The following is a 72,089-nucleotide window of genomic DNA, read 5'->3' on the forward strand; positions in this document are numbered from 1 at the left end:
TACCAGCCTTGCTTTCCTATCTCTGTAACATCTCCAGCCTTGCGTTTCTCTCTCTCTAACTTCTCCAGCCTTGCATTCCTATCTCTTAACGTCTCCAGCATTATTTTCCTCTCTTTCAGTAACATCGCCAGTCTTGCTTCCCGATCTCTGTAATGTATAGAGCCTTGCTTTACTAACTCTGTTACAACTCCAGCCTTGGTCTCCTATCTCTGTAACACCTCCAGCATTGCTTTCCTCAGTCTGCAACATCTCCAGCCTTGCTTTGCAATTTCTGTAAGATCTCTTGTCTTGCTTTCCTCTCTCTCCGTAACAACTCCAGCATTGCTTCCCTATATCTGCGACATCTCCAGTCTTGCTTTCCTGTCTCTGTAATATCTTCATCCTTGCTTTCCCCTCTCTGTAACATCTCCTGCCTTGCTATCATCTCTCTGCGTAACATCTCCAGCCTTGCTTTCCTCTCTCTGTAACATCTCTCGCCTGGTTTTTTTCTATCTCTGTAACATCTCCAGCCTAGCATTCCTATCTCTTAACGTCTCCAGCATTGTTTTTCTCTATCTCAGTAACATCACCAGGCTTGCTTTCCGATCTCTGTAACAACTCCAGCCTTGGTCTCCTATCTCTGTAACATTTCAAGTCTTGCGTTCCAGCCTCTGTAATATTTCCAGCCTCGCGTTTCTCTCTCTGTAGCATCTTCGGCCTTGCTTTCCTCTCCCTGTAACGTCTCCAGCCTTACGTTTCTTTCCCTGTAACATCTCCAACCTTGCTTTCTAATCTCTGTAACAACTCCAGGCTTGCTTTCCTATCTCTGTAAGATCTGCAGCCTTGCTTTCCTATCTCTGTAGCATCTCCATACTTGCTTTCCTATCTCTATAACCTCTCCAGACGTGCCTTCCTATCTCTGTAACATCTCCAGACTTTCATTCGCATCTCTGCATCATTACCAGCCTTGCTTTCCTATCTCTTAACGTCTCCAGCATTGTTTTCCTCTCTCTCCTTAACATCGCCAGACTTGCTTTCCTATCTCTGTAATACGAGAGCCTTGGTCTCCTGTTTCTGTAACACCTCTAGCATCGCTTTCCTCTCTCTGAAATATCTCCAGCCTTGCTTCCCTGTCACTTCAACATCTCCAGATTTGTTTTCCTATCTCTGTAACATCTCCAGCCTTGCTTTCCCATCTCTGTAACATCTCCAGACATGTTTTCCTATCTCTATAAAATCTTTAGCCTTGCTTTCCTTTCTCTCTGTAACATCTCCAGACTTGCTTTCCTCCATCTGCAACATCTCCAGCCTTGCTTTCCTATCTCTGTAACAGCTCCAGACTTGCTTTCCCCTCTCTGCAACATTTCCAGCCTTACTTTCCTCTCTCTCCATAACATCTCCAGCCTTGCTTTCCGATGTCTGTAAAATCGCCAGCATTGCATTCATATCTCTGTAACCTCTCCTAACGTGCTTTCCTATCGCTGTGACATCTCCAGACATGCTATCGTATCTCTGTAAAATTACCAGCCTTGCTTTGCTATCTCTGTAACATCTCCAATCTTGCGTTTCTCTCTCTGTTACATCACCAGCCTTGCTTTCCTCTCTTTCCGTAACATCTCCAGCCTTGCTTGTCTGTCTTTGTAGCATCACCAGCCTTGCTTTCCTGCCTCTATAATATCTCCAGACTTGTTTTCATATCTCTGGAACAAATTCAGCCTTGCTTTCCGATCTCCGGAAAATCTCCAGCCTTGCTTTGCTGTCTCTGTAGCATCACCAGCCTTGCTTTCCTGTCTCTGTATTATCTCCAGACTTGTTTTCGTATCTCTGTAACATCTTTAGACTTGCTTTCCTATCTTCTTATGCTCTGGCTGTCCTGTCTCTGTGACATCTCCAGACGTGCTTTCCTCTCTCTGTAACATTTTTAGCCTTTCTTTCCTATCTCTGTAACATCTCCAGACTAGTTTTCCTATCCCTGTAACACCTTCAGCCTTTCAATTCCAACTCCGTAACATCTCCAGACTTGCTTTCCTGTCTCTGTAACATCTCCAGACTTGCTTTTCCCTCTCTGAAACATCTCCAGCCTTACTTTGCGCTCTCTCCGTAACATCTCCATCCTTGCTTTCCTATCTCTGTAACACCTCCAGACTTGTTTTTCAATATCTGTAACATGTCCTGACTTGCTTTCCGACTTCTGTAACATCTCCAGCCTTGTTTTCCTGTATCTGTAACATCTCCAGCCTTGCATTCCCATCTCTGTAACATCTTCAGACTTGTCTTCCTATCTCTGTAACATCTTCAGCCTTTTTTTCCTCTCTCTATGACATCTCCAGCCTTGCTTTCCTATCTGTGTAGCCTCTCCAGATTTGCGTTCATATCTCTGTAACATCTCCAATCTTGCTTTCCGATCTCTCCGTAACATCTCCAGACTTGCTTTCCGATCTCTCTGTAACATCTCCAGCCTTGTTTTCCTATATCCGTAACACCTCCAGACTTCCTTTTCTATCTCTGTAACATCTCTAGACTTGCTATCCTATCTCTGTAGCATCTTTAGCCTTGCATTCCTATCTCCGTAACCTCCCTGTGCTGGTTTCCTACCTCTGTGACATCTCCAGACTTGTATTCCCCTCTCTGTAACATCTCCAGCCTTGCCTTCCTCTCTCTCCTTAACATCTCCAGACTTAATCTCCTGTCACTGTAACATCTCCAGCCTTTCTTCCCTCTCAGGAACATTTTCAGCCTTGCTCTCCTATATCCGTAACATCTCCAGCCTTGCTTTCCTCTCTCTGTGACATCTCCAGCCATGTTTTCATATCTCTGTAACACCTCCAGACCTGATTCCCTATCTCTGTAACATCTCCAGACTTGTTTTCCTATAACCGGTCCGCCCTGTCTTTCTTATCTCTGTGACATCTCCAGACTTGCCTTCCTCTCTATCCTGAACATCTCAATTGTTTCTTTCCTATCTCTGTAAAATCTCCAGACTTGCTTTCCTAACTTTGTAACATCTCCAGACTTGCTTTCCTATCTCTGTAACATGTTCGGCCTTTCTTTCCTATTTCTGTAAAATCTCCAGAATTGTTTTCCTATCTCTGTAACATCTCCAGCCTTACTTTCCTCTCTCTGTGACATCTCCAGCCTTGTTTTCCTATCTCTGTAACATCTCCAGACTTGTTTTCCTATAACCGCTCCACCGTGTCTGTCCTATCTCTGTACCATCTCCAGCCTTGCATTCCTCTCTCTCCTGAACATCTCCATCCTTGCTTCCCTCTCCTCTTTCTGTTACATTTGCAGCCTTGCTTTCCTAACTCTGCAACATATCCAGACTTGCTTTCCCCTCTCTGTAACATCTCCAGCCTTGTTTTCTAATCTCCGTAACATCTCCAACTCAGCTTTGCAATCTCTGTAACAACTCTAGGCTTGCTTTCCTTTCTCTCTAGCATCTTTGACCTTGATTTCCTCTTTCTGTTACATTTGCAGCCTTGCTTTCCCAACTGTGCAACAAACCCAGACTCGCTTTCCCCTCTCTGTAACATCTCCAGCCTTGCTATCATATCTCTCCGTAACATCTCCAGCCTTGCTTTCCCCTCTCTGTAACATCTCCAGCCTTGCTATCATATCTCTCCGTAACATCTCCAGCCTTGCTTTCCTCTCTCTGTAACATCTCCAGCCTTGCATTCCTGTCCCTATAACCTCTCCTGATGTGCTTTCCTATCTCTGTAACATCTCTGTAACATTACCAGCCTTACTTTCCTATCTCTGTAGCATCTCCAGCCTTGCTTTCCTCTCTCTCCGTAACACCTCCAGCCTTGATTTCCTATCTCTGTAACAACTCCAGCCTTGCATTCATATCTCTGTAAACTCTCCTGACGTGCTTACCCATCTCTGTAACATTTCCAGACATGCTGTCGTATCTCTGCAACATTACCAGCCTTTCTCTCTCTCCTGAACATCTTCATCCTTGCTTTCCTATCTCTGTAACAGCTCCAGACTTGTTTTCCTGTCTCTGTAACAGCTTTAGCCTTGCATTCCTATCTCCATAACCTCTCTTTTCTGGATTCCTCCCTCTGTGACATCTCCAGACTTGCTTTCCTCCCTCTCCTTAACATCTCCAGCCTTACTATCCTGTCAGTGTAACATCTCCAGCCTTTCTTTCGTATCTCAGGAACATTTTCAGCCTTGCTTTCCTATCTCTGTAACATCTCCAGCCTTGTTTTCCTATCTCTGTAACATCTGCAGACTTGCTTTCCTATCTCTGTAACATCTCCAGACTTGTTTTCCTATAACAGCTCCGCCCTGTCTGTCCTATCTCTTTAACAATCTCTCTAGCATCTTTGGCCTTGATTTCCTCTCTCTGTTACATTTGCAGCCTTGCTTTCCTAACACTGCAAAATATCCAGACTTGATTTCCACTCTCTGTAACATCTCCAGCCTTGCTATCATCTTTCACCGGAACATCTCCAGCCTTTCTTTCCTCTCTCTGTAACATCTCCAACCTTGCTTTCCTGTCTCTATAACATCTCCTGACGTGCTTTCCAGTCTCTGTAACATCTTCAGACTATTTTTCGTATCTCTGTAACATTACCAGCCTTGCTTTCCTATCTCTGTAGCATCTCCAGCCTTGCTTTCCTCTCTCTCCGTAACACCTCCAGCCTTGATTTCTTATCTCTGTAACAACTCCAGCCTTGCATTCATATCTCTGTAACATCTCCTGACGTACTTACCTATCTCTGTAACATCTCCAGACATGCTATCGTATCTCTGCAACATTACCAGCCTTGCTTTGCTATCACTGTAACATCTCCAGTCTTGCGTTTCTCTCTCTGTAACATCTCCAGTCTTGCGTTTGTCTCTCTGTTACATCTCCAGCCTTGTTTTCCTATCTCTGTGACATCTCCAGCCTTGCTTTCCTATCTCTATAAATCTTTTACCTTGCTTTTCTCTCTTTCCGTAACGTCTTCAGCCTTGCTTTCCTGCCACACCAGGTTGCTCTCCTGTCTCTGTAATATCTCCAGACTTGTTTTCCTATTTCAGAAACATATTCAGCCTTGCATTCCTATTTCCGTAACATCTCCAGACTTACATTCCTTTCTCTTAACATCTCCAGCATTGTTTACCTCTCTCTCCGTGACAAACCAAACTTGCTTTACGATCTCTGTAACATCGCGTGCCTTGCTTTCCTATCTCTGCAACACCTCCGGCATTGCTTTCCTCAGTCGGCAACATCTCCAGTCTTTCTATCCAAACTCTGCAAGATCTCCTGACTTGCTTTCCTCTCTCTCCGTAACATCTCCAGCCTTGGTTTCCTCTCTCTGAAACATCTCAAGCCTTGCTTCACTATCACTTCAACATTTCCAGATTTGTTTTCCTATCTCTGTAACACCTCCAGCCTTGCTTTGCTCTCTCTCCCTATCTCTGTAAAGGCTCCAGCCTTGCATTCATATCTCTGTAACCTCTCCTGACATGCTTACCTATCACTGTAACATCTCCAGACATGCTCTGGTATCCCTGTAACTTTACCAGCCTTGCTTTCCTGTCTCTGTAATATCTCCAGCCTTGAGTTTCTCTCTCCGTAACATCTGTAGCCTTGCTTTCCGATCTCTGTACCACCTCCAGCCTTGCTTTCCTCTACCTGCAACATCTCCAGCCTTTCTTTCCTATATCTGTAACATCTCCAGACTTGTTTGCCTATCTCTGTAACATCTCAAGCCATGCTTTCCTAACTCGGTAACTTCTCCAGGTTTGCTTTCCTCTCCCTGTGACGTCTCCTGCCTTATGTTTCTCTCCCTGTATCATCTCCAACCTTGCTTGCCAATCTCTGTAACAACTCCAGGCTTGCTCTCCTCTCTCTGTAAGATCTGCAGCTTTGCTTTCCTATCTCTGTAACATCTCCAGGCTTGCATTCCTGTGTCTATAACCTCTCCAGACGTGCTTTCCTATCTCTTAACATCTCCAGCATTATTTTCCTCTCTCTCCTTATCATCACTAGACTTGCTTTCTTAGCTCTGTACCAACTCAAACCTTGATCTCCTATCTCTGTAACACCTCCAGCATTGCTTTCCTCAGTCGGCAACATCTCCAGCCTTGCTATCCAAACTCTGTTAGATCTCCTGACTTGCTTTCCTCTCGCTCCGTAACATCTCCAGCCTTGTTTTCCTCTCTCTGAAACATCTCAAGCCTTGCTTCACTATCACTTCAACATCTCCAGATTTGTTTTCCTATCTCTGTAACATCTCCAGCCTTGCTTTCCTCTCTCTGTAACACCTCCAGCATTGCTTTCGTCAGTCTGCAACATCTCCAGCCTTGCTTTGCAATCTCTGTAAGATATCCTGACTTGCTTTCGTCTCTCTCCGTAACATCTCCAGCCTTGCTTTCCTATATCTGTAACATCTCCAGCCTTGCTTTCCTATCCCTATAAATCTTTAGCCTTGCTTTCCTCTCTCTGTAGCGTCTCCAGCCTTGCTTTCCTGTCTCTGCAGCATCACCTGGTTGTCTCCTGTCTCTGTAATATCTCCAGTCTTGTTTTCCTATCTCTGTAACGTATTCAGCCTTGCTTTCCTATCTCCGTAACATTTCCAGAGTTGCTTTTTTATCTCTGTAACATCTCCAGCCTTGCATTCCTATCTCTTAACGTCTCCAGCATTGTTTTACTCTCTCTCTGTAACATCGCCAGACTTGCTTTCCGGTCTCTGTAACATCTAGTGCCTTGCTTTCCTATCTCTGTAACAACTCAAACCTTGCTCTCCTATCTGTGTAATGTCTCCAGCATTGCTTTCCTCAATCTGCAATATCTCCAGCCTTGCTCTGCAATCTCTGTAAGATGTCCTGACTTGCTTTCCTCTCTCTCCGTAACAATTCCAGCCTTTCTTTCCTATCTCTGTGACATCTTCAGTCTTGCCTTCCTGTCTCTGTAATATCTCCAGCCTTGAGTTTCGCTCTCTGTAACATCTCCAGTCTTGCTTTCCGATCTCTGTAACGTCTCCAGCATTGATTTCTTCTCTCTCCGTTACATCTGTAGCCTTGCTTTCCGATCTCTGTAACATCTAGAGCCTTGCTCTCCGATCTCTGTACCACCTCCAGCCTTGCTTTCCTCTATCTGCAACATCTCCAGCCTTTCTTTCCTATCTCTGTAACATCTCCAGACTTGTTTGCCTATCTCTGTAACATCTCAAGCCATGCTTTCCTACCTCGGTAACTTCTCCAGGTTTGCTTTCCTCTCCTGTGACGTCTCCTGCCTTATGTTTCTCTCCCTATATCATCTCCAACCTTGCTTGCCAATCTCTGTAACAACTCCAGGCTTGCTCTCCTCTCTCTGTAAGATCTGCAGCCTTGTTTTCCTATCTCTGTAACATCTCCCGACTTGCATTCCTGTGTCTATAACCTCTCCAGATGTGCTTTCCAATCTCTGTAACATCTCCAGACTTTCATTCGTATCTCTATAACATTACCAGCCTTGCTTTCCTATCTCTTAACATCTCCAGTATTATTTTCCTCTCTCTCCTTATCATCGCCAGAATTGCTTTCCCATCTCTGGAGCAACTCAAACCTTGATCTCCTATCTCTGTAACACCTCCAGCATTGCTTTCCTCAGTCGGCAACATCTCCAGCCTTGCTTTCCTATATCTGTAACATCTCCAGCCTTGCTTTCCTATCTCTATAAATCTTTAGCCTTGCTTTCCTCTCTCTGTAGCGTCTCCAGCCTTGCTTTCCTGTCTCTGTAGCATCACCTGGTTGTCTCCTGTCTCTGTAATATCTCCAGTCTTGTTTTCCTATCTCTGTAACGTATTTAGCCTTGCTTTCCTATCTCCGTAACATTTCCAGAGTTGCTTTTTTATCTCTGTAACATCTCCAGCCTTGCATTCCTATCTCTTAACGTCTCCAGCATTGTTTTACTCTCTCTCTGTAACATTGCCAGACTTGCTTTCCGGTCTCTGTAACATCTAGTGCCTTGCTTTCCTATCTCTGTAACAACTCAAACCTTGCTCTCCTATCTGTGTAATGTCTCCAGCATTGCTTTCCTCAGTCTGCAATATCTCCAGCCTTGCTCTGCAATCTCTGTAAGATGTCCTGACTTGCTTTCCTCTCTCTCCGTAACAATTCCAGCCTTTCTTTCCTATCTCTGTGACATCTTCAGTCTTGCCTTCCTGTCTCTGTAATATCTCCAGCCTTGAGTTTCGCTCTCTGTAACATCTCCAGTCTTGCTTTCCGATCTCTGTAACGTCTCCAGCATTGATTTCTTCTCTCTCCGTTACATCTGTAGCCTTGCTTTCCGATCTCTGTAACATCTAGAGCCTTGCTCTCCGATCTCTGTACCACCTCCAGCCTTGCTTTCCTCTATCTGCAACATCTCCAGCCTTTCTTTCCTATCTCTGTAACATCTCCAGACTTGTTTGCCTATCTCTGTAACATCTCAAGCCATGCTTTCCTACCTCGGTAACTTCTCCAGGTTTGCTTTCCTCTCCTGTGACGTCTCCTGCCTTATGTTTCTCTCCCTATATCATCTCCAACCTTGCTTGCCAATCTCTGTAACAACTCCAGGCTTGCTCTCCTCTCTCTGTAAGATCTGCAGCCTTGTTTTCCTATCTCTGTAACATCTCCCGACTTGCATTCCTGTGTCTATAACCTCTCCAGATGTGCTTTCCAATCTCTGTAACATCTCCAGACTTTCATTCGTATCTCTATAACATTACCAGCCTTGCTTTCCTATCTCTTAACATCTCCAGTATTATTTTCCTCTCTCTCCTTATCATCGCCAGAATTGCTTTCCCATCTCTGGAGCAACTCAAACCTTGATCTCCTATCTCTGTAACACCTCCAGCATTGCTTTCCTCAGTCGGCAACATCTCCAGCCTTGCTATCCAAACTCTGTAATATCACCTGACTTGCTTTCCTCTCTCTCCGTAACACCTCCAGCCTTGCTTTCCTATCTCTGTAAAATCTCAAGCCTTGCTTTCATATCTCTGTAACCTCTCCTGACGTGCTTACCTATGTCTGTAACATCTCCAGACATGCTGCTATATCTCTGTAACATTACCAGCATTGCTTTGCTATCTCTGCAATATCTCCAGCCTTGCGTTTCTCTCTCTGTAACATCTCGAGCCTTGCTTTCCTATCTCTGTAACATCTGCAGACTTGCTTTCCTACCTCTGTAACAACTCCAGCCTTTCTTTCCTATCTCTGTAGCATCTAGAGCCTGGCTCTCCGATCTCTGTAGCACCTCCAGCCTTGCTTTTCTCTATCTGCCACATCTCCTGACTTGCTTTCCCCTCTCTGTAGCATCTCCTGCCTTGCTTTCCACTCTTTCTGGATCATCTCCTGCCTTGCTTTCCTATCTCTGTCTCATCTCCAGTCTTGCATTCCTATCTCTGTAGCATCTCCAGACTTGTTTGCCTATCTCTGTAACATTTCAAGCCATGCTTTCCTACCTCGGTAACTTCTCCAGGCTTGCTTTCCTCTCCCTGCAACGTCTCCTGCCTTATGTTTCTCTCCCATTCACATCTCCAACCTTGCTTTCCAATCTCTGTAACAACTCCAGGCTTGCTTTCCTCTCTCTGTAAGATCTGCAGCCTTGTTTTCCTATCTCTTAACATCACCAGCATTGTTTTCCTCTCTCTCCTTATCATCGCTAGACTTGCTTTCTGAGCTCTGTAACAACTCTAGCCTTGGTTTCCTATCTCTGTAACACACCCGGCATTGCTTCCTCAGTCGGCAACATCTCCAGCCTTGCTATCCAAACACTGTAAGATCTCCTGACTTGCTTTCCTCTCCCTGAAACATCTCAAGCCTTGCTTCACTTTCACTTCAACATCACCAGATTTGTTTTCCTATCTCTGTAACATCTCCAGCCTTGCTTTCCTCTCTCTGCAATATCTCCAGTCTTGCTTTCCTCTCTCTCCGTAACACCTCCAGCCTTGTTTTCCTATCTATGTAAAATCTCCAGCCTTGCATTCATATCTCTATAACCTCTCCTGACATGCTCTCCTATCGCTGTGACATCTCCAGATATGCGGTCGTATCTCTGAAACATTACCAGCCTTGCTTTGCTATCTCTGTAACATCTCCAATTCTGCGTTTCTCTTTCTGTTACATCTCCATCCTTGCTTTCCTATCTTTGTAACATCTCCAGCCTTGCTTTCCTGTCTCTGTAGCATCACCAGGTTGCTCTCCTGTCTCTGTAATCTCTCCAGGCTTGTTTTCCTATCTCTGTAACATATTCAACCTTGCTTTCCTATCTCCGTAACATCTCCAGACTTGCTTTTCTATCTCTGTAACATCTCCAGCCTTGCATTCCTATCTCTTAACTTCTCCAGCATTGTTTTCCTCTCTCTCCGTAACATCACAAGACTTGCTTTCCGATCTCTGTAACATCTAGTGCCTTGCTTTCCTATCTGTGTAACAAATCCAGCATTGCTTTCGTCAGTCTGCAACATCTCCAGCCTTGCTTTGCAATCTCTGTAAGATCTCCAGCTTTGCTTTCGTCTCTCTCCGTAACAACTCCAGCCTTGCTTCCCAATCTCCGTTACACCTTCAACCTTGCTTTCCTATCTCTGTAAAATGTGCAGCCTTGCATTCATATCTCTGTAACCTCTCCTGACGTGCTTACCTATCTCTGTAACATCTCCAGACATGCTGTCGAATCTCTGTAACATTCCCAGCCTTGCTTTCCTATCTCTGTAACGTCTCCAGCAATCCCTTCATCTCTTTTCGTAACATTCTATAGCCTTGCGTTTCTCTGTCTGTAACATCTCCAGCCTTGCTTTCCAATCTCTGTACCGTGTCCAGCATTGCTTTCCTCTCTCTCCGTAACATCTGTAGCCTTGGTTTCCTATCTCTGTAACACCTCCAGCCTTTGTTTACTCTATCTGCAACAGCTCCAGCCTTGCCTTCCAATCTCTGTAAAATCTCCTGACTTGCTTTCCCCTCTCTGTAGCATCTCCCCACGTGCTTTCCTCTCTTTCTGGATCATCTCCTGCCTTGCTTTCCTATCTCTGTAACAACTCCAGCCTTGCATTCCTATCTCTGTAACATCTCAAGTCATGTTTTTCTACCTCTGTAACTTCTTCAGGCTTGCGTTCCTCTCCCTGTAACGCCTCCTGCCTCATGTTTCTCTCCCTGTAACATCTCCAACCTTGCTTTCCAATCTCTGTAACAACTTCAGGCTTGCTCTCCTCTCTCTGTGAGAACTGCAGCCTTGTTTTCCTATCTCTGTAACATCTCCAGACTTGCTTTCCTGTCTCTATAACCTCTCCTGACGTGCTTTCCTATCTCTGTAGCATCTCCAGACTTTCATTCGTTTCTGTGTAACATTACCAGACTTGGTTTCCTATCTCCGTAAAATCTCCAGAGTTGCTTTTCTATCTCTGTAACATCTCCAGCCTTGTTTTCCTATCTCTGTAACATCTTTAGCCTTGCTTTCATATCTCCTTTTCCTCTCCAGCCTGGCTGTCCTTTCTCTGTGACTTCTCCAGACTTGCATTCCCCTCTCTGAAACATCTCCAGCCTTGCATTCCTCTCTCCTTCACATCTCTAGCCTTGCTTTCCTGTCTCTGTATTATCTCCAGACTTGTTTTCGTATCTCTGTAACATCTTTAGACTTGCTTTCCTATCTTCTTATGCTCTGGCTGTCCTGTCTCTGTGACATCTCCAGACGTGCTTTCCTCTCTCTGTAACATTTTTAGCCTTTCTTTCCTATCTCTGTAACATCTCCAGACTAGTTTTCCTATCCCTGTAACACCTTCAGCCTTTCAATTCCAACTCCGTAACATCTCCAGACTTGCTTTCCTGTCTCGGTAACATCTCCAGACTTGCTTTTCCCTCTCTGAAACATCTCCAGCCTTACTTTGCGCTCTCTCCGTAACATCTCCATCCTTGCTTTCCTATCTCTGTAACACCTCCAGACTTGTTTTCCAATATCTGTAACATGTCCTGACTTGCTTTCCGATTTCTGTAACATCTCCAGCCTTGTTTTCCTGTATCTGCAACATCTCCAGCCTTGCATTCCTATCTCTGTAACATCTTCAGACTTGTCTTCCTATCTCTGTAACATCTTCAGCCTTTTTTTCCTCTCTCTATGACATCTTCAGCCTTGCTTTCCTATTTGTGTAGCCTCTCCAGACTTGCGTTCATATCTCTGTAACATCTCCAATCTTGCTTTCCGATCTCTCCGTAACATCTCCAGACTTGCTTTCCGATCTCTCTGTAACATCTCCAGCCTTGTTTTCCTATATCCGTAACACCTCCAGACTTCCTTTTCTATCTCTGTAACATCTCCAGACTTGCTATCCTATCTCTGTAGCATCTTTAGCCTTGCATTCCTATCTCCGTAACCTCCCTGTGCTGGTTTCCTACCTCTGTGACATCTCCAGACTTGTATTCCCCTCTCTGTAACATCTCCAGCCTTGCTTTCCTCTCTCTCCTTAACATCTCCAGCCTTAATCTCCTGTCACTGTAACATCTCCAGCCTTTCTTTCCTCTCAGGAACATTTTCAGCCTTGCTCTCCTATATCCGTAAGATCTCCAGCCTTGCTTTCCTCTCTCTGTGACATCTCCAGTCTTGTTTTCCTGTTTGTGTAATATCTCCAGCCTTGCTTTCCTATCAGTGTAATATCTCCAGGCTTGCTTTCCTCTCCCTATAACGACTGCAGCCTGACGATCCTAGCCTTGTAACATCTCCAACCTTGCTTCCCTATCTCTGTAACAGCTCCAGCCATGCTTTCCCCTCTCTGTAACATCTCCAGCCTTGCCCTCCTCTCTACCCGTAACATCTCCAGCATTGGTTTCCTATCTCTGTGACATCTCCAGACTTGCATTCCCCTCTCTGTAACATGAGCAGCCTTGGCTGCCTGTCTCTCCTTAACATCTCCAGCCTTGCTTTCCTGTCCCTGTAACATCTCCAGCCTTGCTTTCCAATTTCTGTAATATCTCCTGACTTGCTTTCCACTCTCTGTAACATTTCCAGCCTTGCTTAGCTCTCACTCCGTAACATCTCCAGACGTGCTTTCCTCTCTCTGTAACATTTTTAGCCTTTCTTTCCTATCTCTGTAACATCTCCAGACTAGTTTTCCTATCCCTGTAACACCTTCAGCCTTTCAATTCCAACTCCGTAACATCTCCAGACTTGCTTTCCTGTCTCTGTAACATCTCCAGACTTGCTTTTCCCTCTCTGAAACATCTCCAGCCTTACTTTGCGCTCTCTCCGTAACATCTCCATCCTTGCTTTCCTATCTCTGTAACACCTTCAGACTTGTTTTTCAATATCTGTAACATGTCCTGACTTGCTTTCCGATTTCTGTAACATCTCCAGCCTTGTTTTCCTGTATCTGTAACATCTCCAGCCTTGCATTCCTATCTCTGTAACATCTTCAGACTTGTCTTCCTATCTCTGTAACATCTTCAGCCTTTTTTCCTCTCTCTATGACATCTCCAGCCTTGCTTTCCTATCTGTGTAGCCTCTCCAGATTTGCGTTCATATCTCTGTAACATCTCCAATCTTGCTTTCCGATCTCTCCGTAACATCTCCAGACTTGCTTTCCGATCTCTCTGTAACATCTCCAGCCTTGTTTTCCTATATCCGTAACACCTCCAGACTTCCTTTTCTATCTCTGTAACATCTCCAGACTTGCTATCCTATCTCTGTAGCATCTTTAGCCTTGCATTCCTATCTCCGTAACCTCCCTGTGCTGGTTTCCTACCTCTGTGACATCTCCAGACTTGTATTCCCCTCTCTGTAACATCTCCAGCCTTGCCTTCCTCTCTCTCCTTAACATCTCCAGACTTAATCTCCTGTCACTGTAACATCTCCAGCCTTTCTTCCCTCTCAGGAACATTTTCAGCCTTGCTCTCCTATATCCGTAACATCTCCAGCCTTGCTTTCCTCTCTCTGTGACATCTCCAGCCATGTTTTCATATCTCTGTAACACCTCCAGACCTGATTCCCTATCTCTGTAACATCTCCAGACTTGTTTTCCTATAACCGGTCCGCCCTGTCTTTCTTATCTCTGTGACATCTCCAGACTTGCCTTCCTCTCTATCCTGAACATCTCAATTGTTTCTTTCCTATCTCTGTAAAATCTCCAGACTTGTTTTCCTAACTTTGTAACATCTGCAGACTTGCTTTCCTATCTCTGTAACATGTTCGGCCTTTCTTTCCTATTTCTGTAAAATCTCCAGAATTGTTTTCCTATCTCTGTAACATCTCCAGCCTTACTTTCCTCTCTCTGTGACATCTCCAGCCTTGTTTTCCTATCTCTGTAACATCTCCAGACTTGTTTTCCTATAACCGCTCCACCGTGTCTGTCCTATCTCTGTACCATCTCCAGCCTTGCATTCCTCTCTCTCCTGAACATCTCCATCCTTGCTTCCCTCTCCTCTTTCTGTTACATTTGCAGCCTTGCTTTCCTAACTCTGCAACATATCCAGACTTGCTTTCCCCTCTCTGTAACATCTCCAGCCTTGTTTTCTAATCTCCGTAACATCTCCAACTCAGCTTTGCAATCTCTGTAACAACTCTAGGCTTGCTTTCCTTTCTCTCTAGCATCTTTGACCTTGATTTCCTCTTTCTGTTACATTTGCAGCCTTGCTTTCCCAACTGTGCAACAAACCCAGACTCGCTTTCCCCTCTCTGTAACATCTCCAGCCTTGCTATCATATCTCTCCGTAACATCTCCAACCTTGCTTTCCCCTCTCTGTAACATCTCCAGCCTTGCTATCATATCTCTCCGTAACATCTCCAGCCTTGCTTTCCCCTCTCTGTAACATCTCCAGCCTTGCTATCATATCTCTCCGTAACATCTCCAGCCTTGCTTTCCTCTCTCTGTAACATCTCCAGCCTTGCATTCCTGTCCCTATAACCTCTCCTGATGTGCTTTCCTATCTCTGTCACATCTCTGTAACATTACCAGCCTTACTTTCCTATCTCTGTAGCATCTCCAGCCTTGCTTTCCTCTCTCTCCGTAACACCTCCAGCCTTGATTTCCTATCTCTGTAACAACTCCAGCCTTGCATTCATATCTCTGTAAACTCTCCTGACGTGCTTACCCATCTCTGTAACATTTCCAGACATGCTGTCGTATCTCTGCAACATTACCAGCCTTTCTCTCTCTCCTGAACATCTTCATCCTTGCTTTCCTATCTCTGTAACAGCTCCAGACTTGTTTTCCTGTCTCTGTAACAGCTTTAGCCTTGCATTCCTATCTCCATAACCTCTCTTTTCTGGATTCCTCCCTCTGTGACATCTCCAGACTTGCTTTCCTCCCTCTCCTTAACATCTCCAGCCTTACTATCCTGTCAGTGTAACATCTCCAGCCTTTCTTTCGTATCTCAGGAACATTTTCAGCCTTGCTTTCCTATCTCTGTAACATCTCCAGCCTTGTTTTCCTATCTCTGTAACATCTGCAGACTTGCTTTCCTATCTCTGTAACATCTCCAGACTTGTTTTCCTATAACAGCTCCGCCCTGTCTGTCCTATCTCTTTAACATCTCCAGACTTGCATTCTCCTGTCTGTACCATCTCCATTCTGGCACTTCTCTCTCTCCTGAACATCTCCTTCCTTGCTTCCCTCTCCGTGCTGCATCTCCAGCCTTGCTCTCATCACTCTCTGCAACATCACCATCCTTGCTTTCCAATCTCTGTAACATTTCCAACCTTGCTTTGCAATCTCTCTAGCATCTTTGGCCTTGATTTCCTCTCTCTGTTACATTTGCAGCCTTGCTTTCCTAACACTGCAAAATATCCAGACTTGATTTCCACTCTCTGTAACATCTCCAGCCTTGCTATCATCTTTCACCGGAACACCTCCAGCCTTTCTTTCCTCTCTCTGTAACATCTCCAACCTTGCTTTCCTGTCTCTATAACATCTCCTGACGTGCTTTCCAGTCTCTGTAACATCTTCAGACTATTTTTCGTATCTCTGTAACATTACCAGCCTTGCTTTCCTATCTCTGTAGCATCTCCAGCCTTGCTTTCCTCTCTCTCCGTAACACCTCCAGCCTTGATTTCTTATCTCTGTAACAACTCCAGCCTTGCATTCATATCTCTGTAACATCTCCTGACGTACTTACCTATCTCTGTAACATCTCCAGACATGCTATCGTATCTCTGCAACATTACCAGCCTTGCTTTGCTATCACTGTAACATCTCCAGTCTTGCGTTTCTCTCTCTGTAACATCTCCAGTCTTGCGTTTATCTCTCTGTTACATCTCCAGCCTTGTTTTCCTATCTCTGTGACATCTCCAGCCTTGCTTTCCTATCTCTATAAATCTTTTACCTTGCTTTTCTCTCTTTCCGTAACGTCTTCAGCCTTGCTTTCCTGCCACACCAGGTTGCTCTCCTGTCTCTGTAATATCTCCAGACTTGTTTTCCTATTTCAGAAACATATTCAGCCTTGCATTCCTATTTCCGTAACATCTCCAGACTTACATTCCTTCCTATTAACATCTCCAGCATTGTTTACCTCTCTCTCCGTGACAAACCAAACTTGCTTTACGATCTCTGTAACATCGCGTGCCTTGCTTTCCTATCTCTGCAACACCTCCGGCATTGCTTTCCTCAGTCGGCAACATCTCCAGTCTTTCTATCCAAACTCTGCAAGATCTCCTGACTTGCTTTCCTCTCTCTCCGTAACATCTCCGGCCTTGGTTTCCTCTCTCTGAAACATCTCAAGCCTTGCTTCACTATCACTTCAACATTTCCAGATTTGTTTTCCTATCTCTGTAACACCTCCAGCCTTGCTTTGCTCTCTCTCCCTATCTCTGTAAAGGCTCCAGCCTTGCATTCATATCTCTGTAACCTCTCCTGACATGCTTACCTATCACTGTAACATCTCCAGACATGCTCTGGTATCCCTGTAACTTTACCAGCCTTGCTTTCCTGTCTCTGTAATATCTCCAGCCTTGAGTTTCTCTCTCCGTAACATCTGTAGCCTTGCTTTCCGAACTCTGTACCACCTCCAGCCTTGCTTTCCTCTACCTGCAACATCTCCAGCCTTTCTTTCCTATATCTGTAACATCTCCAGACTTGTTTGCCTATCTCTGTAACATCTCAAGCCATGCTTTCCTAACTCGGTAACTTCTCCAGGTTTGCTTTCCTCTCCCTGTGACGTCTCCTGCCTTATGTTTCTCTCCCTGTATCATCTCCAACCTTGCTTGCCAATCTCTGTAACAACTCCAGGCTTGCTCTCCTCTCTCTGTAAGATCTGCAGCTTTGCTTTCCTATCTCTGTAACATCTCCAGGCTTGCATTCCTGTGTCTATAACCTCTCCAGACGTGCTTTCCTATCTCTTAACATCTCCAGCATTATTTTCCTCTCTCTCCTTATCATCACTAGACTTGCTTTCTTAGCTCTGTACCAACTCAAACCTTGATCTCCTATCTCTGTAACACCTCCAGCATTGCTTTCCTCAGTCGGCAACATCTCCAGCCTTGCTATCCAAACTCTGTTAGATCTCCTGACTTGCTTTCCTCTCTCTGAAACATCTCAAGCCTTGTTTCACTATCACTTCAACATCTCCAGATTTGTTTTCCTATCTCTGTAACATCTCCAGCCTTGCTTTCCTCTCTCTGTAACACCTCCAGCATTGCTTTCGTCAGTCTGCAACATCTCCAGCCTTGCTTTGCAATCTCTGTAAGATATCCTGACTTGCTTTCGTCTCTCTCCGTAACATCTCCAGCCTTGCTTTCCTATATCTGTAACATCTCCAGCCTTGCTTTCCTATCCCTATAAATCTTTAGCCTTGCTTTCCTCTCTCTGTAGAGTCTCCAGCCTTGCTTTCCTGTCTCTGCAGCATCACCTGGTTGTCTCCTGTCTCTGTAATATCTCCAGTCTTGTTTTCCTATCTCTTAACGTCTCCAGCATTGTTTTACTCTCTCTCTGTAACATCGCCAGACTTGCTTTCCGGTCTCTGTAACATCTAGTGCCTTGCTTTCCTATCTCTGTAACAACTCAAACCTTGCTCTCCTATCTGTGTAATGTCTCCAGCATTGCTTTCCTCAATCTGCAATATCTCCAGCCTTGCTCTGCAATCTCTGTAAGATGTCCTGACTTGCTTTCCTCTCTCTCCATAACAATTCCAGCCTTTCTTTCCTATCTCTGTGACATCTTCAGTCTTGCCTTCCTGTCTCTGTAATATCTCCAGCCTTGAGTTTCGCTCTCTGTAACATCTCCAGTCTTGCTTTCCGATCTCTGTAACGTCTCCAGCATTGATTTCTTCTCTCTCCGTTACATCTGTAGCCTTGCTTTCCGATCTCTGTAACATCTAGAGCCTTGCTCTCCGATCTCTGTACCACCTCCAGCCTTGCTTTCCTCTATCTGCAACATCTCCAGCCTTTCTTTCCTATCTCTGTAACATCTCCAGACTTGTTTGCCTATCTCTGTAACATCTCAAGCCATGCTTTCCTACCTCGGTAACTTCTCCAGGTTTGCTTTCCTCTCCTGTGACGTCTCCTGCCTTATGTTTCTCTCCCTATATCATCTCCAACCTTGCTTGCCAATCTCTGTAACAACTCCAGGCTTGCTCTCCTCTCTCTGTAAGATCTGCAGCCTTGTTTTCCTATCTCTGTAACATCTCCCGACTTGCATTCCTGTGTCTATAACCTCTCCAGATGTGCTTTCCAATCTCTGTAACATCTCCAGACTTTCATTCGTATCTCTATAACATTACCAGCCTTGCTTTCCTATCTCTTAACATCTCCAGTATTATTTTCCTCTCTCTCCTTATCATCGCCAGAATTGCTTTCCCATCTCTGGAGCAACTCAAACCTTGATCTCCTATCTCTGTAACACCTCCAGCATTGCTTTCCTCAGTCGGCAACATCTCCAGCCTTGCTTTCCTATATCTGTAACATCTCCAGCCTTGCTTTCCTATCTCTATAAATCTTTAGCCTTGCTTTCCTCTCTCTGTAGCGTCTCCAGCCTTGCTTTCCTGTCTCTGTAGCATCACCTGGTTGTCTCCTGTCTCTGTAATATCTCCAGTCTTGTTTTCCTATCTCTGTAACGTATTCAGCCTTGCTTTCCTATCTCCGTAACATTTCCAGAGTTGCTTTTTTATCTCTGTAACATCTCCAGCCTTGCATTCCTATCTCTTAACGTCTCCAGCATTGTTTTACTCTCTCTCTGTAACATCGCCAGACTTGCTTTCCGGTCTCTGTAACATCTAGTGCCTTGCTTTCCTATCTCTGTAACAACTCAAACCTTGCTCTCCTATCTGTGTAATGTCTCCAGCATTGCTTTCCTCAGTCTGCAATATCTCCAGCCTTGCTCTGCAATCTCTGTAAGATGTCCTGACTTGCTTTCCTCTCTCTCCGTAACAATTCCAGCCTTTCTTTCCTATCTCTGTGACATCTTCAGTCTTGCCTTCCTGTCTCTGTAATATCTCCAGCCTTGAGTTTCGCTCTCTGTAACATCTCCAGTCTTGCTTTCCGATCTCTGTAACGTCTCCAGCATTGATTTCTTCTCTCTCCGTTACATCTGTAGCCTTGCTTTCCGATCTCTGTAACATCTAGAGCCTTGCTCTCCGATCTCTGTACCACCTCCAGCCTTGCTTTCCTCTATCTGCAACATCTCCAGCCTTTCTTTCCTATCTCTGTAACATCTCCAGACTTGTTTGCCTATCTCTGTAACATCTCAAGCCATGCTTTCCTACCTCGGTAACTTCTCCAGGTTTGCTTTCCTCTCCTGTGACGTCTCCTGCCTTATGTTTCTCTCCCTATATCATCTCCAACCTTGCTTGCCAATCTCTGTAACAACTCCAGGCTTGCTCTCCTCTCTCTGTAAGATCTGCAGCCTTGTTTTCCTATCTCTGTAACATCTCCCGACTTGCATTCCTGTGTCTATAACCTCTCCAGATGTGCTTTCCAATCTCTGTAACATCTCCAGACTTTCATTCGTATCTCTATAACATTACCAGCCTTGCTTTCCTATCTCTTAACATCTCCAGTATTATTTTCCTCTCTCTCCTTATCATCGCCAGAATTGCTTTCCCATCTCTGGAGCAACTCAAACCTTGATCTCCTATCTCTGTAACACCTCCAGCATTGCTTTCCTCAGTCGGCAACATCTCCAGCCTTGCTATCCAAACTCTGTAATATCACCTGACTTGCTTTCCTCTCTCTCCGTAACACCTCCAGCCTTGCTTTCCTATCTCTGTAAAATCTCAAGCCTTGCTTTCATATCTCTGTAACCTCTCCTGACGTGCTTACCTATGTCTGTAACATCTCCAGACATGCTGCCATATCTCTGTAACATTACCAGCATTGCTTTGCTATCTCTGCAATATCTCCAGCCTTGCGTTTCTCTCTCTGTAACATCTCGAGCCTTGCTTTCCTATCTCTGTAACATCTGCAGACTTGCTTTCCTACCTCTGTAACAACTCCAGCCTTTCTTTCCTATCTCTGTAACATCTGCAGATTTGCTTTCCTACCTCTGTAACAACTCCAGCCTTTCTTTCCTATCTCTGTAGCATCTAGAGCCTGGCTCTCCGATCTCTGTAGCACCTCCAGCCTTGCTTTTCTCTATCTGCCACATCTCCTGACTTGCTTTCCCCTCTCTGTAGCATCTCCTGCCTTGCTTTCCACTCTTTCTGGATCATCTCCTGCCTTGCTTTCCTATCTCTGTCTCATCTCCAGTCTTGCATTCCTATCTCTGTAGCATCTCCAGACTTGTTTGCCTATCTCTGTAACATTTCAAGCCATGCTTTCCTACCTCGGTAACTTCTCCAGGCTTGCTTTCCTCTCCCTGCAACGTCTCCTGCCTTATGTTTCTCTCCCATTCACATCTCCAACCTTGCTTTCCAATCTCTGTAACAACTCCAGGCTTGCTTTCCTCTCTCTGTAAGATCTGCAGCCTTGTTTTCCTATCTCTTAACATCACCAGCATTGTTTTCCTCTCTCTCCTTATCATCGCTAGACTTGCTTTCTGAGCTCTGTAACAACTCTAGCCTTGGTTTCCTATCTCTGTAACACACCCGGCATTGCTTCCTCAGTCGGCAACATCTCCAGCCTTGCTATCCAAACACTGTAAGATCTCCTGACTTGCTTTCCTCTCCCTGAAACATCTCAAGCCTTGCTTCACTTTCACTTCAACATCACCAGATTTGTTTTCCTATCTCTGTAACATCTCCAGCCTTGCTTTCCTCTCTCTGCAATATCTCCAGTCTTGCTTTCCTCTCTCTCCGTAACACCTCCAGCCTTGTTTTCCTATCTATGTAAAATCTCCAGCCTTGCATTCATATCTCTATAACCTCTCCTGACATGCTCTCCTATCGCTGTGACATCTCCAGATATGCGGTCGTATCTCTGAAACATTACCAGCCTTGCTTTGCTATCTCTGTAACATCTCCAATTCTGCGTTTCTCTTTCTGTTACATCTCCATCCTTGCTTTCCTATCTTTGTAACATCTCCAGCCTTGCTTTCCTGTCTCTGTAGCATCACCAGGTTGCTCTCCTGTCTCTGTAATCTCTCCAGGCTTGTTTTCCTATCTCTGTAACATATTCAACCTTGCTTTCCTATCTCCGTAACATCTCCAGACTTGCTTTTCTATCTCTGTAACATCTCCAGCCTTGCATTCCTATCTCTTAACTTCTCCAGCATTGTTTTCCTCTCTCTCCGTAACATCACAAGACTTGCTTTCCGATCTCTGTAACATCTAGTGCCTTGCTTTCCTATCTGTGTAACAAATCCAGCATTGCTTTCGTCAGTCTGCAACATCTCCAGCCTTGCTTTGCAATCTCTGTAAGATCTCCAGCTTTGCTTTCGTCTCTCTCCGTAACAACTCCAGCCTTGCTTCCCAATCTCCGTTACACCTTCAACCTTGCTTTCCTATCTCTGTAAAATGTGCAGCCTTGCATTCATATCTCTGTAACCTCTCCTGACGTGCTTACCTATCTCTGTAACATCTCCAGACATGCTGTCGAATCTCTGTAACATTCCCAGCCTTGCTTTCCTATCTATTTAACGTCTCCAGCAATCCCTTCATCTCTTTTCGTAACATTCTATAGCCTTGCGTTTCTCTGTCTGTAACATCTCCAGCCTTGCTTTCCAATCTCTGTACCGTGTCCAGCATTGCTTTCCTCTCTCTCCGTAACATCTGTAGCCTTGGTTTCCTATCTCTGTAACACCTCCAGCCTTTGTTTACTCTATCTGCAACAGCTCCAGCCTTGCCTTCCAATCTCTGTAAAATCTCCTGACTTGCTTTCCCCTCTCTGTAGCATCTCCCCACGTGCTTTCCTCTCTTTCTGGATCATCTCCTGCCTTGCTTTCCTATCTCTGTAACAACTCCAGCCTTGCATTCCTATCTCTGTAACATCTCAAGTCATGTTTTTCTACCTCTGTAACTTCTTCAGGCTTGCGTTCCTCTCCCTGTAACGCCTCCTGCCTCATGTTTCTCTCCCTGTAACATCTCCAACCTTGCTTTCCAATCTCTGTAACAACTTCAGGCTTGCTCTCCTCTCTCTGTGAGAACTGCAGCCTTGTTTTCCTATCTCTGTAACATCTCCAGACTTGCTTTCCTGTCTCTATAACCTCTCCTGACGTGCTTTCCTATCTCTGTAGCATCTCCAGACTTTCATTCGTTTCTGTGTAACATTACCAGACTTGGTTTCCTATCTCCGTAAAATCTCCAGAGTTGCTTTTCTATCTCTGTAACATCTCCAGCCTTGTTTTCCTATCTCTGTAACATCTTTAGCCTTGCTTTCATATCTCCTTTTCCTCTGCAGCCTGGCTGTCCTTTCTCTGTGACTTCTCCAGACTTGCATTCCCCTCTCTGAAACATCTCCAGCCTTGCATTCCTCTCTCCTTCACATCTCTAGCCTTGCTTTCCTATCTCTGTAACATTTCCAGCCTTACGTTCCTAGCCCTGTAACATCTTTAGACTTGCTTTCCTATCTCTGTAACAAATCCAGCCTTGCTTTCCTATCTCTTAACATCTCAGGCATTGTTTTCCTTTCTCTCATTATCATCGCCAGACTTGCTTTCCTAGCTCTCTAACAACTCTAGCCTTGGTCTCCTATCTCTGTAACACCTCCAGCATTGCTTTCCTCAGTCGGCAACATCTCCAGCCTTGCTATCCAAACTCTGTAAGACCTCCTGACTTGCTTTCCTCTCTCTCCGTAACATCTCCAGCCTTGTTTTCCTCTCTCTGAAACATCTCAAGCCGTGATTCACTATCACTTCAACATCTCCATATTTGTTTTCCTATCTCTGTAACATCTCCAGCCTTGCTGTCCTCTCTCTCTGTAACACCTCCAGCCTTGTTTCCTATCTCTGTAAAATCTCCATCCTTGCATTCATATCTCTGTAACCTCTCCTGACGTGCTTACCTATCTCTATAACATCTCCAGACATGCTGTCGTATCTCTGTAACATTACCAGCCTTGCTTTGCTATCTCCCGTCTTGTGTTTCTCTCTCTGTTACATCTCCAGCCTTGCTTTCCTCTCTTTCTGTAGCATCTTCAGCCTTGCTTTCCTGTCTCTGTCGCATCACCAGCCTTGCTTTCCTGTGTCTGTAAGATTTCCAGACTTGTTTTCCTCTCTCTGTGACATCTCCAGCCTTGCTTTCCTATCTCTGTAACATCTCCAACCTTGCAATTCTCTCTATCCGTAACATCTCCAGCCTTGCATTCCAGCCTCTGTAACATTTCCAGCCTTGCTTTCCGATCTCTGTATCGTCTCCAACCTTGCAATTCTCTCTATCCGTAACATCTCCAGCCTTGCATTCCAGTCTCTGTAATGTCTCTAGCCTTGCCTTCCTATCTCTGTGACATCTCCAGCCTTGCTTTCCTATCTCTGTAACATCTCCAACCTTGCATTCCTCTCTATCCGTAAAATCTCCAGCCTTGCATTCCAGTCTCTATAATATCTCCAGCCTTGCGTTTCTCTCTCTGTAACATTTCCAGCCTTGCGTTTCTCTCTCTGTAACATTTCCAGCCTTGCGTTTCTCTCTCTGTAACATCTCCAACCTTGCAATTCTCTCTATCCGTGACATCTCCAGCCTTGCATTCCAGTCTCTGTAATATCTCTAGCCTTGCTTTCCTATCTCTGTGACATCTCCAGCCTTGCTTTCCTATCTCTGTAACATCTCCAACCTTGCATTCCTCTCTATCCGTAACATCTCCAGCCTTGCATTCCAGTCTCTGTAATATCTCCAGCCTTGCTTTCCTATCTCTGTGACAACTCCAGCCTTGCTTTCCTATCTCTGTAACATCTCCAACCTTGCGTTCCTCTCTATCCGTAACATCTCCAGCCTTGCATTCCAGTCTCTGTAATATCTCCAGCCTTGCGTTTCTCTCTCTGTAACATCTCCAGCCTTGCATTCCGACCTATGTAACCTCTCCAGACGTGCTTTCGTTTGTCTGCAACAGCTCTAGACTTGCCTTCGTATCGCTGTAACATCTTCAGCCTTGATTTTCTATCTCTGTAACATCTCCACTCTTGCCTTCGTATCTCTGTCACATCTCCAGCCTTGCATTTCTCTCTCTGTAACATCTCCAGCCTAGCGTTGCTCTCTCTGTCACATCACCAGCCTTGCATTTCTCTCTCTGTAACATCTCCAACGTTGCTTTCCTATCTCTGTAACATTTCCAGACTTGCTTTTCTATCTCTTTAACATCTTCTGCCTTGCTTTCGTATCTCCGTATCATCTCCAGACTTGCTTTTCTATCTCTGTAACAAAATTAGCCTTGTTTTTCTATCTCCGTAACATCACCAGACTTGCTTTTCTATCTCTTTAACATCTCCGGTCTTGCTTTCCTATCTCTACTATCTCCAGACTTGATTTCCCCTCTCTGTAACATCTCCAGCCTTGCTTTCCTCTAGCTTTGTAACATCTCCAGAATTGCTTTCCTATCTCTGTAACATCTCCACTCTTGCATTCCTCTCTCTGTAACATCCCCCGCCTGGAATTCATATCTTTTTAACCTGTCCTGACGTGCTTTCCTATCTCTGTAACATCTCTAGCCTGGCTTTCCTGTCTTTCCGTAACATCTCCAGCCTTACTTTCCTATATATGTAGCATCTCCAGCCTTGCTTTCCTGTCTCTGTAACATCGCCAGGCTTGTTTTGCTATCTCTGTAACATCTCCGGTCTTGCTTTCCTATCTCTGTACCATCTCCAGACTTGATTTCCCCTCTCTGTAATATCTCCACCCTTGCATTCCTCTCACTGTAACATCCCCCGCCTGGAATTCATATCTCTTTAACCTCTCCTGACGTGTTTTCCTATATATGTAGCATCTCCAGCCTTGCTTTCCTGTCTCTGTAATATCTCCAGGCTTGTTTTCCTATCTCTGTAGCATCACCAGCGTTGCTTTCCTGTCTCTGTAACATCTCCAGGCTTTTTTTCCTATCTCTGTAACATCTCCAGTCTTGCTTTCTTATTCCTGTAATCTCGCCAGGCTTGCTTTCCTCTCCCTGTAACGTCTGCAGCCTTAAGATCCTAGCCCTGTAACAACTCCAATCTTGCTTTCGTTTCTCTGTAACAACTCGAGACTTGCTTTCCAATCCGTGTAGTATCTTCGGCCTTGCTTTACTCTCTCTGTGACATCTCCACCCTTGCTTTCCTATTTCTGTAACATCTCCAGCCTTGCTTTCCCATCCCTGTTACATCTCCACACATGCTTTCCCCTCTGTGTAACATCTCTAGCCTTGGTTTCCTCACTGTCTGTAATATCTCCAGCCAAGCTTTCCTATCTCTGGAACATCTGCAGCCTTGCATTCCTGTCTCTGTAACCTCTCCAGACGTGCTTTCCAATCTCTGTAACATCTCTAGACTTGCCTTCGTATCTCTGTAACATTATCAGCCTTGCTTTCCTGTCTTTGTAATATTTCCAGCCTTGTGTTGCTGTCTCTGTAACCACTCCAGCCTTGATTTTCTCTCTCTCTAACATCTCCAGACATGCTTTTGCCTCTCTGTAACATTACCAGCCTTGCTTTCCTATCGCCGTAACATCTCCAGACTTGCTTTTCTATCTCTGTAACAAAATTAGCCTTGTTTTTCTATCTCCGTAACATCACCAGACTTGCTTTTCTATCTCTTTAACATCTCCTGTCTTGCTTTCCTATCTCTACTATCTCCAGACTTGATTTCCCCTCTCTGTAACATCTCCAGCCTTGCTTTCCTCTAGCTTTGTAACATCTCCAGAATTGCTTTCCTATCTCTGTAACATCTCCACTCTTGCATTCCTCTCTCTGTAACATCCCCCGCCTGGAATTCATATCTTTTTAACCTGTCCTGACGTGCTTTCCTATTTCTGTAACATCTCTAGCCTGGCTTTCCTGTCTTTCCGTAACATCTCCAGCCTTACTTTCCTATATATGTAGCATCTCCAGCCTTGCTTTCCTGGCTCTGTAACATCGCCAGGCTTGTTTTGCTATCTCTGTAACATCTCCGGTCTTGCTTTCCTATCTCTGTAACATCTCCAGACTTGATTTCCCCTCTCTGTAATATCTCCACCCTTGCATTCCTCTCACTGTAACATCCCCCGCCTGGAATTCATATCTCTTTAACCTCTCCTGACGTGTTTTCCTATATATGTAGCATCTTCAGCCTTGCTTTCCTGTCTCTGTAACATCTCCAGGCTTGTTTTCCTATCTCTGTAGCATCACCAGCCTTGCTTTCCTGTCTCTGTAACATCTCCAGTCTTGCTTTCTTATTCCTGTAATCTCGCCAGGCTTGCTTTCCTCTCCTTGTAACGTCTGCAGCCTTAAGATCCTAGCCCTGTAACAACTCCAATCTTGCTTTCGTTTCTCTGTAACAATTCCAGACTTGGTTTCCAATCCGTGTAGTATCTTCGGCCTTGCTTTACTCTCTCTGTGACATCTCCACCCTTGCTTTCCTATTTCTTTAACATCTCCAGACTTGTTTTCCTGTCTCTGTAACATCTTTAGCCTTGCTTTACGATCTCTTTATCCTCTCCGGCCTGGCTTTTCTATTTCTGTGACAGCTCCAGACTTGCATTCCCCTCACTGTAACATCTCCAGCCTTGCATTCCTACCTCTGTAACATCCCCAGCCTTGCTTTCCTATCTCTGTAGCATCTCCAGACTTGCTTTCCTATCTCTGTACCATCTCCAGACTTGCCTTCCTATCTCTGTTACATCACGAGCCTTACTTTTCTATCTCTTGACATCTCCAGCCTTGCCTTCCTCTCTCTCTCGGTAACATCTCCTGACTTGCTATCCTATCTCGGTAACATCTTTAGCCTTATTTTCCTATATTCTTATCCTTTCTGGCCTGGCTTTCCTGTCTCTGTGACATCTCCAGCCTTGCTTTCCTATATCTGTAACATCTCCAGCTTTGCTTTCCCATCCCTGTTACATCTCCACACATGCTTTCCCCTCTGTGTAACATGAGGAGAAAGTGAGGTCTGCAGATGCTGGAGATCAGAGCTGGAAATGTGTTGCTGGAAAAGCGCAGCAGGTCAGGCAGCATCCAGGGAACAGGAGAATCGACGATTCGGGCATAAGCCCTTCTTCAGGAATGAGGAAAGTTTGTCCAGCAGGCTAAGAAAAAAGGTAGGGCGGAGGGACTTGGGGGAGGGGCGTCGGAAATGTGATAGGTGGAAAGAGGTCAAGGTGAGGGTGATAGCTCAGACTGGGGTGGGGGCGGAGAGGTCGGGAAGAAGATCTTCTGTGCAGAGGAGATGACCTGGGGGGTGCAGTGAGAGAGGGACTCACTGAAATCCTTGTAGAGGGAGGAAGAGATCTTCTTCAAGGAAGGCATCCTTGTAAGGCATCTGTGTAACATCTCCAGCCTTCGTTTCCTTACTATCTGTAACATCTCCAGCCGTGCTTTCCTATCTCTGTAACATCTCCAGTCTTGCTTTCCTGTCTTTGTAATATCTCAGGCCTTGCGTTGCTCTCTCTGTAACCACTCTAGCCATGCTTTTCTCTCTCTCTAACATCTCCAGACATGCTTTTGTATCTCTGTAACATTACCAGCCTTGCTTTCCTGTCTCTGTAATATCTCCAGCCTTGCGTTTCCCTCTCTATTACATCTCCAGCCTTGCTTTCCTATCTCTGTAATATCTTTCGCCTTGCTTTCCTTTATCTTTATCCTCTCCGGCCTGGCTTTCCTATTTCTGTAACATCTCCAGCCTTGCATTCCCCTCTCTGTAACATCTCCAGCCTTGCTTTCCTAGCTCTGTAGCATCTCCAGACTTGCTTTCCTATCTCCGTAACATCTCCAGAATTGTTTTCCTATCTCTGTAACATCTTTTGCCTTGCTTTCCTATCATTTTATCCTCTCCGGCCTGGCTTTCCTGTTTCTGTGACAGCTCCAGACTTGCATTCCCCTCTCTGTAACATCTCCAACCTTGCTTTCCTGTCTCTGTAACGTCCCCAGCATTGGTTTACTCTCTCTCCGTAATATCTCCAGCGTTGCTTTGCGATCTCTGTAACATCTACAGCCTTCCTTTCCTATCTCTGTAACAACTCCAGCCTTGCTTCCCTCTATCTGCAACATCTCCAGACATGCTTTCCAATCTTTGTAACATCTCATGACTTGCTTTCCTATGTCTGTAACATCTCCAGACTTGTTTACCTACCTCTGTAACAGCCTTGCCTTCCTATCTCTGTTACATCACCAGCCTTACTTTTCTATCTCTTGACATCTCCAGCCTTGCCTTCCTCTCTCTCCGTAACATCTCCTGACTTGCTTTCCTATCTCGGTAATATCTCCAGACTTGTTTTCCTATCCCTGTAACATCTCCAGACTTGCTGTCCTATCTCTGTAACATCTCCAGCCATGCCTTCCTCTCTCTCCGTACCATCTCCAGACGTGCATTTCAATCTCTGTAACATCTCATGACTTGCTTTCCCATCTCTGTAACATCTTCAGCCTTGCCTTCTCTGTCTCCGTAACATCTCCAGATTTGTTATCCTATCTCTGTAACATCTTTAGCCTAGCATTCCTATCTCCGTAATCTCTATGTCCTTGTTTCCTATCTTTGTGACATCTCCATCCTTTCTTTTCCATCTCTGTAACATCTCCAGCCTTGCTTTCCTGTCTCTGTAACATCTCCAGCCCTGCATTCCTATCTCTGTAATATCTCCAGACATGTTTTCCTATCTCCGTAACATATTTAGCCATACATTCCTATTTCTCCGTAACATGTCCAGCCTTGCTTTCCGATCTTTGCAAAATCTCCAGCCTTGCTTTTGTATCTCTGTAACATTACCAGCCTTGCTTCCCAATCTCTGTAACACCTCCAGTCTTGCTTTGCTGATTCTGTAATATCTCCAGCCTTGCTTTCCTATCTCTGTAACGTCTCCAGCCTTGCTTCCCTCTATTTGCAACATCTCCAGACTTGCTTTCCTATCTCTGTAGCATCTCATGACTTGCTTTTTCTATCTCTGTAACATCTCCAGACTTTGTTTCCTTTCTCTCCTTAACATCTCCAGCCTTTCTTTCCTATCTCTGGAACATCTTCTGCCTTGCTTTCCTATCTCCATAACATCTCCAGACTTGCTTTTCTATCTCTGTAACATCTCCGGCCTTGTGTTCCTCTGTCTGTAACACCTCCAGACTTGTTTTCCTATTTCCGTAGCATCTCCAGACTTGCTTTTCTATCTCCGTACCATCGCCAGCCTTGTTTTCCTATCTCTGTAACATCTACAGCCTTCTTTCCTATCTCTGGAACATCTCCAGAGTTGCTTTCCTATCTCTGTAACATCTCCAGACTTGTTTATCTATCTCTGTAACTTCTCCATCCTTGCTTTCCTATCTCCGTAACATCTCCAGACTTGTTTGTCTATCTCTGTAACTTCTCCATCCTTGCTTTCCTATCTCTGTAACATCTCCATCCTTGCTTTCCTATCTCTGTAACATCTGCATCCGTGCTTTCCTATCTCTGTAACACCTCCAGCCTTGCTTTCCTATCTCTGTGACATCTCTAGCCTTGCTTTCCTATCTCTGTAACATCTCCAGTCTTGCATACCTCTCTGTGTAACCTCTCCAGTCTTGCTTTCCTATCCGTGTAACATGCCCAGCTTTTTTTCCTATCTCTGTGACATCTCCAGCCTCGCTTTCCTGTACCTGTAACATCTCCAGACTTGCTTTTCTATCTCTGTAAGATCTCCAAACCTGAATTCCCCTCTCTGTAACATCTCCAATCTTGCTTTCCTCTCTCTGTATCATCTCCAGCGTTTTCTATGAAGTTCTCAGTATCTCGGAAGTTCCGGAGTGCATCCAGTTCCGGCTCCCAAATGCGGTCTCCCAGGAGCTGCAGCTGGGTGCACGTCCCAGACATATGTACTCATCAAAAAATTGAAATCTCCCTTAACTCCCACATCCTGCAGGAGGAACATGCGACTGCCGTAAATGCCATCTCGACTGCTGTAAGACTCGAGTTAAAAGGCATTTACCTGAGCTTAGCTGCACCTTTTGCTGAGCTGCTGCTCACTGAAACCGCTCAAATCAAAGCACGTCTACCTACTCTGCTATTGACAGTATGTCTATGGACCGTTCCACATTTAGTGTTGGTGAGGGAAGGACGGAGCCCCTACACTGATATAGTGTTAGGTCCTTTAGCACTCAGTGCAGGTTACTGCTTGATCTTGGAAGCTGTCTTACTGAGGTCTTCCTTCTGGTAGTGGTGACTGCGCTGATGCAAGTATTCCCCCGACATCCAATCCGCGTTTTCGCAATCCTCTGGTCTTTTCAGTTTATTAGTACTGCATTTCTGAATACCTTGAATTTCTTGTTTGCATTCCAAACTGTGTCTCAATCCCCAGGGAGAGAAGTTGAAATTCCACTGAATACAGGCTATTGGAAAAAAAAAGGTTACAATTGGACATATGAGCGAAAATATGCCGATCCGCTCGCTGCTTCTGTTTTTCCTTTCAATTTGCATACATTTATTCTGACAACCCTCCATTCCCCATTCCTGCATATTTCCCGTAACCCTGGTTTAAAAATCTGTCCATCTCAGTCTTGAAGATATTTAGTGATTCAGCCTCAACAGCCTTCACAATTTTCTACAAGTGTTTCACTCCCACTGATGTGAGACTTGATGGTCTTTCAACCCATGGCTTTTTTTTTTCTACCATGATGTGAACCTACATTAAACGTTGTCCTATTCGATTACATCAACTCTCTGGCCAGATGCAAAATCAAAGAAACACAAAGTTTAGGAGCCTGCAATCTCTTCCCTCATCTTCCACATCAACCTACGCTACAGTTCATCCGGATATAGGGATTTGCCCACTTTGTATCCTGCATAAACTTCCAATTCTTCCTCAGCTAGTGCATCAATTTGCTTAAAGCACTCTATTAGGGACTGACAGTCAATCCAGGAACTGCTTCTCCAAAGAGATGAAAGATATGTAGTACGTGTTTATCATATTCTCTGGCTCTGTGCACAGGCTACTTCCTCGGGCCCTAATACTCTCCATTCTGTCTCTTGTTAACTTCTTGCCCCTAATAAACCGATAAAATGTGTTCGGATTATTGAAGCTATTGCCCGCTAATGTTTTGGTTAACCCCCTTTTTGTTCTTCTACTAACTTTCTTGAGTTTAGCCCAACACGTTCACTGCTCTTCTGGCAGCCATTTTAGTATCTACTACGTATATTAATAAGAGCTTCTCTGGAATAAATGTCAAGACATGTTTCCCCTCTTAACAACATTCACTGCCCTCATAAATGGAATTGAAATGCCTGAATACAATGATCCTATTATTGGATTTACACAAATCAATGAATTGATTACATGTCTGCTTCTTTACATATGGGTTAGAGGCAGCAGTATATATCTGTAACAGCCTCGAGGGCTGAATTGAGGAACAACACATGGCGTAGGGGCAGCAGTTGGCCATTGGAATGCACCATTCAGAATGCTTATGGCTGATTCGAGTTTGTCTGCCCATCCGTCTCCTGTCTGTTCCCAATAAACATTGACTCTCCTGTCCAGCAAAGATCAGTCAAGCTCAGACTTATGCACTTAATGAAAAGGTCCTAGGGAGTGTTACTGAACAAAGAGACCTTGGAGTGCAGGTTCATACCTCTTTGAAAGGGGAGTCGCAGGTAGATAGGATAGTGAAGAAGGCGTTTGTTATGCTTTCCTTTATTGGTCAGCGTATTGAGTGCAGGAATAGCGAGGTCATGCTGCGGCTGTACAGGACATTGGTAAGGCAACTGTTGGAATATTGCGCACAATTCCAGTCTACTACCTATTAGAAAGATATTGTGAAGCTTGAAACGGTTCAGACAAGATTTACAAAGATGTTGCCAGGGTTGGAGGATTTGTTCAAAGTTCGTGCGAAGATTTGTAGCTCGGGTGCTCGTTGTTGTGGTTCTATTCCCCGAGCTGGATGTTTTTGTTGCAAACGTTTCGTCCCCTGGTTAGGCGAGCCTCCTGCGAAGCGCTTCTTTGATGTTTCCTCCGGTGTTTATAGTGGTCTGTCCCTGTCGCTTCCGGTTGTCAGTTTCAGCTGTCCGCTCTAGTGGTTGGTATATTGGGTCCAGGTCGATGTGTTTGTTGATGGAGTTTGTGGATGAATGCCATGCCTCTAGGAATTCCCTGGCTGTTCTCTGTATGGCTTGCTCTATGATAGTAGTGTTGTCCCAGTCGAATTCATGTTGTTTGTTGTCTGCGTGTGTGGCTACTAAGGATAGCTGGTCGTGTCGTTTCGTGGCTAGTTGATGTTCATGTATGCGGATTGTTAGCTGTCTTCCTGTTTGTCCCATATAGTGTTTTGTGCAGTCCTTGCATGGTATTTTGTACGCTACATTAGTTTTGCTCATGCTGGGTATCGGGTCCTTCGTTCTGGTGAGTTGTTGTCTGAGCGTGGCTGTTGGTTTGTGTGCCGTTATGAGTCCTAGGGGTCGCAGTAGTCTGGCTGTCAGTTCTGAGATGCTCCTGATGTATGGTAGTGTGGCTAGTCCTTTTGGTTGTGGTATGTCCTCGTTCCATGGTCTTTCTCTTAGGCATCTGTTGATGAAGTTGTCCGGGTATCCGTTTTTGGCGAAGACCTTGTATAGGTGTTCCTCTTCTTCTTTTTGCACGAAACGACACGACCAGCTATCCTTAGTAGCCACACACGCAGTCAACAAGCAACATGAATTCGACTGGGACAACACTACTATCATAGGGCAAGCCAGACAGAGACAGCCAGGGAATTCCTAGAGGCATGGCATTCATCCACAAACTCCATCAACAAACACATCGACCTGGACCCAATATACCAACCACTACAGCGGACAGCTGAAACTGACAACCGGAAGCGGCAGGGACAGACCACTATAAACACCGGAGGAAACATCAAAGAAGCGCTTCGCAGGAGGCTCCCAAGCACTGATGATGTCGCCTAACCAGGGGACGAAACGTTTGCAACAAAAACTTGGAGGATTTGTGCTATAGGGAGAGGCTGAACAGGCTGGGGCTGTTTTCCCAGGAGCGTCGGAAGCTGAGGTTTGAAACCTTATAGAGGTTTACAAATATAATAGGGGGCATGGATACGGTAAATCGGCAAAGTCTTTTCCCTGGGATCGGCGAGTCCAGAACAAGCGGGCATAGGTTTAGGGTGAGAGGGGCAAGATGTAAAAGAGACCTAAGGGGCAACGTTTTCACGTAGAGGGTGGTACATATATGGAATGAGCTGCCAGAGGAAGTGGTGGAGGCTGGTACAATTGCAACATTTAAGAGGCATTTGGATGGATATATGAATAGGAAGGGTTTGGACGAATATGGACTGGGTGCTGACACGTGGGACAAGATTGGGTTGGGATAGCTGATCGGCATGGACAGGTTGGACCGAAGGGTCTGCTTCCATGCTGAACATCTCGATGACTCTATGACTCTATAATTGAGTCTTCACTGCTCCCTGAGGATGAGGACACCACAGGTAGCACAACACTAAAGTAAAAGGGACTTCCTTATTTCTTTGTGGGACCTGTTATTTTAGAACTGAACATCACCACAGCTTTTCAGAAATAAGGAAAGAATAATTAGGAATAAATACAAAACATTCTGGACTCCAAACATAGAACATAGAACAGTACAGCACAGAACAGGCCCTTCAGCCACGATGTTGTGCCGACCACTGATCCTCATGTATGCACCCTCAAATTTCTGTGACCATATGCATGTCCAGCAGTCTCTTAAATGTCCTCAATGACATTCCTTCCACAACTGCTGCTGGCAACGCATTCCATGCTCTCACAACTCTGTGTAAAGAAACCACCTCTGATATCTCCTCTATACTTTCCTCCAACCAGCTTAAAACTATGACCCCGGGTGTTAGTCATTTCTGCCCTGGGAAATAGTCTCTGGCTATCGGCTCTATCTATGCCTCTCATTATCTTGAATGCCTCAATTAGCTCCCTTCTCCTCCTACTTCTCTGCAATGAAAAAAGTCCAGTCTTTCCTCATAAGATAAGCCCTCCAGTCCAGGCAGCATCCTTGTAAACCTCCTCTGAACCCTCTCCAAAGCATCCAAATCCTTCATATAATAGGGCGACCAGAACTGGACGCAGTATTCCAAGTGCGATTTAACCAAGGTTTTAAAGAGCTGCAACAAGGTCTCACTACTCATAAACTCAATCCCCCTGTTAATGAAAGCCAAAACACCATATGCTTTCTTAACAACCCTGTCCACTTGGGTGGCCATTTTAAGGGATCTATGTACCTGCACACCAAGATCCCTCTGTTCCTCCACACTGCCAAGAGTCCTATCCATAATCTTGTACTCAGCTTTCAAATTCGACGTTCCAAAATGCATCACCTCGCATTTATCCAGGTTAAACTCCATCTGCCACCTCTCAACCCATCTCTGCATCCTGTCAATGTCCCGCTGCAGCCTACAACAGACATCTATTCTGTCAACAACACCTCCAACCTTTGTGTCGTCTGCAATCCTGCTGATCCATCCTTCAATCTCCTCATCCAAGTCATTAATAAAATTACAAAGAGTAGAGGCCCAAGGACAGAGCCCTGTGGAACACCACTCACCACAGATTTTCAGGCAGAATACTTTCCTTCTACTCGCTGTCTTCTGTTGGCCTGCCAATTCTGCATCCAGACAACTAAGTTGCCATGTATCCCATTCCTCCTGACCTACTGAATGAGACTATCCTGGGGGACCTTATCAAATGGCTTATACACCACATCCACAGCTCGACCCTCATCAACTTTTCTAGTCACATCCTCAAAGAACTCGATAAGGTTTGTGAGGCATGACCTTCCCCTCACAAAGCCGTGTTGACTGCATTTAATCAAGCCATGCTCTTCCAGGTGGTCATAAATCCTATCCCTCAGAATCCTTTCTAACACCTTGCAGACGACAGAAGTGAGATTGACTGGTCTGTAATTGCCGGGGATTTCCCTATTTCCTTCCTTGAAGAGAGGAATTACATTTGCCTCTCTCCAGTCCTCAGGTACGACTCCAGTGGACAGCGAGGATGCAAAGATCTTCGCAAGTGGTGAAGCAAATGCATTTCTCGTTTCCACAAGCAGCCGAGGACAAATCTGGTCCGGGCCTGGCGACTTGTCAATCTTAATGTTTGACAAAATTTTCAGCACATCAGCTTCCTCCATCTCTACCCATTCCAGCATGCACGCCCGCTCTTCAAAGGTTTCATTCTCTGCAAAGTTCGTTTCTTTTGTAAAGACAGAAGCAAAAAACTCATTTAGGGCTTTCCCTACCTCCTCAGACTCCACACACAAATTCCCTATGCTATCCCTGATTGGCCCTACTCTTTCTTTGACCATTCTCTTATTCCTCACGTATGTGTATAATGCCTTTGTGTTCTCCCTAATCCGTTCTGCCAAGCCTTTCTCGTGCCCCCCTCCTGGCTCTCCTCAGACCATTTTTGAGCTCCTTCCTCGCCTGCCTGTAAGCTAAGCTTTTAGAGCTGAGCTTGACCCTAGCTTCCTCCACCTTATGTAAGCTACCTTCTTCCTTTTGATGAGAAGCTCCATCGCCCTCGTCATCCAAGGCTGCTTTATCTTACTCCTTCTTGCCTGTCTCAGAGGGACTTGCAACAACTGTTCCTTAAACAGTCTCCACATGTCTATAGTGTCTTTACCATGGAACAATTGCTACCAATCCATCCTTCCTAATTCATGTCTAATCGCATCATAGTTTCCTCTTCCCCAATTAAATATCCTCCCGTTTTGCCTAATCCTGTCCTTCTCCATAGCTATATAAACCTGTCCCACATTGCCACTGACCCCTTCCAATCGAATATATATCAAACCCAGCCTCTGCAGCCGTCTCAGGAATAGAATACACCACATGAGCATGAAAATCGTAGCAGAATGAGGCCATTCGGCACATCGAGCCGGATATGCCGTTCAATCATTTCTTATATGTTCCTCAATGTCATTCTCCTGCCTTCCCCCGATAATGCTTGATCGCCTTATAAATCAAAAACTTATCTATTTGTGTCTGAATGACACTCGTGTTTGTGTGTGTGTGTGCGTGCACATGTGCGTGTGTAAATTTGTGTGTGTGTCCATCTGCTTGTCATCTGTCTATTTTTGCGTCTACGCCTGTCTTTCTGTGTATCAGCCTGTGTGTTGCATCTGTGTTTGTGTCTATTTGTGTGTGACTCTATATGTCTGTGTGTGTTTCTACGTGTGTGTATCTGCCTATCCCTTGTATGTATTGTGTTTGTTCGTATGTTGGGGTGATTACCAATAATTCTATGTATTTCTGTGTCTGCATCTCTGTACAGTTAGTTATCTGAATTTTTTTGGGGGGGGAGTGAAAGGACTCTTTCTTTGACCATTCTCTTATTCCTCACATAAGTGTAAAATGCCAGCGTGTTTAAAGTGATAATTGTCTTTCACTGAGCACTGCTCCTTAATCGGTCAGTGGGACATGGATATTTCAGAAACTCCACGTGCGGCATCCCAGTCAACTCCATCTTGTACTAGGGTCCTCCCCACATGGCGGGGGTAGGCGGGTGAGGGAATGGATATTGGGGACTCCACCACCCGGCTTGGCCATTTCTGTCCTATTCCAGGATGTTTCTCTTGGAATGGGAGAAAGGGAGCGGGATTGAGTGAGGGCAGGAGTGGGTGGCCCTGCTGTTAGTGCTGGTGTAGGTGGGGTTGCGGGGAATTGTGAGGTGTCGGGAATGAGTCAGTCGGCAGTTTTTAATCCATATAGTATTATTAGTGTGGGGTGTATTGCGTAGGTGACAGAGAAAATGTGGGAAGGAAATTGCTGAATTAAATAGTGAGAGCGGTAGTGCCTGAGCCTTATTTGGAGACAGAGCATGAGGATTGACTGGGGGTTGGTGCTATAATAGAGCTACGTTGAGTGTGAGGGAGCAGAGAGAATACGGTGACCTTTATCCTAACAGAGCGGGGAGGATATTGATGCTTGTCCCGTATTGATGAGCATTTCTTCAGATCATCTGTGTGGAGGTGAACCTGCCCGAATGTCTTGTCCAAGTCTATCACTAATAGACATAGAGCTGTCCCTCAGATTCCATCGAATCAGTTTAGGTAGAGCTCACAAATAGCAAGGAGAAGCAAATATTGGTGTGTTATATATCGAAATCAAAATGGTTGCAGAAAATCTGAGCATCATATGCTCTGGAAAGTAGGTATGCAAGTATCATGGATACTGCAGTTTTATTGGTTAGTCTCAAGTTGAATCTAAACTGCATTAACTAAGTGACTGCTCACGCTATGAAAAATAAATTCTGTAAGTGTATATGAGGTGGGTTGAAGAGTATGTTTTGAAGCAAACTAGAGAGCAGGTTATTTTGGATTTGGCATTGTATGGTCAGAAGGATGAATTAATAACCTTGCTCTGAAACAGCTTTTATAGGAATAGTGACATTAATAAGGTGCACTTTACACAGTGTCTGCATATAAAAAGGAATGCTTGAACATTCTGGTCAATCATCATGGTAGCCTGGAGGGTCAAGTTCGCTCCAGTGAATTGGGAATGTACAATATAACATTCAGTGGGACGCAAGCAATGGTTGGTGGAGTCATAGAGTCCGACAGCACAGAGATAGGCCCTTCGGCCCAAACTGGCCCATTCCGACCAAAATGTCCATCCACGCTAAACCCATTTCCCTGTTATTGCTCTGTATCTTTCTCATCCTTTCCTGTCCGTGTATTTGTCCAAATGCCTTTTAAATGTTGCGAATGTTCCCGCTTCAACCTCTTCGGCTGGCACGTCATTCCATATGCGTATCACCCCTGTGTGTAAAGCAGTTGCTCCTCAGGTTCCCTTTTATTCTTTCCCCTCTGTCCTTAAACTGAGTCCCTCTAGTCAGTGATTGCCCAACCCCTGGGGGAAAAAAAAACTGAGTGCATTCACTGTGTCCATCCCTCCCATAATCTTATACACTTCTATCAGATTCCCCCTCAGCCTCATACATCTTAAGTAAAAAATCCTAGCTTGTCCAACCTTCTCAATAACTCAGACCATTGAGTCCTTTGCTACAGCCTTGTAAATTTCTTCTGCATTCTTTCCAGTTTAATAACATCCTTCCAATAGCAAAGTGAACAAAACTGAACATAACGCTACCAGTATGGCCTCAACAGCATCCTGTATAACTGCAAAGCAACTCCCTAATTTCGATATTCCGTGATATACACTGATGAAGACCAGTGTGCCAAAAGCTTTCTTCACTGCCCTGTCTACCTCTGAATCAACTTTCAGAGAACCATGCACCTGAATTCCAAGGTCCCTCTGTTCCACTGCACTCCTTAGGATCCAACCATTCACCATGAAACTCCAACCTTGATTTGACTTTCTAAAATGCAAGAAATTACACTGATCTATATTAAAATCTATATGCCATTTCTCAGCCACTTCTCCAGCTGATCAAGATACTGCTGTATTTTCTGAAATTTATGATAAGCTTCCTCACTCTCCATGATGCTGCTTATTTTTGTGTCATTTTCAAACTTACAAATCACGCCTAATCATTCCCATCTAAATCATAGATATATGTAATGTGTAGTGGTCCCAGCACCACCCCGTGAGGCATTCCACTTGTCACAGGCCTCAAATCTGACAAGCATCCTTCCACTATTACCCTCTGTTTCCTACCATCAAGACAAATTTGTATCTAATTTGGCAGCTCCCCCTGAATTTCATGCGAGCTAACCTTCCAAAGCAGCCTCCATGTGGAACCTTATTGAAGGCCTTACTGGAATCCATATAAACTACGTATACCACCCTGCCCTCCTCAAAGTTGCTGGTCACATCGTCAAGAATTCGAACAAATTTGTGAGCCATGATCTCCCATGCACAAAGCCGTGCTGAGTTTGATGGGCTTTTGCCTGAAACATGGATTTTCCTGTTTCTCGAATGCTGCTTGACCTGCTGTGCTTTTCTAGCATCACTCTAATCTTGCTCCTAATCACACCCTGTCTTTCCAAATGCATGCATATCTTATCTCTCAGAACCTTTTCCAGTAAGTTACCTTCTACAGATTTTAGGTTTACTAGTCTATAGTTCCCAGGTTTTTCTTTGTAGCCCTTCTTGAGTAAGGGCACAGCATTCACTGCCCTCCAGTCATCTGGGACCTCAGCCGTTGGCCAGCGATGATGCAAAAATATCAGCCAGGGCTCCCGCAATTCCTTCTCTTCCTCCTGCAGTGTTCCTGAATTTATCTGGTCAGGACCAGGGAGATTTATAGAAATACAAGGCCTGATAAATACGTCAATTTATTTCAGGTACAAACACCAAAGAAAGGGAAAGTGACACAATGATGTTTAACGTAATAAATTCGAAAATGTATGAATCATAGGAAGTGGCTCCAGAAGAATTTCAGTCATTGTGGAATTCACGATCAAGAAACGAGGGCCATGAAACTGACAAGGAAATCAAAAAGAGACATGAATGCTGACAAACAGGAACAAAAGCACTGCATAAATCTACAATCTGTATTTCAAAGGAAACAATATAAAAGCAAGGTCAAATATGGAAATTTGCAATCGGGAGAGGAGAGTTTTTGTGAAGAAAATGGAAATGGCCAAGAAAATAAACCAGTTACTTTGCATCTATCTTCATGGAGGAAAATCCACATAATCACCCAGTAATTCCCAGTGATCATATAGGGCTTGTGCAACTGAAGAAATAAAATCAATTTATATCAGTAACGAGGTAGTATTTGAGAATGTAATTGGATTGAACATTGCTAAGTCTGATAAACCTGATGTACCTCATATTAAAATGTCAGGCATAAATCGGCAATAGAAATATTAATTGCACTGTCGATGACTTGTTTTATTTTCCTGGTCATTCTGCAGAGGCTGGAAGCCATTGTGGATAAATGGAAGTTAACAAACGTGGTCCAAGCACTATAGATTAATGGAAGGAATCCAAGCATCTATAAAGGGAAGAAGACATAGTTTGGAGAACTGCCGAACAATTAACTTGACATCTGCAGGGAAACTGTTGGAATCTATTATACAGCGTGTGATATTGGATATTTAGGAATTAACAGCAACAATGGAGAGGATCCGTATGTATTTCTGACAGATGTCTTTCTCGATGTGCTATTAGATTTTAGAGTTGAAAATGTGTTGCTGGAAAGCGCAGCAGGTCAGGCAGCATCCAAGGAGCAGGGGATCGACGTTTCGGGCATGATCCCTTCCTCAGGAATGAGGAAAGTGTGGCAAATAGGCGAAGATAAAAGGTAGGGAGGAGGGACTTGGGGAGGGGTGTTGGAAATGCGATAGGTGGAAGGAGGTTAAGGTGAGGGTGATAGCCTGGAGTGGTGGTGGGGGCGGAGAGGTCAGGAAGAAGATTGCAGGTTAGGAAGGTGGTGCTGAGTTCGAGGGTTGGGACTGAGACAAGGTGGGGGGGAGGGGAAATGAGGAAACTGGAGAAATCTGAGTTCATCCCTTGTGGTGGGAGGGTTCCTAGGCGGAAAATGAGGCGCTCTTCCTCCAGCCGTTGTGCTGCTGCGGTCTGGCGATGGAAGAGTCCAAGGATCTGTATGTCCTTGGTGGTGTGGGAGGGGGAGTTGAAGTGTTGAGCCACGGGGTGGTTGGGTTGGTTGGTCCGGGTGTCCCAGAGGTGCTCTCTGAAATGTTCCACAAGTAGGCGGCCTGTCTCCTCAATATAGAGTAGGCCACATCGGGTGCAGCGGATGCAGTAAATGATGTGTATGGAGGTGGAGGTGAATTTGTGGCGGATATGGAAGGATCCCTTGGGGCCTCGGAGGGAAGTAAGGGGGGAGGTGTGGGCGTGAGTTTTCCATTTCTTGTGGTTGCAGGGGAAGGTGCCGAGAGTGGAGGTTGGGTTGGTGGGGTGTGTGTACCTGACAAAGGAGTCATGGAGGGCGTGGTCTTTTCGGAATGCTGATAGGGGAGGGGAGGGAAATATATCTCTGGTGGTGGGGTCCGTTTGGAGGTGGTGGAAATGAGGACAGATGATGCGATGTATGGTGGGGTGGTAGGTGAGGACCACTGGAGTTCTGTCCTGGTGGCGATTGGAGGGGCGGGGCTCAAGGGCGGAGGAGCGAGAAGTGGAGGTGATGCGGTGGAGAGCATCGTCGATCACGTCTGGGGACAAATTGCGGTCTTTGAAGAAGGAGGCCATCTGGACCATCACCCTCACCTTAATCTCCTTCCACCTATCGCATTTCCAACGCCCCTCCCCGAAGTCCCTCCTCCCTACCTTTTATCTTAGCCTGCTGGGCACACTTTCCTCATTCCTGAGGAAGGGCTCATGCCTGAAACATCGATTCTCCTGCTCCTTGGATGCTGCCTGACCTGCTGCGCTTTTCCAGCAACACATTTTCAGCTCTAAAAACCATTAGCGCATCGAGAAAGACATCTGTCAGAAATACATACGGATCCTCTCCATTGTTGCTGTTAATTCCTAAATATCCAATATCACACGCTGTATAATAGATTCCAATAGTTTCCCTGCAGATGTCAAGTTAATTGTTCGGCAGTTCTGGAAGTGAACTTTCACTTCACTTGTGTAAAGTGTTGGTGACCCAATCTGAGAAAGAATATACTGACCACAAAAAAGTGCAATGGACATAGTCCAGATTAATCCCTCAGATGATGAGGTTGCCTGATGAGTAAACTCGGCCTGTGTTCTCTAGAGTATCAAAGAATGAGTGGAGGGTCACAATGAAACTTGGAAAATTCACAAAACATGTGCCAAATTGGAAATAAACAGAACGTTTCCCTGGCTGTCTAATCCACTTTCAAGTCAAATAATTGCAGTTTAAGGGACAGACCATTTAAGACCGCAATAATGAGGAAATTCTTCACTCGGTGTGAACTCCTAAAACAGGGACATAGAAACCTGCTGGTAGGGCAAGATTAGGGAGAATCCCCGGATATTCTGCAAGTGTGTCAATCGGAAAATAATAACAAGGGAACAGGTAGGAGTCATTCGTGACTTGCCAAGTTGCATCCAAATCAACTCACTGTTAGGAGACAGAGTGTTGTGGTTGAAGGCTGTTAGTGTGACTGAGACCGGGGTCCAATGGTGTACCACAGTGGTCAGTGCAGTGTCCCTTATTATTTGTGGTTCGGAGGTGCTGGTGTTAGACTGGGGTGGACAAACCTAAAAATCACATAACACCAGGTTATAGTCCAACAGGTTTATTCAGAGGCACAAGCTTTCAAAGCGCACAATCACCTGATGAAGAAGCAGCGCTTCGAAGCTAGTGCCTCCGAATAAACCTGTTGGACTGTAACCTGGTGTTGTGTCACCATTATTATTTGTGGTATTCATAAGTGATGCAGCTGTGAATATAGACGGGGTGGCGGGAGTGTGACAACTAAGTTTGCGCTTGATACAAAGATTGGCCGGGTGGTTGGCAGTGAGGAGGAAGGTCTTATGTTACAGGAAGATACAGATGGAATGGTCAGATGGGTGGATCAATGGCAGATGGAATGTAACTGTAATAAATATGAAATGATGCACTTTGGAAGAAGGAACTGGACAGGGGAGGACTCAATAAATGACAGCATACGAGGAAGCTCAGAGGGTGCTTCTCCACAAATCCCTGAATGTAACTAAACTGGTCAATGCACAATTTGAGAAAGCATAGGGGACCGTAGACATAACCTTAATTCGTCAAGGCATAGATTATAAGAGCTATGCTGAAGTTTGGTTTTGCCAAGATGGAATACTGATTGTAGTTCTGGGAGCCACATTACAGGAATGATCTGATTGTAGTGGAGAGGGCTCAGAGGAGATTCACCGGGATGTTTGCTGGGATGGAGCATATTAGCTATGGAGAGAGGCTGGGTTAGCTCGGGCTGTTTAGTTTGTAGGAGAGAAGGCTGAGTGGACCGGGAATCAGAAGTATATGATTACGAGGGGCATGGACAGGGTGGATAGATAGCAGCTGTACCTTTTAGTCAAAGGGCCAAGAAAAATGGAGCACACTTTAAAGTGAAGTGTTTTAGATTTGGAGAGGAATTGAGGATTCTTTTTCACCCAGAGTGTGCTGGGGTCAGGAATGCACTTCCTGAGAGAAGAATTGTCATGGTACCTTCACAGCTATTAGAAAATACACGGTTGTGTACTTGAAATGCCATAAGATTCACGGCTATGGGTTTTGTGTCGGAAAATGGGACGAATGTAGACCGTGCTGTATTGTTGATGGTACAAAGTCTGTGCTTCTGTGTTTGTATGGCTGTGGAATATCAATCATTGAGTAGCTGAAGATAGGAATTGATGGGTTTCTGAAGAGTATATTAACAAGGGTTTTAAGATTGAACTTGTAATATCTTCTGAAAATATGTCAATGCCAAATTAAGGGGAAAAAGGTGCAACTTTCTTACAGTCCGATACCAGAGAATTGAGGACGGGAAAAGGCAGAACTGTGCATCAAATACTTCAGTTATGTCTTCACAGAATAAAACGAAACAAAAAAGAAAACTTCCCAACAATACTAGTGAATATTAGTCTGTAGAGAAAAAGGGTATAGAATGAAATTAGCAACTGAACAGATTTAGAGGAAGTATTGGAACTGAACGTAATGAGCACAGACAAAGTCAACAGAGATTTTTCAAATGGGAATTGTATTTGAGAAAGTGACGTTTAGCATAATTATGGAGAAGCAATCAATGAAATATGATTGCATTTTCAGAAGGATTTTTGATTAAGCCCTAAGCCTATTATGCAAATTCAAATCCTATGGGACTGGGACTAATATGGTTTTAGAATGGGAGAGCTGGCAGGAAGCAGTGAGTAGGAATAAAACAAAGTGTTTTTTTTAATGGAAGGCTTGGAGGATATAGCAAGGGTCGGGGTTTGGGCCCCAGCTATTCCTGATACACATCATACATTTAATTGAGTGGATCAAGTACAATATTTCCAAGTTTGCTGATGGCATTAAACAGTATCGGATTGTGAGTGGGTGAGCTGGATGTAAAAATGCTCCAAGGTGGTTGAGACAAGTGGAAAGTATGGGCAAATACGTGGCAGATAGAGAGCAATGGGGAGAGGAGGCGTGGGATATGTGATATTGTGACCTTTGTTGGGAAAAACAGAACTGGAGCCTATCATTTGAAAAGGGATTGGTTGAAAAATATTGATCCATACAGGAACTTAAGCTGCATTTTTGTCTCCTTCTGTGCAGACCTCCGAGGTCAGTGTAGGGAAGTGCGATCTGAATCGAGAAGTCATTACTGGGAATGACATCGGCACGCTGACCAGTGTACACAGACCCACCAAGTGGGGAGCTGTAACATTGAAAAGGATCTGGATCTCCCTGTACACAAGTCACTGAAAGCAATATTGCAGGAGCAGAAAGCAGATAGGCAGATAGATCGTGTATTCACCTTCATTTCAGGGGGATTTGAATACAGGAGTAAAGGTGTTTTACTGCAGCTGTACAGGGCGCTGGTGAGACCTCATCTCGAACACTGTGCAGTGTTGTGTGCAGTTTTGGTCTCATTACCTAATAAAGGACAAACCTGACATTGAGGGAGAGCAGCGAAGATGACCAGACTGATCGCTGGGATTATAGGCTTGTTGTGGGAGCAGAATCTGGGGTGGCTGGACCTGTATTCCATGGACTTCAGGCAAATGAGTGGAGATATCAGTGAAATATATAAAACTCTGTCAGGACGAGACAGATTGGAAGCAGGGGTGACAATTCCCCTGGCTAGGACATCAAAACAAGGGGCCACAGTATTGACCACTCTGCATGGAGATGAGAATAAATGTCTGCACTTAGAGACTGGTGAACCTGGGGACCTATCTCCCAGATCAGGCTGTGGAAACCAAGGCACTGAATATAAATAAGGATTTCTGGAAACTAAAGGGACAGGGAGAGAGCAGGGTATGGTATGAAGATAGAGGATCAGATATCATTACAGGTTGTTCTCCAATATCACTGTAACTGTGTTCCTGTGCAACACTGTGTTGCAGAAAAATCATGCAATATTAATAATGTGGTCTATAGGGAAAAGAGAATAATGGGCGAACTGCACAATATCAGTAAAAACCAAAAATTAAACTTCGTCTAACACGCACACGAGGACAGTCTAATTAGACCTTTAAATCATATATTGTAATGAAATAGTGCTGTAAATGCAACACTTGCAAATTACAGTCACTGGCTACATCCCTGTACTTTTCACCAAGCTCTTCAACAGAAGGCACGCAGGGCTTACTGACCACGTGATGCCAACACGGAATTCCATTTCTCCTCAAGATTCAGTTCTTATTTTATATTTCACAATGTTTAAACATATTAATAGATATGAACACTATGTAGGGAAAACTGCATTGAGGAGATTTTCTGCATGAACTAGAATGGGGAAGGCTCAATGTGTTGAGTGGCCTACTCCTTTCCCGATGTTTCTGTGCAGTCTTGGGAAAGCTCTGTAAATTTCACAAGCTCTCAGATGTTAGGAAGGAGGTCTCTGCAGGATCAACTGGACTATGATTCCCGTTCTCTTTTCTGATATCGAGGCTGGTGCCGGGTATTCTGTCTGGTTTTATCCGTTAAGACCTCGGAGCAGTGTTCTACAATTGAGTGTCTTGCTTGGCCGTTTCAGGGACCATTGTAGAGTGTATCACATGTCTGTATGTCTGGAGTCACTTTTAGGCCATACAAGGAAAGCACGGGCGATTCAGTTCCTGAAAGTACGTATGGGAAGGAGATCGAAGTTTGCAATCAACATTGGATGCAAGGTCACAGTTACCATCACCAGATTCTAGATCTTGATATTTTATTAGTTGTTTTTAACTTCCACCAGCTGCCAGATCATTATCCTGTATTGGATTCGTAATCCAGTGACATTTCCACAACAATACCATCTCCACATAGGAACCTATCGGACACCACACTGAGCGGGTTATTTCTGTACTGCTTGACAGCTCTGTCAAAAAGAACTCCCACCAATGTGATTATCGTGAAGGGACTGAGGGGGTGTTAAATGGTCAGAATGTAATTATTTACCTATTTGGGGACCGGGCATAGTTGAGTAATGTTCCACATTGCCAGGGAATTGTCAGAGTTGGAGCTGGAATGAAACAGCTTACCCAGGGACACGGCTTGTTGTGTCGCATAATTTTCCAGTCCTATTGCAGCAATGGTGACAGGGTCCATTGTCTTTGCCGTATCTACTGTGTTTAGCTGTTTCTTAATGTCACATGCAGCAAATCGAATCGGTTGAACACTGCCATCTGTGATTCTGTGGATATCATGGCGAGGATGAGGTGGATCATCCATTCAACATCTCTGGCTGAGGATGGTGCAGATATTACATCCTTGTCTTTTACACTAATGTGCAGGGCCGTTGCATTATTTAGGATGGGGATATTTCTGGAGTCCACTCCTCCTGTAAGTTTTTTAATAGAACACCGACATTTATGTCTGGATGTGGCAGCACTGGAGAGCTTAGATCTGATCTTTTCGTCTTGGGATCATTTTGTCCTCTCTATCAGACTGGAATGAAACCAGTCAAGTGCGGTAGCTGTGATGGTTTGTCATCAGCTTTAGGTACACATGGTTCTGACCTTGGCATGTTCACACTCGTCACTGAACCATCGTTCGCCTTGATGATAATCGTAGACTGATGGAATATCCTGGGGAAAATGTTACAGATTATGTTCGAATACAATCCTGCTTCTGTTGCTGCTGTTGTCTACAGCATCACATGAAAACCCAGTTTGAGCTACAATATCTGCAATTCAATTCTACTGACTGTCCCCCAGTTCACATCGAGACCGATTCACCGATCAGCCGTGTACTCAGTGACCGCACCTGGTTTCTGATGCGGTAATATTTCCATTTTCATATTCTCATTCTGCTGGGGTCTCTCCTTGGTGTCATGCTTCCAATTTGTTACATTACTCAAACCCTTTAACATATTCATCTGAATCCTTTCCTTGCTCGTCGTGCCATCGGCGTATGAATTAAATGTGTTTCCCTCTGGTTTTTCCCCCGACCATGATTAAGAGCTCTGTGGTGTCAGTGGTGCCAGCCTTATGCAGTTTCTGAGCGAATGAATGTATGCACTTTGCGTTATCGTTCAGTTCCCAGTGTAGGGCGCTCCGTGTTGGACAGGGCGTTTGAGCAGCTTTCAAACACGTCACTGGAATTGTTCAAAAACACAAATTGCTGAAAAACCAAAGCAGCTCTGGCGGCATCTTCTGTAGTAAATGTAGAATTAATCTTTCGGGTCCAGTGGCCTTATACAAAGCCCGCAGTTTCTTCTGCAATTTTTGTATTTATTTTGTATTTATTTCCTCTATCCATTGTTATTTGTTCCATTGAAAATTTGTGCTGTGCCTATTCGTTTCTGAAGAGCCTCAGCAGGTCTGGCAGAATCTGCAGAGACAGAGGAACAGAGTTAGTGTAACAAGTCCAATGTGACTTGTTCAGAACTGAAAAGGTTGGACACTGGGATTTTTAATCCCTTGCCGGAGATGGTGGATGGGTGACATAGAAAAGAGGGCGATGCAAAAGATAAACTAGCTATTAGCAGTGGTGAACGAGAAGATGATGCAAAATGGGTTTAAATTAAGGTGTGAATGGGGGAAAGGGGTTCTCTCTAGTTGAGTGTAAGATAAAGAAGACACAACCACACGAGGCCAGAGGGAGAACAGGAGAGAGAATGTTGACAACGTGGTATTATATAGATCTAGATCTATACGTTTTCACAGTATACATCATCACTGCCTTCACATTATGGAATTCAGGTGCTTGACCTCTTATTGGCACTAGTAAGAGTTTCATGCTGCCTTAGTTTTGTAACATAGAGCAAAACTAACAGTATGAAGTTTGGGCTGTTTTCTACACCTGTCATTTTTAATATTCTCTCAAATTTGCAGTGCTTATCGTTAAACGTTTGATCTTGAAGTTAGTATCAGATGGGGTTTACGAGGTTGAGGGGTGGCATTCTAGAAGTTTATAATATCATAGGAGGCATGGATAGAGTGAATAGCGAAAGTCTTTTCTGCAGGATCGGGGAGTTCAAACACAGAAGCATAGCTTTAAGGTGAAAGGGGGGAAACTTGAAACGGACGAAATGACAACTTTTTTTACACAGAGAATGATGTATTTATGGAATGAGCTGCCAGAGGAACAGTGGGAGATGCAAGTACAGCTACAATATTTCAAAGACGTTTGGACCAACATATGAATTGGAAACGTTTAGAGGCATATGGGCCAAGTGCAAGCAGATGGGATTAGTTTAGTTTAGAAAACCTGGTCAGCATGGACGAGTTGGACCAAAGGGTCAGTTTGAGCACGATATGACTGTATGGATGTAGAAAGTGAGGAAAATGTACGAAAAGATATGATGTAATAAATTGGTAAGAAATATAAAAACATGCATCATGAGCTTTTCTGTCAACATAAAAAAAGCTTGAAGATGTGTGTGTGAGCTGAGGCAGAAGTGAAGTGAGGAAAGTACAATGAGGCCATTTGGAGTGTGTGACTGGAGAACTGGCCACAGGGAACAGGCAGATAATTTACACTAGTAATTTAAATCACTCCTCATAAGGAAAGTAGTGTAAGCATGTCAATGGTATAAACAAAATGGTAACATGAGGGAAGTTATTGAACTGTCTCAAACAAAAGGAACAAGGTTTTTACCTAACAGATAAGAATAAGGGTAGGCAGGTCAACAGTAATTCATAGATAATTTTAAAAGAAGTGGTTACAGAATGACTAGTGGCAGTGTGTGAAATATTCCATAACTCTTTGGATTACAGGAGTGTTCCAGTGAAACTGGAGAACCTCCAATGTGGCGCCTGTCTTCAAGAAAGGAATGAGACAGAAGGCAGGCACAATTTAGCCTTACCATTATTGCTGGGAATCTGCTAGAGCCTGTTATTAAGGAAGGAATTGCAGGGCACTTAGAAAAGCTTAATGCAGAGTTGGCATGGTTTTGTGAAGGGAAAACTATTAGATTAGATTAGATTAGATTAGATTACTTACAGTGTGGAAACAGGCCCTTCGGCCCAACAAGTCCACACCGACCCGCCGAAGCGCAACCCACCCATACCCCTACATCTACCCCTTACCTAACACTACTGGCAATTTAGCCAAAAATAAATTCACCTGACCTGCACATCTTTGGACTGTGGGAGGAAACCGGAGCACCCGGAGGAAACCCACGCAGACACGGGGAGAATGTGCAAACTCCTCACAGTCAGTCGCCTGAGGCGGGAATTGAACGCGGGTCTCTGGCGCTGTGAGGCAGCAGTGCTAACCACTGTGCCACCGTGCCGCCCACAAAAATATTTTTGCTCTGCAAAATCATACAACTTATTTTTTGGAGATCCCTGAGAATGCCAATATTAGAGTCATGCTGGAAAAGCACAGCATGTCAGACAGCATCCAAAGAGCCGGAAAATCAATGTTTCGGGCAGGAGCCATTCATTAGGAATCTCTGAGAAAGTGACAAGCAGATTTGATAAAGGGAACTGGTCAACATGAGGTTTTCCGGAGATTTTTCACAAGGTATCACAAAATAAACGTTCTGACACAAGACAGAGGCTTGTAGTATGATGAATAATATATTTGCATGAGATAATCGTTGCTTAACACATAGAAATCGGAGAGTCAGGATTAATGGATCTTTATGATAAAGTCGTATCTACTGGATTACCACAAATATCAGGCCGATTGCATCAGTTATGTACAATCTATACTGATAGCCTGATGGCGGGAGCTGAGTGCAATATACATTGGAGTAAGTGGATCACTTTGAGAACCTAAATGCAGGCTGCTATTTAATGAAGAGGTCTCCCAAAAAAGGAGTAGTACAAAGGGATTGGAGTGTTCCTGAGTATGAAACGTAACGTCAGCATGCTGATGCAGCAAGTAACTAGGTTGGTTCATGAGGCGGCTTCCTGGGATGGAAGGGTTGAATTATTGAATACATTTAAAATGGCGAGATTATTCATTGTGGTTGAAATGAATGAGGGTGATATTACTGAAATGTACAAGATACAGAGGGGGCTTGACAAGGTAAATGCTGAGAAGGTGTTTTCCCTGAGTCTAGAACTCGAGGTGGTAGATATCGAATAATGAACATCGATTTCAATCTGAGGTGAAAAATGATGCATTCTCTCAGAAGGTAGTGAACGTCTGGAATTCCCTAACCCAGAGAGTTGTGGAGGGATGCAGGAAATTGGGTAGGAAAGTGGAGTTGAGCCCGGAAGTAGATCAGCCATGTTCTTATTGAATGAGAGTTCAGTCTTGAGGGGCCGAATAGCCTTCTCATGTTCCTACTTCTTAATCTTTTATGTCATGCTTTTGGAAAATAATTGGTTATAAGTCGTGTTGTACAATGTTGCATTCGGGAGAGGAGAAAGTTTTCCTGAGTTAACCCTGGATGGGATATGGGAACTGCGTTCAAAGCAATTCCAGAGCAGAAGTTACAGAGTGGGGAAGCATGGAAAAAAGGATTGCGGCTGGAGCCAGTTCCTGACCAAGCCTGGAATTTCCAAGTGCATTTCCGAAACTACACCTAACCATCGCCGTGGCTTCGATCTGCCTGTTGGTAGCAGGTCCGAAGGGCTGAATGGAACATTAGAACATAGGGCTGAGGGACACGAGTGGAGTAAACGGCCCTTTGACACTATCCCACCAGTAAATAAGGTGGCTCATCTCATTGTGTTCCCAGCTGCACTTTTCTCTCCATGCACCATTATCCCTGATTCACCTGTCTATGGAAAATCAGACAAAGCCAGGCTCGATATAATATAAAGATTCAGCCATCCCAAACTTCTGGCGAAGGGAATTCCCACTTCAGTGAAATCCGACTTTTTGAATTTTTCCTCACTCCGGTTCTGACTGATGTTGGAGGGTGTCACTGTTTCCTTTTCTAGTCCTAGTCCTCCACTGCTCACAACAAATTTTAAATGTAACCGGGTTGGTGATATGACCGATGATAAAGGTCTCAGATGGGGTCAGGTTCAGTGATAGGAACAAGTCAGGCAGATTTCTTTCGTCAGCCGCAGGTAATTAATAGGGCTAATGGAGCAGCATGTTAGATTTGTGGTTAGCACTGCTACCTCATATCAGGAAGGAGCTGAGCTCAATTCCAACCTCGTCCGACACTCTATGTGGAGTTTGAACATTCTTCCCATGTCTGTGTGGGTTTCTTCCCAGTTCTCCAGTTTCCTCCCACAGTTCAAAGATGTGCTGCTTAGTGTGATTGGCCATGCTAAATTATCCAGAGTGACCAGAGATGTGAGGGTTAAGTGGGTTAGTCATGGGAAATGCAGGGTTACATGGATAGGGTAGGGGGACAGGTCTGGCGGGATACTGTTTGGTGGGTTGGTATGGACTCGATGGGTCAAATGTCCTGCTTCCACACTGTAGGGGATCAATGACAACAGCATCAAGTTTGGGCTCTACAAACTCCCAGTCAGTATATACCTGGTTCACTCGCCTCAAGGCTTTGTATATTTCAATACGATCAGCTCTCACTCCAAGGGTAACCTGTTAAAGTCCCCATAATATCAGCCCTTCCTGCATGGAATAAATTAAGTGAAACACCTCTGAATTGCTTCCACTGTTACTATATCCTTTGTCAGATAAGAATGCAAAAATAAAACTAATCTCACACACCGATGATTCTGTTTAGTTTTGTTTTCTCAGTGTGCAGTGAGTCTTTGGAACACTCTTTCCTGCAGACCATTCGAGGCAGAGATATTGAATATTTTTGAGGCAAGGTTCACGAATCACAGATGAGTCAAGGATTATCGAGGAGTGGGCAGCAATGTGCAGTGTTGTGGAAAATGTAGACAGTGGTACTGAATGACACGGCTCCAGAATATCCAGGAATTAAACAAAATGATAACATCGATAAAGTTTTAACGGGGAAAAAGATGGCAGCGATCTGAAAGGTCAGCTTTGCTGATCTCTGCATCACAATAATGCTCTACCCCACCCCACTACAGTCATTTACTTACAATTGAACGCTAAAAGAGCTATAGAATCCTTACTAATGCCATTTTATCAAGTGGAAATGACAAAATACAGGAAAAGGATCGAGCAAGTCCCAACACGCAGCGCACCCGTTAGAAGCTTTCAGCATGCTTGTGGCTGCACCTGTAACCCCCCTCTGCACGTTCAATGGACCGAGTTCCTCACCAGGACTTGGTCACCGAGTTCACCAAGTTACGGGAAATGATTGAAACTATGATTGAAGAAAAATTCAGCAGGAGGATAAAACCACTCTCAGCCGTGCTCCAAAAACATGAACAGCAACTTGAAAGCCTTGGAAACAGAACGGATGAGATCAAGCGCCAAATTACAGGGGCAGAGACTGTGATCGATTCATGTAAGGAGCGGATCCTCACCCTTGAAAAACAGGTCCGTACCTTAACTGAACAAGGTGATGACCTAGGGAACAGGGACAGGATGAAGAATGTTCATATAATCGGTCTGCTGGACCGGACATAAGGTGATCAGTCAGTGAGTATTTTTGCGAGAACTGGCTGCAGCGATTCCTTCACTTCGAAGCTGAAGAGTGAAGAGAGAGAGAGTTCATCGGGTTACGGTGCGCAGGAAAGCTCAGACCAGCGCCCTCACCCTGTCCTTGTGCGATTACATTGTTGCAGGGACAAACAAAGACTTAGGGAAGCTTCCAGAACGCAGGGAAGCGACCCGAAGAGGGCTCCAGGATTATGTTCTTCCAGGTCTTTTCAGCGGCAGTGATTCAGAAAAGAAAATCTTTTGATGATATCAAGAGAAGATTAAGGGAACTTGAGATTCAGTATTTCTTAATGAACTCAGCGGTGCTCCGTGTGCACTAGTGGAGCTTTCAATAGATCCACTGACTCTCCAGAGGATGCGAAAACTTTGTGGACACTTTAAAGTAGGCTGGATGCGTTAATGGAAAGCGATAACCTTGTTTCTCTTTTTAAAAAGAAAGCTTGTTGACAGTTTCTGGTATTAAGCTGTGTTAAATTATAGTCGGGGATGGGTAGAGTACACACCTTTAACTCATTCATTAATATTACTACTCGTTTTTCTCTTGCTTAGTTTGTGTGTCGGGTTCGGCTCAAGCTGGAGGGAGTTATGAAGGTGATCGTGATGACTGAATGCCTAACTAGGGGTAGTTCAGTCCCGACGTTTGTGATTAATTGCCTTGGATGCAGTATTGATAATGGGGCAGAAGATAGAGTTTTGTGACGTGCAAATGCCCCCAGTCGACGGGGGGATAAATGCCCCCCCTGAGTGCCATTGGCACTTTGTATCTTTTCTTTTGTTTTTGTATGTATTTAGTTTTGGAACGTTTTTAGAGCTTGTTAGTTGTAGTAGCATTAGTTTGCATGTTTTTTAAGCTCTATGATTCTTTTTTCATTGGTGCTCAGCGATTTGTAATTCGAGTTCTTCCTCTCTGGATTTCAAATATTGTTTCAGTGTGTAATGGCTAATGTCGTGCTTAAATGGTGTATCTGGAACATTAAGGGGAGCCATTCGTCAGTTAAGTAAAATGAGAGGGTGGATATTGTCGTATTGCAGAAATGCACTTTGATGACAAGGAACATTTGACATTACAGCAAGGTGGGTTTGATCGGGTTTATTTCTCGTCTTTTAACACTAGGAATAGGAGAGAAACCATACTGGCGAGGAAGAATCTTTCATTTAAATTAGTAGATTGTATTAGACACCCACGGGAGGATCATAACCCTCAAAGATATATGGGTAAGAAAGCAGTAGTTTGAATGTTTATTGCCCCCGGCTCACTGCCGTAAATTCCTGATAGATGCATTTTCCAAATTAAGTAATCTTTCTTCGTAGCACATTATCGTAGGAGGAGATTTCAATTGTCTTTTGCACCCACGGTGGATAGCATGCCCAAAAGCCTCCAGCACCATCTTTCCAATCTAAGCAATTAGTAGATTTTTGTGTGGAACTGGGGCTGGTGGATGTATGGAGGCAGATCCACCTCATAAATAGAGATTTTACTTTATTCTTTAACCCGCAGAAATACAACACTAGTGTTGATCTCTTCCTCACCTTGCAGAAATCTTCGGTTCAGTGGTTTCCTGTACAATTAGGAATATTACCAATTCTGACCATGCAGCAGCACACTTACTGGTTAAGATTAAGGGCAATATAGCAGGTTCGAGACACTGGCGAATCCCTTTATTCTTAAGGATAGTAAGCACATTGAGTATTCCTGTAATGAATTCCGTTCTTTCTTAGCCATTAATTCAGATTCAACAAGTAACACATCCATTCTATCGAAAATTGCTGAGGCTTATGCCAAAGGAATAATGTTAGGAGATTACTCAATATGATCCAAGCGTGCCAACAACAAATTATGCAGGTATTAATGGTCTCTTTAGATGCAGAGAAGGATTTGTATCTCTTCTATACGTTAGAATGGTTTGGTCTCGGCAAAGTTTTTATCAAGTGGGTGAAGGTCCTTGAAAGTGACCCTCTGTGTACAATCCTGTAAAATTAATATTTCTAGAGGCAATAGACAAGGTTGTTGACGCCAGTGTTGTTTACGATGGTGATTGAGCCACTGGCGAAGGCCATCTGCAGGGACCCCAACATATCTGCCCCAGAAGTGGGATAGAAGTCACGTAAGATTACATTGTCTGCAGATGATGGTCTTAAAGTTTTGTTAAATCCCACAGTTTTGGTACCTCACCTCATGCAATGCATCAGTTCAAATGGTGACTTTTCCGGCGATACCATTGATTTTACAAAGTCGGAGGCCATGCCTCTGGGCGAACTCAGGAAAATACCTGATGCAGTGGGAGAATCCTGATTTCCTTTTCAATGGTCCCAGGGGGTAATGGGGATATTCCCTATTTAGGTATATTCATTAATCCTATCTTTGAACGTATATTTAATGTGGGATTTGTCCATTTGTTTAACAAACTTAAACAAGACCTTCGAAGATGGGAGGCACTTCCAATATCCTGGCTAGGTCAGATAGCTCTTATTAACATGAATTCCCTCCCTTGTTTGCTATACCCCGTGTGAATGCTTTCTTTGATGTTTCCCAGACAGACATTTAGGAGACAAAATGGATGATGTAGCTCTGATTTGTCACCATAAGCGACCCCTTATCAAGTTAACCAAATTACAACGACCCCACAGTTTGTGGGGAGTAGCTGACCTGGATATTAAAAGCTATCAATTAAAATCTTCTTTACCCGATGTTAGTGAGGTCTCGGCGTCAATATGGTTAGATATTGAATCTTCTCAGGCAAAGTGCTCCCTTCTTCGTCTGCTATTCATAGACAAAATGAGGACAGTTACGAAGTATTACCATTTCCCAATAAATATCAATAATTTTAAAGTAGGGAGAGCAATGTGTCCGATCGAGGGCAACATAGCCAAACGTCAATTCTTATCCCAAAACGTGGTGTACCAAGTTTCCGACGGGGAATACTGGATTCCATATTTAAACTATGGACAACTCGTGGGTGTATCTTGCTTTGATGATTTATCTGAGGGAGAAACAAGGATGTTCTTTGATCAAATAAGTCGTAACTATAGACTACTGAATAGAGATCTCATCTGTGTTCTTTTTTATCAGATCAGAGATGTTATTCAGAAAAGAACCACGCTTTTAACAGACCCATACAGATCCGATACAGAGAAGAGGGTGCTTATGGCTAAGAACACACTCTCTGTCAGTACCCTTTATCATTTGTTGGAGAGTGCCCCCTTAGACGAGACTTTGTGCCTTTCTGAGGTCTGCAAAGAGTTTTGGGGGTTCAGATCTCTTTGGACACAGGAGAGGATATTTGTGAAAATACAAGAAGGATTTCGATCTGTAAGAAGACTCTTGCCATGTATTTGAAGATTCTTCATAGAGTCTATCTGGCCCCAGATACTCTCTCAAAATTCAAGGTGGGAGTATGTCTTAAATACAAAATGACTATGGACACTCTTACTCATTGCTTGTTGACCTTCCACCGGCGCTATGGGAGCGGTGTGTTCGCTGGGATGGAGAGGATTTTGCGGACAGAATTGGAGATGTGTCAGGTTTCCCTTTTCCTGGGCCTGCCCAGTCTACCTTACTCAGATGTGCATCGGAAAAATACTTCAATACCCTCACTCTCTGAGTTCAGAAAAAAAAGTTCTGCTGTGTTGGGTGTCTGAAAACCCCCTGGGTCTATTGGTTTGTCGTAACCTCGTCATGGAGCATAGCCTTTTGGACTTTTTTAAAGGTATGTTGCACCATAAGATAGAGGATTTGTATTAGACATGGCAGCCCTTTTTTGAATTACCAAGGTACAGGCTGATATAGCTATGACGAACTTGCCTAATGAATCTAATGTCCAGGGAGGAAGAATTACGAACAAATTAACGTGTATTAGTTAATGCTCTTGAAGTTTGAGAGCTATAGTTTTGTTACACTGAGTTCTAGTATTCATTTTTTATTTTTTTTATTTTTCTTCGGTCCGTTGATTTACCTTTTCTTATGTACATGCACATGGGTGTAATTGTGTTCAATTTGCGTTGCTTTTTGAGTTGGGTACTTATTGGTTCATTGAAGCATTAAAAAGATTTTCTCTGAATAAAAATATTTTTGGAAAAAAAATAAAATGTTAACATGGATAGAATAGAGTCCCAAAGGACCACTTTCTCATTAGTGAGACCACAAATTATGGTTTATCTTAAGGGTCATCACACCTCGGGTGACAGGATGATGTTGAGAGGGTGTGCCCTTCGTGGCAACCTCTGTCTGTGTGGGGAATTGAACCTGCGCTGTTGGCTTTCCTCTGCATCACAAGCCAGCCATCCAGCCAACAGATTGCGAGACTGTGTAACTGCTATAAATAGAAATAGCCAAAGTCAAAGTAAAATATAAACTTTGATAAGAAGGAAAAAAAAGGTACAATTCAGATAACAGTCAAGATAATGGCTGAGGGGAAAGAAATCTCCGCTGGAAATTGTACTTTATAACGAGAGAGTTGATTGGATGCTATCTTTGGTTGAATAAGTTGACCCAAGCGAAATAACCAGAATTACTAATTGTGATTAGATGTCGATAACTATAAAATATGAGTACATTTTTGATTGGTCTGTGTGAAGCATGCTAACTATTGTATGAAATTAAAAAGCTGATGGAACATAATTTTTGGAGGGTTGGTCCCCATGGGAAATGCCTCCCAAACACATGCTTGAAGAAACCCAGGGTAGAAAGTGCGTGAGTGTCGTCTGGTTTGTGACAGGAAACCAAGGGGCTGAATGATTGAAAGTTACTGCAACGTGAAGCTCAGGAGACAGTCAGATCACCCCCGATCCTACTAAATTATACAACACATTTGACGAGCTAAATGGACTCATCATGGATTTTAATTGCATATGATTTAAAAAAAACACACTCTGTTCCTTCACCTAATGTTTTACACACTGGGGCACTGTCATGTTCCTGAAAGTGGGAATTATTTGGAATATTATCTGGAACATTCCATAATCAACATTCTCCGGAGCATTCTACAATCTGTGGAGATATTACAAAGGAAAGAGGCACGGGGCGATGGGGGGGGGGGGGGGGGGGGAAGGGGGGGGCGTGGTCGTGCTGCATGTAAGAGTGAGAGTGGTGGAGCATGAGCATTGTTTGGGTGTCGGTGCTGGAACAGACATACATTGAGTGTGAGGGACCAGACAGCATACGATGACCCTTATCCTCACAGAGTTGGGAATGTTATCGATGTTTGTCCTGTATTGCTGGACATTGCTACAGATCGCAGATACTGCACTGAGCTGGGTCGTGAGCTCAGATCATGCTCAGTGGGTCTGGTGGTGTGACCCACTCTGGGAAGAGATGTACTAACCCATCCACCAAGATATCTGTGACCCTGTTGACAAAGCGTGGTGTAATTGACCCTTATCTGCTATGCTCTGGGTAAAACGTACATGGCAGCTCCAAACTGAGGAAAGCTCAATCGAGTGCCCATTGTCCTTTTAAAGATGGCACCAGTGACAGGGATAATGGAATATCCAGCGGCATCTGGGCGATGGTGGGTACCTCCAGCCAAAGTGGGTGGGAGAATCGGGATAACATTGAATGAGAGTGACACCATGGGTCAGGGTGGGTATTTAATGAGGTGAGTTCGATAAGATAGCACCAGGAAACTAGCTCGACCTCGTGCAGAGAATCCCCTTCACACTCAATGAAAATCACTCAAAGATAAATTATTGTTAGATTCAGACGGATGTGTTGAAGACTCTGCTGACCCCATTCACATTTACCGAGCTGCAGAACAAATCCTCATCCACAACTCTCCATCATCTGAACTCACACCTATATTCTGTTCACCATCATTTCTGGTAATACTGGCTTATTTGGCCTGATGCTATCGAAATGTCTATATCTCAGCATTCTGAAACCGGTGAGCACATCCTTTCATGATATTGTTGCTCAATCTCACCTGCTCTGTCTATACCCAAAACCACTTTCATTTGCTGTCATGCATAGAGACAGGTCCTTCAGCCAAAACTGGTCCATACCAACCAAAATGTCCGTCCACATTATCCCAATTCCCTGCACTTGGCCCATATCCTCTCTGCCTTTCCAATTCATATATTGTTCGAACAAAGTGCAGCGAGGTTTTGTGATATCAAGGAAGGGCCCAGGAAAGATCTCGCTGAATCTATCATTCATCTTACCCTAGCAGTCAGATTACACAGAAACAATTTGACTGGAGGTTATAAACAAGGAGTACAAGCAAACACTGGTGGGAGATGTGTATGGAAGTCAATACTGCAGGGAAAAAAATTGTACGCTCTAAACAGGAAATTAGATATACAAGCGTTTGCAGGCAAAACTCAACGGGTTTGGTACCATTTGAAGGAAGAAAGACGAAAGTTTGGCCCTCGAATAGCACAGCAGGTTAGGGCACATCCAAGGAGCAGGAAAGTCTATGTTTCGATCATAAGCCCTTCATCAGGAATTCACTTCAGAATTCACTTTTTGTTAATCCTCTGTAGGAAGAGAGTGAGTCAACGTTTTTAATTTGGGATTTCTTCATGAGAACAGCTTTTGTTTTCGATCTCCAGTATATGCAGCTCTTTGTTTTATTTTAGATCAGCAATTATCTTGCATGCTGCAGTATTAATGGACAACTTGATCTGGGAAGAGGGGAAGGGGTGAGGGCAAAGAGCAGGCAATGTGTCAGTAACAGCTTAAGGCCCTGTGGAGGTAAAGGAAGGCTTGTTGGAAGCACCACACTGGAATTCGGCATCATTTGAACAGATGTGACAGATCCAGAGAAAGTGGCTGGATGCAGTTTCTCGCGCAGCTGGTCATTGAGTGTCACAGTGCCGAGCGATACTGCCTTACAGCACCAATAACCTGGGTTCGATTCCACCCTTTGGTGACATTCTGTGCGGTGTTTGCACACTCTCCTTGTGTGTGCGTGAGTTTCCTCTGGGTGTTTGGTTTTCCTCTCACAGCCAAAAATGTCCAGGTTAGGTTCAGTGACCTCACTAAATTGTTCCTCAGTATCCAGGGATGTACAGGTTCGGTGGATTGTCTTTGGGTAATGTAGAGTTACCGGGTTAACGTTTGGGTTTGGTGGCCGGGATGTTATCTGGAGGGTCAGTGTGGACTCGGTGGGCCAAATGGCCTGGTTCCACACTGCAGGGTTTCTATAATTTCTATGTAGCTGTCTGTGTTTGAAAACACTTCCCAGGATCCTATCTTTAAGTGTTAACACAAGTTGCCTCAACAAAATATTACACCTTCCGTTGTCTAACATGAACTCCATCAGCCACTCCTCAGCCCTTTAGCATATCTGATCAGTGTCCCGTTTTACTCTGAGTAAACCATCTTCACTGTCCACTACCTCACCAATTTTGGTGTTATCTGCAAACTCACTAACCATTCCTATTGTCTTCACATCCAAATCATTTATATAAAATGACAAAATCTATTCGATCCTTGTGGTGCACTGCTGGTCACAGGCCTCCAGTCCAAAAAAAAAACAGTTCACAAACATTTACTTCGTCTATTACCTTCGAGCCAATTACTTCCAACTCTCCCTGTATTCCATGTGATCTCACCATGCTAACCAGTTTACCATGCGGACCCTTTTTGAATGCTTTACTAAAGTCTATATTCTATTCCACAGTTCTATTTCTGTGCATTCGTCAATCTTATTCGTCACTTCTTCAAAACGCTAAATCAAATTAGTGGGACACGATTTCCCACACACAAAGTCATGTTGACTATCGCTAATCGTAATTTACATTTCTAAACAAAAGTAAATGCTGTCCCTCAGAATCCCCTCCAACAACTTACCCACCCATGACATCAGTCCCACTTGTTTACAGTTTCCTGGTTTTTCTTTACCAACTGTTCTTAAACAATGGCACAACCTTTCCTGCGACTGTCCATGATATAAATATCTCAGCCAAAGATCGAACAATTACTTCCCTAGCTTCCCAACAGATCTTGGGTACATCTGATTAGTTCATGGATCATAGAACAGTGCAGCACAGTACAGGCCCTTGAGCTGTTGATGCTGTGCCGGCGGTTTATCCTACTCAAAGGTCAGAGTAACCTTCATGCCCTTCATTGTACTAAAATCCATGTGCCGAACTAAGAGTCACTTAAAAGGTCAGAGGGGGTTATCCACCTTAATGTATTTTAAAATATCCAGCTCCTCATCTTCTGTAATATGGACAAATTTCAAGATATCACTATTCATTTCCCCAAGTTCTCTACCTTCCATATCCTACTCCACAGTAAGTACTGATTCAAAATATTTATTATCTCGCCGATCTCGTGTAATTCCACACATAGGCCACTTTGCTGATCTTAAAGGGGTCCTATTGTCTCTAGTTACTCTTTTGACCTTAATGTAGTTGTAGAATCACTTTGGAATGTCCCTTACCCTATTTTCGAAACATATCTTATGTCCCCATTTTGCCCTCCTGATTTCCCTCTTGGGTATTAGCCTACATCCCTGGTACTCCACAATGGATTCACTTGATCCCTACTGTCTGTACCTATCATATGCTTCCGCCTTTTCTTGAACAGAGCCTCAATTCTGCTCGCCATTCAGCATGCCCTACACCTACCAGCCTTACCCTGCTCATGGACAGTAACATGCTGTCGCTAGACTCTGTAAATCATTTGTGAAGGCCTCCCACTTTCCCGCCAATAGCTTCTCCAAAGCAGCTTTTGAAAGTGCCAACATAAAACGTTCAAAGTTGGCCTGACTCAACTTAAAACTTTATAATTTATATTAGGAGTATTCTTCTCCATAAGTATTTTACAACTGATAGTTACTGCATAACAGGGTCAAGAAGCAGTATGGCCTCCTCCTGTTCCTATGTAACAGACTTGAGAGGCTGAATGGCCTCCCCTGTACCTTTGTAACAGGGGCATGGGGACAGAATTACTTCCTCCTGTTCCTGCGCAGCAGTCTCGATGCTCTGAATGATGTCCCAAGGTTATGGAAGAATTTGACAACAGTGCACATAAAACCAGAAGCAACATTACACAAAGTAAATGGACAATAAATACATACACTGGTTTATTGGGTCTGGAAATTACCCCACCAGTCACCTTATGCAGCGGGTCTGTTACTTTCTCACTGTCGTCCTTTATAAACAGTATGTAATATACACAGTCCTGCAGTGTTCTGGCACTACTCCCACATACAAAAGAAACAATAAGAATATTGAAAGATTTATGGTCCATCCCTAAGCAGTGCCCATCCATTCCACCCACACCAAGTAAATGTTCCCTTTTATTGGGATATGAAAAGTGATGTCAGGAAGGGTTTAACTGGACCTGTTTGTTGAGTGACTGTGATTAATGTTAGTCGCCATGGGTTGCAATTACCACAGTGGACGGTTTCCTTCCTTTAACGATAAGTGGGCTCCATTCAATGTGTTATCCCACAGTATGGTGGGAGCATCACCAACAGTGTTAACAGGGATCAGCAGCTCCAGAGACAGGGGGGAGAGATCAGAGTCTGAGCACAAGAGTCTGGAATGTTTCAACAATGAATCACAATCTGAGAACATTAGACTGGAATGTTACAGCAATTAATCACAATCTGAGAACATTAGACTGGAATGTTACAGCAATGGATCACAATCTGAGGATATTAGACTGGAATGTCCCATGAATGGACAGGAGTTTAAACTGGGATGTTTGGTTTCTTTCTACGTATTATGATCGAAGGTCATTATCGTGACGGATCAAATATACACTTTACATTATACAATATTTGTATTATCCAATCCTGGCTTTTGTTAGCGTACCTGGTAAGTCTCACTGTGTAGTCATTAATTGTATAAATCATGTTTGACAGTCATACTGTTCTTTCATTCACTCTACCCTCCTTGCCACTGTTATTGTTTCTGCTAAGACTCTAAATCCAGATATTTACTTGACAAACCACTACTAAATTGTTAAATCACTGTCTCCTTCCTTGCTTCTGGCAGTGTTACTTATGGGTTGCTATGTTGACTTGCTCAGTTTCAGCTGTGAATCATGATTCGATGTATCACTGCACTTGCTATCTAAATATTGAAAGCATTGAGGTCACTATCTTCTGTTCTGGTTACAAACTGCATTTCCTTCCTCTGACTCCATCTCATCCCCGACCAATATCTGAAGCTGAAATAGACAAATGACAGCAGTGGTGATTCCTTTGGCCATGAACCAATTCCTGACACTACATCCTGACCATTCCTAATTATAACTACTGATAAATACAGCATATACTTCACTGGCTTATCCCATCTGCAATTTGAACCATGAGCTGTGAAATACAGTCTTAAAGATGGCATTCGTCTGTTGCTGACACTCACGGCTGCAAATCTGCAGAAACAAATCTGAGTCAAGACTCCACAGCTCATATCTAATATCACACAGAAATTCCCATCCATCCGTCATTCCTGTGCGTACTGATCTATAATGCTATTGGGTCCGCAATGCCTTTACTTTAATATTCTCAAGCATGTCATTAACAGCTGCCCATGAACTCTTTCTTCATTTCCCCTTCCCCCACCTCACCACAGTTCCAAACTTCCAGTTCAGCACTGTCCCTATGACCTGCCCTACCTGCCTATCTTCTTTTCAACCTAACCATTTCACCCTGCCAACCCCCTCGAACTATCACCTTCAACCCCTCCTGTACACTATGCTACTTTCTCCCCATCCCCACCCTCCTCTCACTGATCTCTCCACCCTTCAGGCTCTCTGCCTGTACTCCTGATGAAGAGCTTTTGCCCAAAACGTCGATTTTACCGCTCCTGAACTGCTGTGCTCTTCCAGCACCACTAATCCAGAACTAACTCTGCCCATTATACGAAGCCCAAACAGTTGTTCACATTTAAACTGATTTCCTCCAAGTATGCTCTCTCATAGACAATGACTTTCACATCTAACACTGCCCCAGACCCACACACACATGCACTCATAAAACCCCTTGCTTTGAACTGATGCATGATGATACAGGGACATTAACTTATGGGAGCACATTTACTGTCACTCGCAGAAGGGGCGGCAAATTGTCCTTTGATAGTCATTTAAGTAGTGCAAATGTAGCAGCAATATACCTGCAAAGTTTTGCAATACTGCCATGCTGGGAAGCTGGTTCAGTTTACTGAACAATACACGAGCATCGTCTGCTAGGCTCCCGATGCTGGCCAGATAGTCCACCACAGCGAGCAATACACTGGGATAGACTGCACAGCTCCCCATGCTGGCCAGATAGTCCAGTTTACTGAGAAATGCACTGGGATAGTCTGCACAGCTCCCCATGCTGGGCAGATAGTCCTGTTTATTGAGGAATGCACTGGCACAGTCTGCACAGCTCACCATGCAGGGCAGGTAATCCAGTTTACTGAGCAATACATTGGCATAGACGGCACAGCTCACGATACTGGACAGATAGTCCGGTTTACTGAGCCATACACTGACATAGTCTGCACAGCGCCCCATGCTGTGCAAATAGTCCGGTTTAGGAGGTAAAAACAATGACTGCAGATGCTGGAAACCAGATTCTGGATCAGTGGTGCTGGAAGAGCACAGCAATTCAGATAGTCCGCTTTACTGAGCCATACACTGACATAGTTTGCACATCTCTCCATGCTGGGCAGATAGTCCGGTTTAGGTAAAAACAATGACTGCAGATGCTGGAAACCAGATTTTTGTTCAGTGGCGCTGGAAGAGCACAGCAATTCAGGCAGCATCCGAGGACAGGCAAAATCGATGTTTCGGGCAAAAGCCCTTCATCAGGAATAAAGGCAGAGAGCCTGAAGCGTGGAGAGATAAGCTAGAGGCGAGTGGGGGTGGGGATAGAGTAGCATAGAGTACGATAGGTCAGTGGGGGAGGAGATGAAGGTGATAGGTCAGGGAGGAGAGGGTGGAGTGGATAGGTGGAAAAGGAGCTGGGCAGGTCGGACAAGTCCGGACAAGTCAAGGGGACAGTTTTGCTGGAGGTTAAAAACTAGGATGAGGTGGGGGAAGGGGAAATGAGGAATCTGTTGAAATCCACATTGATGCCCTGGGGTTGAAGTGTTCCGAGGCGGAAGATGAGGCGTTCTTCTTCCATGCGTCTGGTGGTGAGGGAGCGGCGGTGAACGAGGCCCAGGACCTCCATGTCCTCGGCAGAGTGGGAGGAGGAGTTGAAATGTTGAGCCACGGGGCGGTTTGGTTGATTGGTGCGGGTGTCTCGGAGATGTTCCCTAAAGCGCTCTGCTAGGAGGCGCCCAGTCTCCCCAATGTAGAGGAGACCACATCGGGAACAGCGGATACAATAAATGATATTAGTGGATGTGCAGGTAAAACTTTGATGGATGTGGAAGGCTCCTTTAGGGCCTTGGATGGAGGTGAGGGAGGAGGTGTGGGCACAGGTTTTACAGTTCCTGCGGTGGCAGGGGAAAGTGCCAGGATGGGAGGGTGGGTCGTAGGGGGGCGTGGACCTGACCAGGTAGTCACGGAGGGAACGGTCTTTGCGGAAGGCGGAGAGGGGTGGGGAGGGAAATATATCCCTGGTGGTGGGGTCTGTTTGGAGGTGGCAGAAATGTCGGCGAATGATTTGGTTTATGTGAAGGTTGGTAGGGTGGAAGGTGAGCACCAGGGGCGTTCTGTCCTTGTTGCGGTTGGAGGGGTTGGGTCTGAGGGCGGAGGTGCGGGATGTGGACGAGATGCGTTGGAGCGCATCTTTAACCACGTGGGAAGGGAAATTGCGGTATCTAAAGAAGGAGGCCATCTGGTGTGTTCTATGGTGGAACTGCTCCTCCTGGGAGCAGATACGGCGGAGGCGGAGGAATTGGGAATACGGGATGACATTTTTGCAAGAGGTAGGGTGGGAAGAGGTGTAATCGAGGTAGCAGTGGGAGTCGGTGGGTTTGTAGAAAATGTCAGTGTCCTGTTGGTCGTCACTGATGGAGATGGAGAGGTCCAGGAAGGGGAGGGAGGTGTCAGAGATGGTCCAGGTAAATTTAAGATCAGGGTGGAATGTGTTGGTGAAGTTGATGAATTGCTCAACCTTCTCGCAGGAGCACGAGGTGGCGCCAATGGAATTGCTCAACCTCCTCGCGGGATACGTTCGAGACACCAGCCACGCCCTCCACCTCCTCCAAGACTTCCGTTTCCCCGGCCCCCAACGCCTCATGTTCACCATGGATATCCAATCCCTCTATACCTCCATCCGCCATGACCAGGGCCTCCAAGCCCTCCGTTTTTTCCTCTCCAGACGTTCCCAACAGTACCCCTCCACCCTCACTCTCATTCGTTTGGCCGAACTGGTCCTCACCCTTAACAATTTCTCCTTTGAATCCAACCCACTTCCTCCAGGCCAAAGGGGTAGCCATGGGCACACGTATGGGCTCCAGCTATGCCTGTCTCTTTGTTGGCTACGTCGAGCAGTTGATCTTCCGTAATTACACCGGCACCACTCCCCACCTCTTCCTCCGCTACATTGATGACTGCATTGGCGCCACCTCGTGCTCCCGCGAGGAGGTTGAGCAATTCATCAACTTCACCAACACATTCAGGCTCTCTGCCTTTATTCCTGATGAAGGGCTTTTGCCCAAAACGTCGATTTTGCCTGTCCTCGGATGCTGCCTGAATTGCTGTGCTCTTCCAGCACCACTGATCCAGAAGATAGTCCGGTTTACTCAGCCATACACTGACAAAGTCTGCACAGCTCACCATGCTGGGCTGATAGTCCGGTTTACTGAGCCATACACTGACATTGTCTGCACAGCTCACCATGCTGGGCAGATAGTCCGGTTTACTGAGCCATACACTGACATAGTCTGCACAGCTCTCCATGCTGGGCTGATAGTCCGGTTTACTGAGCCATACACTGACATAGTCTGCACAGCTCTCCATGCTGGTCCGATAGACAGGTTTACTGAGCCATACACTGACATAGTCTGCAACGCTCCCCAGGCTGGGCAGATAGTCCAGTTTACTGAGCCATACACTGACATAGTCTGCACAGCTCTCCATGCTGGCCCGATAGTTCGGGTTACTGAGCAATACATTGGCATAGACGGCACAGCTCACGATACTGGGCAGATAGTCCGGTTTACTGAGCCATACACTGACATAGTCTGCAGAGCGCCGGTTTAAGAGGTAAAAACAATGACTGTAGATGCTGGAAACCAGATTCTGGATCAGTGGTGCTCGAAGAGCACAGCAATTCCGGCAGCATCCGTGAACAGGCAAAATCGACGTTTCGGGCGAAAGCCCTTCATCAGGAATAAAGGCAGAGAGGCTGAAGCGTGGAGAGATAGGCGAGAGGAGGGTGGGGGTGTGGATAGAGAAGCATAGAGTACAATACGTCAGTGGGGGAGGAGATGAAGGTGATAGGTCAGGGAGGAGAGGGTGGAGTGGATAAGTGGAAAAGGAGATGGGCAGGTCGGACAAGACTGCACAGCTCTCCATGCTGGCCAGAAAGTCCAGTTTACTGTGCCATACACTGAAATAGGGTGCACAGCTCCCCATGCTGGCCCGATAGTCCAGTTTACTGAGCCATAACAGACATAGCCTGCACAGCTCTCCATGCTGGCCAGATAGTCCGGTTTACTGAGCCGTACACTGACATAGTCTGCACAGCTCTCCATTCTGGGACGATAGTCTGATTTACTGAGCCCTACATTGACATATTCTGCACCGCTCTCCATGCTGGCCTGATAGTCCGATTTACTTAGCCATTCACTGACATTGCTTACCCAGCTCCCCATGCTGGCCCGATAGTCCGGTTTAATGAGCCATACACTGACATAGAGTGCACAGCTCTCCATGCTGTCCCGATAGTCCGATTTACTGAGCCATTCACGGACATAGTCTGCAATGCTCTAAATGCTGGACCGATAGTCCGGTTTACTGAGCCATACACTGACATAGTCTGCACAGCTCTCCATGCTGGCCCGATAGACCGATTTACTGAGCCGTACAATGACATAGTCTGCACAGCTCCCCCTGCTGGCCCGATAGTCCGATTTACTGAGCCATACAATGACATAGTCTGCATCGCTCTCCATGCTGGGCCAATAGTCCAGTTTACTGAGCCATACACTGACATAGTCTGCGCCCCTCCCCAGATTGGGCAGATTGTCCCGTTTAATGAGGCATACACTGACATTGTCTGCACAGCTCCCCATGCTGGGCAGATAGTCTGGTTTACTGAGCCATACACTGACACAGACTGCACAGCTCCCCATGCTGGACCGATAATCCGGTTTATTGAGTCATACACTGACATAGTCGGCACAGCTCTCCATGCTGGGCTGATAGTCCGGTTTACTGAGCCATACACTGACATAGTCTGCACAGCTCTCCATGCTGGTCCGATAGACAGGTTTACTGAGCCATACACTGACATAGTCTGCAACGCTCCCCAGGCTGGGCAGATAGTCCAGTTTACTGAGCCATACACTGACATAGTCTGCACAGCTCTCCATGCTGGCCCGATAGTCCGGGTTACTGAGCAATACATTGGCATAGACGGCACAGCTCACGATACTGGGCAGATAGTCCGGTTTACTGAGCCATACACTGACATAGTCTGCAGAGCGCCGGTTTAAGAGGTAAAAACAATGACTGTAGATGCTGGAAACCAGATTCTGGATCAGTGGTGCTCGAAGAGCACAGCAATTCCGGCAGCATCCGTGAACAGGCAAAATCGACGTTTCGGGCGAAAACCCTTCATCAGGAATAAAGGCAGAGAGGCTGAAGCGTGGAGAGATAGGCGAGAGGAGGGTGGGGGTGTGGATAGAGAAGCATAGAGTACAATACGTCAGTGGGGGAGGAGATGAAGGTGATAGGTCAGGGAGGAGAGGGTGGAGTGGATAAGTGGAAAAGGAGATGGGCAGGTCGGACAAGACTGCACAGATCTCCATGCTGGCCCGATAGTCCAGTTTACTGTGCCATAACAGACATAGTCTGCACAGCTCTCCATGCTGGCCAGAAAGTCCAGTTTACTGTGCCATACACTGAAATAGGGTGCACAGCTCCCCATGCTGGCCCGATAGTCCAGTTTACTAAGCCATAACAGACATAGTCTGCACAGCTCTCCATGCTGGCCAGATAGTCCGGTTTACTGAGCCGTACACTGACATAGTCTGCACAGCTCTCCATTCTGGGACGATAGTCTGATTTACTGAGCCCTACATTGACATATTCTGCACCGCTCCCCATGCTGGCCTGATAGTCCGATTTACTTAGCCATACACTGACATTGCTTACCCAGCTCCCCATGCTGGCCCGATAGTCCGGTTTAATGAGCCATACACTGACATAGAGTGCACAGCTCTCCATGCTGTCCCGATAGTCCGATTTACTGAGCCATTCACGGACATAGTCTGCAATGCTCTAAATGCTGGACCGATAGTCCGGTTTACTGAGCCATACACTGACATAGTCTGCACAGCTCTCCATGCTGGCCCGATAGACCGATTTACTGAGCCGTACACTGACATAGTCTGCACAGCTCCCCCTGCTGGCCCGATAGTCCGATTTACTGAGCCATACAATGACATAGTCTGCATCGCTCTCCATGCTGGGCCAATAGTCCAGTTTACTGAGCCATACACTGACATAGTCTGCGCCCCTCCCCAGGTTGGGCAGATTGTCCCGTTTAATGAGGCATACACTGACATTGTCTGCACAGCTCCCCATGCTGGGCAGATAGTCTGGTTTACTGAGCCATACACTGACACAGACTGCACAGCTCCCCATGCTGGACCGATAATCCGGTTTATTGAGTCATACACTGACATAGTCGGCACAGCTCTCCATGCTGGGCTGATAGTCCGGTTTACTGAGCCATACACTGACATAGTCTGCACAGCTCTCCATGCTGGTCCGATAGACAGGTTTACTGAGCCATACACTGACATAGTCTGCAACGCTCCCCAGGCTGGGCAGATAGTCCAGTTTACTGAGCCATACACTGACATAGTCTGCACAGCTCTCCATGCTGGCCCGATAGTCCGGGTTACTGAGCAATACATTGGCATAGACGGCACAGCTCACGATACTGGGCAGATAGTCCGGTTTACTGAGCCATACACTGACATAGTCTGCAGAGCGCCGGTTTAAGAGGTAAAAACAATGACTGTAGATGCTGGAAACCAGATTCTGGATCAGTGGTGCTCGAAGAGCACAGCAATTCCGGCAGCATCCGTGAACAGGCAAAATCGACGTTTCGGGCGAAAACCCTTCATCAGGAATAAAGGCAGAGAGGCTGAAGCGTGGAGAGATAGGCGAGAGGAGGGTGGGGGTGTGGATAGAGAAGCATAGAGTACAATACGTCAGTGGGGGAGGAGATGAAGGTGCTAGGTCAGGGAGGAGAGGGTGGAGTGGATAAGTGGAAAAGGAGATGGGCAGGTCGGACAAGACTGCACAGCTCTCCATGCTGGCCCGATAGTCCAGTTTACTGTGCCATAACAGACATAGTCTGCACAGCTCTCCATGCTGGCCAGAAAGTCCAGTTTACTGTGCCATACACTGAAATAGACTGCACAGCTCCCCATGCTGGCCCGATAGTCCAGTTTACTGAGCCATAACAGACATAGTCTGCACAGCTCTCCATGCTGGCCAGATAGTCCGGTTTACTGAGCCGTACACTGACATAGTCTGCACAGCTCTCCATTCTGGGACGATAGTCTGATTTACTGAGCCCTACATTGACATATTCTGCACCGCTCTCCATGCTGGCCTGATAGTCCGATTTACTTAGCCATACACTGACATTGCTTACCCAGCTCCCCATGCTGGCCCGATAGTCCGGTTTAATGAGCCATACACTGACATAGAGTGCACAGCTCTCCATGCTGTCCCGATTGTCCGATTTACTGAGCCATTCACGGACATAGTCTGCAATGCTCTAAATGCTGGACCGATAGTCCGGTTTACTGAGCCATACACTGACATAGTCTGCACAGCTCTCCATGCTGGCCCGATAGACCGATTTACTGAGCCGTACAATGACATAGTCTGCACAGCTCCCCCTGCTGGCCCGATTGTCCGATTTACTGAGCCATACAATGACATAGTCTGCATCGCTCTCCATGCTGGGCCAATAGTCCAGTTTACTGAGCCATACACTGACATAGTCTGCGCCCCTCCCCAGGTTGGGCAGATTGTCCCGTTTAATGAGGCATACACTGACATTGTCTGCACAGCTCCCCATGCTGGGCAGATAGTCTGGTTTACTGAGCCATACACTGACATCGTCTGCACAGCTCCCCATGCTGGGCAGATAGACCAGTTCGCTGAGCCATACACTGGCATAGTCTGCACCGCTCTCCATGCTTGGCCGGTAGACCAGTTTACTGAGCCATACACTGACAAAATCTGCACAACTCTCCATGCTGGGCAGATTGACCGGTTTACTGAGCCAAACACTGACATAGTCTGCACAGCTCTCCTTGCTGGCCCGATAGTCAGGTTTACTGAGCCATATACGGACATAGTCTGCACAGCTCCCCATTCTGGCCCGATAGTCTGGTTTACTGAGACATACACTGACATAATCTGCACAGCTCTCCATTCTGGCCCGATAGTCCAGTTTACTAAGCCATACACTGACATAGTCTGCACAAATCTCCATGCTGGGCCGATATTCTGGTTTACTGAGCCAGACACTGACATCACCTGCACAGCTCCGCATGCGGTGCAGATAGTCCGGTTTACTGAGCCATACACTGACATAGTCTGCACCGCTCTCCATGCTGGCCCGATAGTCCGGTTTACTGAGCCATACACTGACATAATCTGCACAAATCTCCATGCTGGTTTGATTGTCCGGTTTACTGAGCAATGCACTGACATACTTTGTACAGCACTCCTTGCTGACCCGATAGTCCGGTTTACGGAGCCATACACAGACATAGTCTGCACAGCTCTCCATGCTGGGTCGATAGTCCGGTTTACTGAGCCATACACTGACATAGTCTGCACAGCTCTCCATGTTGGACCGATAGTCCGGTTTACTGAGCCATACACTGACATAGTCTGCACAGCTCACCATGCTGGGACCATATTCCGGTTTGCTGAGCCATACACTGACATAGTCTGCACAGCTCTCCATGCTGGGTCGATAGTCTGGATTACTGAGCCATATTCTGACATAGTCTGCACTGCTCTGCATTCTGGGAAGATAGTCCGGTTTACTGAGCCATACATTGACATAGACTGCACAGATCTCCATGCGGGCCTGATAGTCCGGTTTACTGAGCCTTACAATGATATAGTCCGCGCAGCTCCCCATGCTGTGCAGATAGTCCAGT

This window comes from Chiloscyllium plagiosum, unplaced genomic scaffold (genome assembly GCF_037043375.1).
Source record: "Chiloscyllium plagiosum isolate Xiang-an unplaced genomic scaffold, Cpla_swu_hap1 HiC_scaffold_14, whole genome shotgun sequence".
NCBI classification, from domain to species: domain Eukaryota; kingdom Metazoa; phylum Chordata; class Chondrichthyes; order Orectolobiformes; family Hemiscylliidae; genus Chiloscyllium; species Chiloscyllium plagiosum.